The sequence below is a fragment of the Silene latifolia genome, chromosome 2 (assembly GCF_048544455.1).
Source record: "Silene latifolia isolate original U9 population chromosome 2, ASM4854445v1, whole genome shotgun sequence".
Taxonomy (NCBI): domain Eukaryota; kingdom Viridiplantae; phylum Streptophyta; class Magnoliopsida; order Caryophyllales; family Caryophyllaceae; genus Silene; species Silene latifolia.
Genome location: NC_133527.1, coordinates 197,392,928 through 197,448,689, shown reverse-complemented (window position 1 = coordinate 197,448,689; position 55,762 = coordinate 197,392,928). Strand labels below are relative to the sequence as shown.

The 55,762-nt window shown below is 39.1% G+C and overlaps 2 protein-coding genes and 1 long non-coding RNA gene across 5 annotated transcripts; 2 read left to right on the top strand and 1 right to left on the bottom strand.

Moving 5' to 3' along the window:
* The first annotated feature begins 10,064 nt into the window (after nucleotides 1–10,064).
* LOC141641933 (cyclin-dependent protein kinase inhibitor SMR6-like) lies at nucleotides 10,065–10,448 on the top strand. Its single transcript, XM_074450574.1, has one exon. It carries the CDS (start codon nucleotides 10,065–10,067, stop codon nucleotides 10,446–10,448), a length of 384 nt encoding a protein of 127 aa, XP_074306675.1.
* Nucleotides 10,449–20,148: 9,700 nt separating this feature from the next.
* Nucleotides 20,149–25,233, top strand: LOC141644306 (iron-sulfur cluster co-chaperone protein HscB homolog). Of its 3 annotated transcripts, XR_012543993.1 has the most exons (8): nucleotides 20,149–20,374; nucleotides 20,717–21,080; nucleotides 21,972–22,068; nucleotides 22,153–22,242; nucleotides 22,965–23,030; nucleotides 23,852–23,920; nucleotides 24,424–24,534; nucleotides 24,640–24,749. XR_012543993.1 is itself a non-coding variant. In XM_074453799.1 (7 exons), exons 2-7 carry the CDS (start codon nucleotides 20,731–20,733, stop codon nucleotides 24,775–24,777), a joined length of 810 nt encoding a protein of 269 aa, XP_074309900.1. In that variant the 5' UTR covers nucleotides 20,149–20,374; nucleotides 20,717–20,730; the 3' UTR covers nucleotides 24,778–25,233. The 3 variants fall into 3 exon arrangements, 2 of the variants coding, with proteins under 2 accessions (XP_074309900.1, XP_074309901.1); XM_074453799.1 differs by lacking the exon at nucleotides 24,424–24,534 and having other exon boundaries at nucleotides 24,640–25,233; XM_074453800.1 differs by lacking the exons at nucleotides 22,153–22,242; nucleotides 24,424–24,534 and having other exon boundaries at nucleotides 20,157–20,374; nucleotides 24,640–25,233.
* A 20,605-nt stretch (nucleotides 25,234–45,838) lies between these two features.
* LOC141644314 (uncharacterized) lies at nucleotides 45,839–52,447 on the bottom strand. The gene is made up of 7 exons (XR_012543996.1): nucleotides 52,240–52,447; nucleotides 52,040–52,104; nucleotides 51,903–51,953; nucleotides 50,420–50,581; nucleotides 47,128–47,269; nucleotides 46,552–46,716; nucleotides 45,839–46,139 (listed from the first exon to the last, which is right to left on the bottom strand). It is a non-coding gene; the product is annotated as an uncharacterized LOC141644314 (long non-coding RNA).
* Between the last annotated feature and the right edge of the window lie 3,315 nt (nucleotides 52,448–55,762).

The following is a 55,762-nucleotide window of genomic DNA, read 5'->3' as shown; positions in this document are numbered from 1 at the left end:
TACCCCGGGAGACGTATTTCTCATACTCTTCCCGGGTCTCACACCGTAAATGAACGGGGCCCCGAAAAGACCGAGGCAACGGGTAGTCATCCCAAGACTTTGACATACACCCATCGCTCTTGCCGCCCTTACAAGAAGTAAGCTTGTTTACGGAGACATATCCCGGCTCCGTCTGCACGCTGTACCACCCCACCCGTCGGGCGAACGACGGCCGAAGACTATGAAGTCGGCGGAATAAGTCGACCGTAGGGACCTCCCCTTTATAGAGACAGAGCCACACAAAGCCGATTATTGTCCTCACGGCCAACGGATGCAGTTGGGCCACGGCAAGATTCATCGCTCTGATGATGGGCACGACGTGTTCGTTCAAAGGAAACCGGAGCCCGTACTCCAATTGCCTAATGTACACGCCGATATGACCCGGGGGAGGACAGCAGACCGCCTGACCCTCCTGAGGGTAAACAATTTTATACCCCTCACCAAGGAAGAAGTGATCTCCGAAAAGAGTTTCCCCGGAGCTGCTTGCGAATTTATTTGTCCAGGCACGGTCAAGGCCAGTCGTGCAGGCCTCACCATGGTCTGGAATAGCCCTCCTCCCACCACCAACGGGAGCCCCCTCACCACGATCCGGAGTAGCCCTCCTCCCACCGTCACCAGGAGCCCCCTCATCCTCATCCCCATCTACCAACTCCTCCAGGAGAGGCATCTCACCAAGGGGGGAAGGAGACCTAGGGCCCCCAAACCTTAGCGGAACGGCCTCCGCACCTCCTCCTCATCAAAACGCGACGGGGAACTCCCCGCCGCAGAAGTACCAACCCCAGCATCAGCAGAAGACATGATTCACAGAGATTACTAGCAAGAAAAAAATAAAAAGTTTGCTTGTTTACCTTAAAGAAAAACACACGCCGGATCAAATACTCCGAAGATTAAGAAGAAGAAAACCCTTGAAAGTTTGGAGAGATGAAGATTTTAGAGAAAAATTTTCGAAAATAAAATGGAGGCCAAAATCACGGAATAACTACCCTATTTATAGAGAAAAGCCCATGAAGAAGGACCAATCAGGGCACAGCCCATGAAGCGTCAACCAATCAGCGAACACACACGTGTCAAGCATGCGACCGCGGAATGTCAATCGTCGCAACAGTTGAATGTCAATCAATGCAACAGTGACCAAACGTCTTCAACACGCCTATCCACATCTCTTCGACTGTTCATCTCCCGCAAACAAATATGTAGGTACCTAGTCTCCGCCGCCACCGATCAACCAAGCCAGGGAGCACGGGGGGGCATATCAAAATCAACCTAAGACCCTCACCCGATCTCGGCCAGCGTCTTGATTCTTTTCCACATCGGATACCCTTCACGCATCCATGCGGAGGGGGGATATGGTATATGGTACGGCCTAACAAGAAGACGCCGGTACAGAGAGATTTTCGAAACTTACTCCGCAGAATATACGCTCAATATACATCGGAGCCCATACCACGGCATAGACTACGCTGGGGCAAATTGATGGGGCATATTCTCGCACCGCGACCAAGTCAACATATTGAACGAGGTCAAAGATATCCACAAGAAGTCAACGACTTAGACCGCTTAGCCGATGCGGCCCATCGGCTCGCTAGCTGTGGTATCGGCATGGCAACCCGCCAAATGGGGCACATATCCGCGTACTCACATCCAAGACCCTCGGCCGGCTGCCGTAGGTCCATCGGTGAGGGTAGAACGGTCTTTCCACCGATCGCCACTTGGCCACTTGGTCACTACGTGACAAAAGGTGAAAGCCTATATATACTCCTCAACCTTCATTGAGGAAAGGATCCCACAACTTAACCTAAATACACTATTCATCCTGTAATATCTCCCTCATCTCTCTACAATACATACCTAGCCAAGCAACACAACTTAATCCTTTGAGTTTACTGACTTGAGCGTCGGAGTGAGTACGCTTGGCACAAAGCCAAGCCCTCAGTTCGTTCATTGTTGCAGGAGAGGCCGAGAGGAACGATAAGGACAAGAAGAATCCAACCAAAGACATTACTCTACAAGCCACGGGTGGTAACGATACTTGCTCTGGAATTACACCCGGAACATCTTCATTTCTCGTTCATTTCACCACAAAAGAAAGATAGTTTTTTTTTTAAAAAAGTTCAATCATATGAAAACAAATAGGTAAGCTAGATTCTCATCTACTAATCTTATTTTATAGGAAAAATTTGTTGATGGTCTCATAATTATGGAATATGAAAAGTTTGGTATTAAAGAGGTATAAATTGTAATTATAAAATAGAGTAATGTTTGGAAGATGAAAGTTTACGTAGGATAAATGATTATAATATATTGATTACTACTTTGTCTTTTTGTATTTTGTTTTTAATTTATTTTTTCATTAATTTTTGATCTAGCATATAATTGTAACTACTCAATCTAGCATTTTTATGTTATTGTATAACTTGTATTACGTCACGTGTCTTTCTATTAGCTACTCAATCTAGGCTTTTTATATTATTGTATAGATTTCGAAAAAACAATTAATTTGGAATAAATTTTAAAGGATAATTAAACAATAAAAGTGGAATGGAGAAGGTTTCGTTTAAATTCACCATGAACACAAAATTATAAATATAATTATGTTTGTTTACTTACTAAATATATTGTTAAACAACGCAATCTGTGTTTTTTTTATATAACCTTATCCTTTACGTGAAATAATTTTACTACCCTTTTAAAATTCTATTATTAGTCTATAATTTTAGTTAAGTATTTATAAAATTTGTATGTAAGTTACTTAAATTAAATAAATATTTATTTTTCAAATATTTTATATTTTCCTAAGAAAATATTTTATATGATCTTTAATACTCATTTGTTGATTAATTAGTTCTGTAAAACATCTTCTATATACAACAAAGTTATGGTATATTATTGTTTTTTTTCTAGTAATAACAATAGTGAATTAATGCCTTTCAAAAAAAAAACAGTAGTGAATTAGTGACAATACAATTTTTTTTTAACTTCATTTATTCTTTTACGTTCTTAATTTCTTATATATTCAGTTTTTTTATTTCGAATACATATAATACTACTTCATATGAAACATCTTGAAATTATTAACTTATAGTTAAAGCGTATTTTTTATTATAATTTTTTTTAGTTAATTAAATTTAAAACTAATGGAATATGAATGGATTTTTAAAGAAAATAAGTGAATTAAATTAATGCAATATAATAATAAATTGATAATGCATGTCATATTAGTTTGCCAAGTCATATTGTTATTGTGTATGTGGTTTTTTTTCATCCTATGTGGCATTGTCTATGTGGCATTTTTAGGCTAGCCTTTTAATAGTATTTTATAGATTTACTTTCACTATATTGAAAAGAGTTTAAGTGTGTAATCAATTAATCTAATTTAAAGATTTTAGGTCAGTCCTTACCTTCTCATCAATTGAACATAGAATAGGTCATGTTTTTTACTGAATAGAGCTGAATTAAACTGAACTGAATTAAGTGTTACTCTCTTTCTCACGGTCATTTGTTGTCTTTTTACATATTGGGGTGTGCGGTGTCTCAATGAGCTGTTGTCCTTTCTATTTTATAAGAATGAATTCGATGAGCAATTTGATCATTCACATTTCACACTTGTCAATTAGTAATCGGCTCATTCCTCTTTCCTTGGTCTTTGTGTCAAAACCAAAGGACAACAATTGATCGGGACACAGAGGGAGTAATTTGTAAAGAGATGAATTGAATTGAAATTAAATAAACTAAAATTAAGCTAGAAAGAACATAGTCTAAACTCTACCAAAATACGTGATAGGCTGATAGCTCAAACCACGCATATAAAATCCATAAAAATTTTAACACTAAAACTTGGGAGAGACGGTCTTTCAATAACTTATTGAGAGACCAGTCTTCCGTACCCCTTTATTTATATTTCATGACCATTTTGTTGTTAGGTAACAAACTCTGACTCAACAATGCTTAATAGCAACCTCACAGGTTAAATTCTCTCTAAAAATTTTGAACTCGTTAAAATTTACCGACTAATCTAGGTATAGTATTCAGCACCTCCGAATTTTTCCACATAACCATTGTCACCCGGTGGAAAAACAAATTAAATTCACAAATTCTTATTTAATATACTCGTATAATTACGACGGGTCAAATACTGGATCAATTTACATCTCTGGTCCATAGACCATAATATTCCCAATCCACAACTTGACTTAAACGGTTAACCCAACACGCCCAAGTCTCCAACTAAAATTCCTCGGGTATCTAATTTGAACTCCTGGAAAAATTCATGCTAGTAAATAAATTAATGAAATTCAGTGATTTCTGTATCCATATTTACTGTTCTTTCCATGATTAATTGACTGATGGTAGTATTTTTGTGATCAAAAGTTTTGATCTTTAATTTGCAATTCTTTGATATTAAAAATTAGAATATCATGGATTTGCTGATTGCCCATTTGAGCTAATATGAAATTACTGGTCACTGAATTAAATGGATGCTTGAATTGCATAACTGCGCAGTTTTATGATTGTGTAAGACGGACTTATAAGTTATACCAGAAGTTTGTAAAACGGATTTATTAATAAATACACAGACGATCTTACATGAGAATAACTGCTTTATGATTGATAAAATGTATAAAAGCACAATTAATTGAGGGTTTAGTTGGTGAATTCATTGAGAGGAGACAAATTGCTCCAGAAAGAAGGAAGGAAAACAATTGTAGTTTGAAGTGAGACGGTTTTAAAGACCGATAATTTAATCAGCTTTGTTTTAAACATGACTCGAGCTCATTTCTTGATTGATGGTGCCAGCAAAAGAGTGATGCAAATACTGAATGCTATTCCTTGAGGACTACTATCCGTCTATACTTCCTCGAGGCTGTAGGATCTCTGAAACTTGAATGTAAGTTCATATGTACTTCGAAAGAGACGATGCATACACAAGTCTATGTCTAGCCAATATATTTACATGATAGAAATCACAATTGTAAGTCCTTTGAACAATTTCGCGACAAATTTAATGCCACTTCCTTTCCTCATCCCTCATTTTCCCACCATAATCGAATTTATAGTACAGTACATGGCATGTGAACCTGTCTTTGAATGTCTCTGCTTCATATACTTAGCACTTGGCATCTCTGCCAGAGCTGCCTCTTTATACAAACCTCGATTTTTCTTTAAGAAAAAAAAAAAAAAACACGTCCTGATGTGGCAAATTTTTAAGATTTCGGGTTTAAGTTGGAATCCTGACTAAACCAAACCGTGTAAACGTAAAAAAAAAAAAAAAAAAAAAAAATAAAAAAAAATAAATTAGCATAGTATTAAAATATATTCCTCAAGCTGTGGGGGCAACAAGGCATTTTGTGTTTCCTTTGTTTAAGTAAGTGGTAGTGACATGTTGCTTAGTGTTTCTGATTCATAGTATAGATTTTAATTTTTTCAGTTGTGCCATCTTTTTTGCCTGTCTTTTCTCTTGGATTCTTATTTTTCAGGTTCTACTTCTATATCCTGAATTACATCTGTTTTTTTATGCTGCAGATATTCCTCCTTAATATTTCCTGCAGCTTTGCATCAGTAACTGAAACTCGGAAAAGCATCGGATCCTGAATTGCAATATTTCATTAAAATACTTCTTACATATATAATCAACCAACGTTGCAATTCAACAGAATGTACCTAAAATCGCAAAAATGAGGCTTGCGAAACCATGCTACTTTCGCTCCCCAACCTTATTTAATGCTTTTGATGAATTTTTATACGGTGATTTAGAAAACCATTACGGCTTTATGGTAAAATAAACCTATAGTTCTGACCACCACCATCACGCCTCATTATATTTATATCGATATTTACACTTTTTATTAAACGAAAGAAAAGATGTCCGAGTATAATTTTATAAGACTAAATTTCTAGCTCCGCCCTTAAATATAAGTTTGCACTATATTCCTAGTTCTAAAATTCAGAAAGAATGCATATTTATATAAGCATTTCAAAACTCAGAATTAGATTATTGTACAGTGTACAACAACTTTATAATAAGTTAACTAGAGCATAACTTTATAATTAGTCTATGATTCTCATCTATTGGTATTACTAACGAAGCCACGAAACTCATTGAACCTGTCATATACCATAAGACGGTCCTATTAAAAACCGACTCCTCTTCAAAGAGCCATTCGAAAGGTAATAAATAGAGGACGAAAGGGTAGGAGAAGGATGGGCCAAAAGTAGAGTTTGAAAATAGGAAGGACAGTAAGAAATGAATGCAATGTCACGTATGGAGAATAAATGAGATGCAGTGATGCACCATGGATATAATGTGCAATTTTAACTAAGATACTTTCTTTAGAGTTTTTCTAGTTTCAACTAACTAAGCCTATATTTTTGTCCTTGTTTTCCCGACAGTTTTGTTACACTCTTGAAATGTCACTATGTCACAGACTAGACTTTAAGACTTAAGTCTAGTTTCAACAATTGAGAAAAATGGATTGCTAAAGTTATACTTGTAGTTAGTTGTACACTTGTGTACTTGCCATGTAACAAGAAATTTTTTTACTACTATTGAAAAACTAGACTTATGATTTATGCGGGTAAATCATAGAGTACTATATAATCTCTCGATTTGGGTCATCTTTCACATGATTAACCGATTTCAAGCTATGCTGGTTTATAACAAGCTGACTCCCTTAAATAACCATTGTTGCTACTAAAAATTTGCATGGTTTTTTTATCTGACTCGAATAAGCTTCTGTTCAATTTTCGAATATTTTTGTTCCGAGACCCCGGAGTCTCTGAAAATCGTGTACTATACACTTCAATTTGAGCGGTTTGGGAAATCGTAGCGGACCACATTTCTTTTTCTATTGATCTTCTACCATGTGTCTGAGATCGCTTTAAGAGTTTAGACCCAAATAATAAGTATTAATCTATTTTTCATGATTGTTCGAGTTTCGACAGACGTCGGTTTATCGTATATCGGAACTCTCAAATGTACTTCGTTGCTCCTCAAAATTTATGGGCCACTTTATCTAACCCAATGAACCGTCCGTGTGATTTTCGGACATTTTTGTTTTGGGACCCTGAAATCTCAAAAACCGTGTATTATACACTTCAATTTGAGCCGTTCGAGAGGTCGTACTGGGTCACTTTTCTTTTTCTCCCGGTTTAGCTATCATGAGTCCTGGGTTGCTTTAGGAGTTACCCTATTCGATTTAAGCCCAAATAACAAGTATTAATTCATCTTTCAAGATTATCCGATTTTCTGCCGAGCATGGTTTATCGCATACATACACTCTCAAATGTCCTCAGTTGCTACTTAAAATTTGTGTAACCGCTTTACCTAACCCAAGTAACCTTCATGCAATTTCTAGACATTTTTGCTTTGTGACCCCGAAATCTTAGTATACCGTGTATTCACTTCAATTTGAGTCGTACGTTCGGGAGGTTGTACCAGGCCACGTTTCTTTTTCTACCGGGGTTTCTAGTATGTGTCTCGGGTCGGTTGAGGCCTGAGGGGACCTTATCCGATTTCATGCCCAAAAACAAGTATACATTGCTTTACTCATTTATCTTATTTTCGAGTTTCGACAAAGGATGGTGTATTGCATACCGGCACCCTTAAATAACCATTGTTGATCCTCAAAATTTGTGTGACCTCTTTATCTTACTCGAGGAACCCTCCGTTCGATTTGCGGACATTTTTGCTCTGGTACCACGAAACCTCCGAAAACCGTGTGTTATACACTTTAACTTGGGCCGTTCGGGAGGTCATATCGGACCAAGTTGCTTTTTCTCCCGTTTTTCTACATCGTGTTTGAGGTCGCTTCATGATTTACCTAATTCGAATTCGGCCTTAAATAACAAGTATAACTGCATTTTCACGACTATTAGAGTTTCGGCTGAGGCTGGTTTGTCGCATATTGGCATCCTCAAATGTCTTATATCACTCCTCAGAATTTGTGCAGCCGCTCCCGAGGTTCCGTGATTTCCGAACACTTATGTTCTGGAATACTAGAATCCCGAAACCGTGTTTCATACATACACTTCAATTTGAGCAGTTCGGAAAGTCGTACCAAGACATGTTTTTTTCTCTCGATTTTTATTCCACGTGTTCGGGGTCTCTTGAGAAATAACTCTATTCAATTTCAGCCCAAATAACAAGTATTGATCTTTTTTTTCACGATTATCCAAATTTCGATGGAGACTGATTTATCGCATACAATTATACAAACACTATTGATTATTTATCAAATCAGTCCATCTCATTATAGACGGACACTATCCGTCTGTCTATAGCTATTGACGGATAATGTCCATCTCACAAATTAAAGTGGGTAGTGCAAGTGGAGGTATCCATCTCCCACCCACTTGCACTACGCACTTTAATTTACGAGAGAGACGTTATTCGTCTATAATTATAGACGGATAATGAGAATTTGTGTTATCAAATTGTATCAAATCTTAACACAATTTATAACAACAGTTAGTCTTGCTGAAGATGGGTCGGAGTAAGCGACGGGTAATACCACTCACAAAATGGATAGGGGGGACAAGACGGGGGCACTCCCATGTGCTTCCCTCTCTCCTCTATTTGGGTCATTTGTGAGAGGAAATGATATCCGTCACTCCAAAGTGACGGATACGTGCCGTCTTCAACGAGATTTTGTGTTACAACAATGTACGTGATCAAGTTGGATAAATTAATTTACACAAAATAACAATCCCAAGACCAAGATACATACTAGATCCAATATAGAAAGAATGTAAGCTTCTTTATTGAGAAATGCAACAAACTTTGAGATAAACGAGCTAGCTGAAAGAAAGGCAAGTTTTTGCATTGTACATAGAGCTGTTGAAGATCCCGCTGCATTCCCCCCTTAAACTATGCCGCCAATATTTCCCTAGTCAATCGGCTCGACCTACATTTATCAAACGATTTTTGTTAAAACGGTTATATCTGTCTTAAGTGTAAAGTAGATTAAGTATTATCACATAAAGTCATAAAGGTGAATGAGACGAGAATTCGTCATTTCTTACATTTTGATTTTTGTCTCATAGTTTCATCCATTTAATCAGTTTTATTATACTAGACGGACATGTCATCTTAGAGACGGTCAGACGGATATGGGAAATTTTATTTACCACTTCATTTCTCTGCCCTTTAGTCAGCTGAATTCACGGGCACCTCTATACCCTTTTTTACCCTCATTTTTGCAATTTTTTTAACCAAGAATAATGGGAGTTTGGTCCACATTTACAATCGGTACCACAAGTGGTATTAAAAGGACCATTTGTTTTGAATTCGATTCAGATTCGTTAGTCTTAGACACGATATTCACTTAAAACGGTTAGATATTATACCAGTTGAAATGGTTTATCATATTCACAATTTCGTAAAATACTTTTACTAATCTAATTATGGTTCTTTTGAATTCTAATCTAAATTAAAGAATTCATAATCTACTTCAATGACACTATGACTAAATATCACTATGATATTTAGTCATTGAAGACCTGAGCAAGACCTGGTAAAATTAAGCAGACCCAAATAATCCGATTCGACACATAAATTGAAGACCTGAGCATGACCTATAAGGCTATAATCCGACCCAACTTATATATTTATTGTTACAAATTTATCATTATTCCTAAATTTGATAATAACATACCGTAAAATAACTCGAATTTAAAATAACCCAAATTCTTACAAACACAAAAATAATCCATCCGACCTGGCTAACATAAACCCGACCTGATTAACCTGTTCCCGTGGTCTACAAAACTCAATTAACACCCTTTAAAAGTGGGAGAACTCTTTACGCTTCCTGCTCCTTTCCTCGGGTTCCTTTTCTCTCTCTCTATTTTTATGCATTAAAAAGTTCAACCCACCCTTCATTCAAACCGCGTTTATATACTCTCTTTAAAGTCCTCATTTGTTGACATTTTTCTTGCTTACAAATCTCTCTAAACTCCAACAAAAAAAAACACTTTTTTACCACTTTTTTTGCATCAAAATTATCCTTGAACCCAAATTTTCCAAACAAATGGGATTTTCGTCGTCGGAAAAATCCGCAATGGGCGGAAATAATAACAACACTACTTGGGTTATCGCTGGGATTCCAATGCGGGGCCCTCTAAAGCCAGTATACACTGGAAGTGGCCCCGCATTGGACCACAGTGAAAATAGTAGTAGTAGTACTGAAACTGAGTACCACCCGACAACTCCAACAGCTGAGTGTTCAAGAATTCCAGCTAAATTGTCATGTCCACCACCGCCTCGTAAGCGAAAGACCGGTGGAGGAGGAGGAGGAGGAGGAAGGTGCAATAATAAGAATAAGTCGTTGTGTAATAACGGTAAAAGGGAATTCTTTGTTGTTCCTCCTGATTTGGAAGCTATTTTCATGCGTCGTCATCATGTTGGTTGTTAAAAATAGAAATTCTTGTTTAAGAAATTCTAATTTTAATTTAATAATTAGTTACGTATTATAAATCAGGGTAATATAATATAAAAAAAAAATATATATATATATAGATAAATATTGTTATTGTTGTTATTATTAGCATGCACTAATTATGATAGATTTTATGAGAGTTTTTAGAGTACTAGTAGTACGTATAATTTGGAATTGTTTCTTTTTTTTAAGTTAATGTTTGTAATGACTAATTTAGTAATGTTACGTGTGAGGAATTAATTTCCCATTTGTATGTTTTCTGGTTTAAAATTTATTATCGTATAAGACTGTTGTATACTTGTATACACCATAGAGTCGTTATAAAGGATACAAATTACCGAAAATTAGTTCTCCGTATTGTCGCATTTGTATGCTTTCTGATATAGAATTGTTATATAAGACTGTTGTACAACGCTGGCTGTTATAAAGGAATAAATCGTTGTATACTTATATAGCATATGACGGTTTTTAAAAAAATTACTTAAATTTAATACTCCGTATTTTTGAGTCTATTGTCGCATTTGTATGCTTAAGACTGTTGTAATGTTGTTATGATGAAAAATATTTCTTCCATTCCAATCAGTATTTCTATACGGAGTACATTTGTTGAATATATGAGTTATTATGTATATTTTAATCAAATGTATAAAAATGATTGTAATAGAGAAAGTATAAATTATCGTATATAGCATACAACGGTCTTAAATAAATTACTGAAAATGTTGGGTAGAAGTTGTTACTAAATGTAAGTATGCTATTTCCTACAGAATTTAGTAGTTGCAGTTTCCAAATCAAGTTTCTGCTATTTTTGAATGGTTTTAGTTGTCTATGCGTGCATCTATTTTACATGAATGCAAATCAATCCCCATTTTATTTATGTCACAAAGTACAATAAATTCCCCACTTACACTATATAAAAAACTTGTACTAAGTCCTACATCTTTAACTCCTTTTCATTTTAATGTACTTTTATAAGTCACTATAAAGGGTTAAATAAACACTCATAGTGTTTAATCAATTCGTGGGACTGGGTCGCATTCATAAGAAGGAGAATGAACGAGGTCATATGTAATAGGTGATGTAACAACACCCCCTAATCCATATTTGGGTCTGGGTCGTGTCACGTGTGAGTCTAAATGAAGCGGTTCCATCTCAAAACTAAATTAGTACTTTAGATGCAATTTTGAGACTAATATTTAAATGGTTGTTAATTAGAAACTAATTACAGTGACTAACTGACCCTTTTCTTGTAGTGGATTGGTCTCTAATTAGCAACTAATTTACCGTTAGTCTCTAGGATTGGTCGCAAACTGACCCTTTTCTTGTAGTGGATAAGTGAAGTAACTCAATGAGTGAATCAAATACAGAGTACTAAGTAATAAGGTTCGAAGTTAAGAAACATTTTTCTTTTTTTTATTATACAGAGTACGAGTAGCATTTTTCGGGATTCCGATGGCCAAAGTATTAATATTGGCCTTCATCATTTGATTTGTAAAGTTGATTCAAACACAAAAGTACTGTTTAAAAGGATTGGAGTAATAATGATAGAAAAAGAAACGTAACTTTTGAGTCATCTTAATTGTACAGTTTACTTAATTCTGGTTGGCCATCATCTCATATTATCATCTCGAACCTAGGAGCATTTGAATCAACTGATAAAAAATTATTCAAACTTAACTAAAAATTTCGAGTTCAATCCCTAAAAATACCACAATGTTATAATTCATAAAGGAGAATTTTATAATCTTGATAAATTAATAATCGCATCTGATTCAAATCCAAACTAAACCGAATGATATAAAACCGAAAAAAAGTCTAGAGATCAGAAATATTTTATAGACCTTGATTAAAGGTAGTAGGATGATGTAATAGTAATAGGCGCACATGCAAGTCAATGTTGACACTTTGATTGCATACAACGAGGAATCATCCAAGAAAACAAGTAAATAAAAGTAGGAGAAAGTTAACTATATATTCCCCTACTTTCCTATAGAATATATGCTGCCTAAATCTGCTCTAATGCTTCTAAAATAATGACTACTATGTCATATAACAAGAATATATCCTCTATGCATGAATGTGGCCCATCCAAATTCAAACTCCAAAAATGCTAAACTTTTTTTTTATGATTTGAGATGCATTTTATTTAAGAATATGATGATAAATTGCACTTTTGAGTTTTTATTTCAAAATTTATAGCATGATCCGACTTTTATTGTACCTCCTTATAATACGGTTATACTGCGATTTTGATAGCCTTGCGAATCAGATAATTCAAATATGTTCTCGAGTGATATTCACTCATTTCTTAGATTTATTTGGGTTTTTATTTTGAAATTTATAGCACGATCCAACTATAATTGTACCTCCATGTATTATGGCTCGGAAAGCCTTGATAGTCATCAATTCTTGTATGAACGGTTTCACAATTAACTTATTATGAGACATCATATATGAGAAGTAGTTATGAAATAAGCTATATTTGACATTACATTAATGTGAAACGGTCTCTTAACCGACTTAATCTAATTTTAACTAGATTAGCCAAAATTGACTCAGACCGAATGACCCGACTTGTTGATGAGTGAACACAAACACATACAACAAAGCAAAACACCACCATCTTCATCGGTGAAGGATAGTAAAAACCTCCCAATGTGTGAAGTAGCGAACCCCACTACACATGTCTTGTTTGTATACCAAGTAACAATAGCTAAGAAGGTTCTCTCTCTTTCATGCTTTTGTCATAAAGTCTCTCTTTTCCCTTTTTTTTTTGTGGGATTTGAAATAAATGACAAGCCATCTCAAGGGAAATAAATTAGAATCCTATGTAAAATTGAGATGGACATGTTAATTTTATTTCAAACTACCCAACTAATTGACCTAGACCAACTAATGAGCTTAGCTAGCTAGCTAGCTAACAACCCTATCTCATTGCATAGATAACAAGAGTCTATAGTAGTACCATGCATGCATGTTACTACTAGGACAAGTATAATGTTGACTAGATTTGAACTTATATTGTGAATATAGTCGTTATTAATTTTAACGATTAAACCAGTTGATGTTTGTTGCATGTTTCTCGGTACTTATTTGTGATTCAAACCCGGCCCATGAAAATTTTAAGCTTTGAAGTTGCATGCTTTAACACTACTTGAATAAAATAATTCATATATAAGATCAATTAATTAAGTTTCCAATTAATAATGCATAAGAATTTGGGTTTGTCAACTATACAAGACTCACTTCATTAAAAAAACTATATTTTCCTAAAAAAAACAACTATATTAATATTATATAGAACTGTTGTATACTCCATTATACAACGATTCTTTATCTTTAAATATAAAAGCTCTCGTTCACTTATAATCGCATTCTATAATTTGTGTATTTCATAATGTTATAACAGAAGCAAGAAAGAACAAATAAAGAACAATAAAAGACAAACGCACAGATTTACGTGGTTCACTAACGGTGTGTTAGCTACGTCCACAGGGCAGAAGGGAGAGAGTTTTATTGATATGTGAGGAGTTTTGATTCTGATTCGAGACGGTATGATAAGATAATCTGCTAGGTAGAGGATTAGAGAGTTTATATAATACTTCTAAACCTAATCTGAAATACCTAATAAAGCCCAAGATGCTGCCCATAACATATATTGATAGACCCCGCATAGTTATTCGAAGCGGCGGTTAACAGAATCAAGGCACAAACCCAACAAATAAGTCGGAGTTTCATTAGTCAAATTAACCAAAGAGGGCCTACGATTTGGTCTATTCCGAACTTCAATGACACTCCGACACGTGGAATCAATTAGCAACAAATTACAATTAGATTAAGCTAAATGTGGTCCGAACTAATGGATTATGATACTAATCCTACGCGATGAATGAGATCACATGAACTATATATTAAATTAAAAGAATGAGGTGGATAATTTTACATAATCGAGAAAAATGTCTAGTTATTCAAGGAGATTTGCGCAAAATTATTGGTGTGCTTACTTTAGCTAATAATTGGCCTCACACTTACATCATGGATAACGACAATTTAGATGGGTATAAATCGTAGGAGTATAATGCTATAAGAGTATGAAATGGATAAACTTTATGAGGGGAATATAATTTGGAATCAAAGTCCCTTATACGAATTATACCTTAAAATTATGGCATTATGCTTAGTGCTTCAATTATTTAACTTGTTTCTTATCCTTAATTGATGAAGTCATGTAGTGCAATTAGGGAATATACTTTGAGGGTCATGTGATCATGCTCATATCTGTCACGAATAGTGGTAGCATGACTTGAGTTTAAATTTTTTGAAAACATATTGCTATTGTAACTTTCTTTACACAATAAAAAAAAATATCAGTTAAATTTCAATGAAAATGTATACATGTTTAAAGGAATAATCTGAATTATAATATAAAATGTCATATACTCGGAGATCTTAATCCATGATCATTTTTATTAATTAATATTAATAGTAAATCAGTAAGTAATGGCCGAGAATACGAACATAGATGTTATGTGTGTTAGTGGTGTTCAAAATTGGTTTGCATTAAATCGATCTATCAATTAGACGGAAAATATCATCAATAACATGTAGCTTTGTCATTGCTTTGATTCAGTTATAAATTCAACATTCTTTTGTCATTTTAAGAATTTAGTATGAGTGTATTTAGCAGTTAGCACCACTTATATACAAGTGTCAAAAGATAATTAGAACTCCTAGAACAAAACGACGGCTAAAGATTATCCATTATTATTATTATTATTATTATTATTTTGAAAAAAAAAAGTATCTCCATTTTTATTCTTCCAATTTGGGAAAATAAAGGAGTAATCTTACAAGATCTATCCCCTAGTAAGCCTTCAAAAAAAGGCTTACACAACTTCAACTATTAAGGTGTTCTATTACATCATTCAAATCTATTCCTTTACTTTGAGCAATAAGACAGATTCCTACAACATACTTGATGTGTCTAATCAAATCTATTATTATTATTATTATTATTATTATTATTTCAACTCAGTCAAACAACCATTTAAAAGCTAAAATAAAAATTTCTCCAACTTTTTTCACTAGTCAATTCTTTTTCCTATCCTTGCTACTTTGCTAGTGTATGCTCGTTGCCTTTGACTCCATGAGTCATTTTCCCTTTTCAATAGGCTAAAGGAAACATGCACGAGGAGCATGATATATAATTGAAGCATCACACATAAATAGTTTTAGTCAAAGTTGGTGGGCTTTTAATGGGTCAATTCTCATTCAAACGTGTAAAATAAACATGTATCGACTTACTCACTACTCCAAACAACCAACTTAGCTATTTTTGCTCATTTTACGTCTATGGTTTTTGTTTGGTTGGTTTAGCCACTTTAATGATCTCTTAATTTGGCATGTTACAAATTGATGAACTACTTCTATTTAGTTTGACTATTTCGACTATTACAAATTCTTGTTTAAAACCGTCTTAAATTAAGACAATATTTGTAGTCAATTTAAATAAAGCAAAAATAAAAGGAGTAGGCCGGGTTCATGCCGAGTCGAGTCAATTTCGGGTAAAATATTATCAAGTTATTTTTGGATAACTATCAATGTCCCAACAATAAACATCCAAGTCGGGATTATATTAGGTCAGGTCAATTTTGGTTCAAGTCAAAGTCGGTGTCGGATCGTGTTCGGATCAGATCATTCAGATAGAGTCGATTTTACCAGGTCTTGTGCTAAGAGACGTCTTAAGTAAAGACGGTGTTAACTGAGACCTTTGGAACATATATGAGTTTGAGAGTGTGTATTGTAGAGTATTAGGCCCACTAAGCAAGTCCATGGTCAAAGTCGAGATTATAAATGAGCAAAGGTTGGTGGATGTGGAGCCTCGGTCGTTCTTTGAGACCTTGACTAAAATTCATCACTTGCTATTTATGTTGTACATGTTATAGTACACCATGTCTAAGGTTGTTGGTGGATATAAGGTTATAATTAGGCCAAAATATATGTGATGGTGAGAAGAATTTTGATATTGTGGTGTTAATGATTTAAGGTTGTGCAATTTTGTAGAAAAGTTAGACACATTTATTGAAAAGGTAGCAATAAATTCTTGAATAAAAACATCCTTCGATCAGAGAAAAAACATTGTGTTGACTAAATGAGAAATATGCTCGTCTTCTAAAGACACTCGGGTAATTGTGTACAAATCTAAAACGAAATTACAAACTCATTCAAATGTCTAAGATAATCGTGGCAATCGGTGATAACACAAGACGGTGTCTAATTTTCTCTAAATTAAATTTTTATTATATTTACAATGGATAAATGGTTCGGGTTGATACTCTATCCTACCGATCCTAAACCACGAAATGTATAACTAAAAGTATAACGGACAATAAAAATGTATGTCTACCGAAGAGTCCACTAGTAGACGACCCCCCGGTTTGATCCAATGGCCTATTATATCTAATTCTCTCTTCCTTGGATGTCTTAGCCAATCCGGATCATCATTTTGAGGCGTGGCTACGTCCAAACAATGGGATCCTGCAACGGAAGTTTTATTTGGTGTAGCACGATTAACATACTAGTTAAAAAAACGAACCATCTCAAACAATTAAAGTCAAGGTAAACTCATGACAAACGTTAGACCTAATTTTCAATTGAAACTATTTTAAAATTTGATGACCAACATTTATTTTATTTTTTTATTTTATTTTTTGACAGCGGTAAAAAAAAAAGTGTAGCTTATACCATACATCTCCGACTCTCGGAGTCGGATTTTATTATAACATTATGCGACTTAGAAATTAAACTAAGGGTTGGGGTGCTAATCAAAGTAGACTTCTTTAGGGGACGACCAGAACTCGCCAACGGATCAAACATCTCTTTTCTCTTCTTCATCAACCGAGCTTCGGAGGAGTACCTACAACAAGACACACTTACGTCACGAGGACGTAGGAAGTTATGGGTGAAAGATCTACTTTTAGAAAAAGTAGAAAAATTGTGTTTTGGAGATTCTTCTCCTCGGCTAAAATTCTTCTTAGAAGTGAGCATTCTCCTTTTGTAATTCTCATGACGTTTAAAAGGGTACCTGCAACGTGACATACTAGAGGCACACGATATCTTACCCTTCTTTGAGCAAGCAGAAAATAAGAAAGGTCGGTGATCATTAGAATCAGAGTGAGCGTGAGTGCAAATTGAAGCAGCGTCATCAATTGTAGAAGAAACAGGCAAACTTGATTCTTGAGAAACAACCGTGCTGCTCGGCACTTTGAGGACTTGACTGTCAGAAGGAATCACGTTGTCACATATGGAGGACGTGCTCAAACTTGCATCGGGAACATGAGGCTTAACATTATTCATATCTAAAGGAGACATGTCTTCGTTCATGAGTGTCATTGCCTTAAACTTCCTCTTTCTCCTCCTCCTCTTTGCCTTCTTCTTCTTCATCTTACACATTACTTTTGAAATATCTTTTTCCTTTGTTATCTCATTGTTAAGGATCCGAATTGTTATGGTTGATAAATCTCTTTTATGATAAAAGCTCACCTTTTTGCCTTCAAGGAGCTTTTGATAAGATTGACCACAGACCCTTAGCCGGAACTTTCCTCCACCCTTTTTGGAGAACTCCAACATTGAAGACTCATCAAAAACATACTCATTCGCCTTAAAACTAGTGTCCATGTCCATGCCACAAATATTTCGAGCATCTGTCATCTCCACAACCACCCTCTCGTTAACCTTTATACTCTTATCCGTTCCCATGCCATGATTATTTTGAGTCCCTGTCACCTCCATCTTCACCTTCTCGCTATCCTTAATACTCATACAAGTTTCTGAAACATGAACAATCTTCTTCGTCCTATCCACATCAACCGCGGGAGTATTCTCCAACACTCTTTTTCCATTTTCCTTCATAAGAAGCTGATTTTTTACAACTTCCAATTCCCTTAAAACATCCTTATTCTTAGGTTCTACTCCCAATGCCTCAACTAGATCAAGTTTAGCTTCCGAAAACCTTTTCAACTTCATGAATGCTAACGCCCTACGAAAAAGAGCCTTAATATTACGAGGAAAATAGTGCAAAATCATAGAGCACAAGTCCAAAGTAGTTTGGAATTCCTCAAGCTTGAGGGCACATGCAGCAAGATTAGAATTAAGGGAAACAGCAAGATCAGATAACGACTGAACATCTTCGCCCCCAACAACACCCATACTCAAACTAAGCAGCTTACACCCTTCATCGTAACAAGCAGCAGTCCTATTAAAACAATTATGTCTAAAGAAACCATTACCCCTGTCTTTAAGCTCCTTAACCTTAAGCAAAGGTGACCCCCGGAGATTCATAAGATAGCCTAACATCTTCTCCCCATCACCATCCATAAAACCATCACTTACATGAGCACAAGAAAAATCTTCAAGAAATTTCTGATAACAGGCTATGGATGTCATACTTCCAGTGAAACTTGAAAACCCAAAAAACCTAACAATTCAGACAATCACCCCAGAAAGACCAATAAACCTGAGTCTACCAATGACGATTATTAACCAATTAATACCCCAAAACCCAGAGAATTAAAACTATGATAATCAAAGAAAGACACCAGAGATACTTATTAAACTATACACAAGACTTAATTAACAATAAAGAAGCACAAAAAAGGGAAAATGATGTCACCGGTGGTGTTGCAAGAGACGCAAATCAAAGAAGATAAAACGCTCCAAGGTAATCGCACCACAAGATGGTAATCGCGACACTCAATCGAAACACGAACGACCATAAAAGCAAAGCCACAAACCGGATGAACAACAAAATCCCTCTAACTGCAACAACGAACTACCCGATGAACAAAGGTTAAAACGTTCGGCTCGCCGGCGACGAGAAGGATGGTATTGCAGGAGAAGGCAGCCGGCGAGCCGAAACAATCAGGCGAGATGGGTAAGTTTTAATCGGGGGAACTATCTCTCACTAAAAGGCAGTGGTGGATGCAGGATTTGACTAAAGGGGGGGCACACCCCAAAAAAAAAATTGCGGACAACTTTTATACATTAAATTTTTTTCATCGTCAATACATAATAATATAATCGTAAAGAAAAAATATATCAACAAACCCTAAACGGCTAAACCAAATACCAACAAGCCCAAGTGCATTATTTTAGAGGGAATATCCATTTTCGGCGGTAGAATTGGGGGTCCTGTGTAAAAAAAATTCGAGAGTAGGGAAGTTTATAAACCTCTTACCACCAGACCAAAAGCATCATCATGCTAGAAATAGGCGCTCTAAATATGTAAACATAGGTTTTCAGTTTTTTTTTTCTTTTTTTTTTCCCGTCACGTGAGGGCATGTGCCCTCACTTTCCCCCCCAAATCCGCCGTTGCTAAAAGGTTTTTTTTTTTTTTTTGTCAAATGTTATATTAGAGAGTATTTTGATGACCAACATTTATATCTCAATTGGTTTCCCTTGTGACGGGTCACCATTTGTGGCGGATATTTTGTGAGTTAAAATGGTAACAAAATGGGTTAATGGAGAAAGGAAACCACATGAAAAGTGTTGCAGAGAGAGAAAAAGTGGATATTTTGTGAGGTAAAATGGTATCCGTCACTCAAGTGTGACGGATATGTCATGTGTTCAATGAGAATTTGTGTTTATATCTTGCTTTTTTGTACGATTTGTGAGTTCTATCGGGGGTGGGGGAGTGAGGGCACGTGCCTTCACGTGGAAAAAAAAACCGCGATAAACACAACCCAAACAAAACAAACATGGATAAACACAAAGACAAAGACAAAGAATAAGACAATAATCACCAGTCCACAATACCAGCAGGACACCACCACCTGCCGCCGGCCTCCTCCTTGGCTCATCGGCCGTCACGGCTCACTTCATCACTCGCAGTAGTCGACTAGTCGGTATGTGTTCTTATAATCTTATTAATTCGATTAATTTGTTGTTGCTATTAGTTATTAGTTTGATTAATTCCATTAATTTGTTCCCCAAATTCAATTAATTTGTTCTTATTAGTTTGATTAATTTGTTAGATCCCAAATTTGTTCTTATTAGTTTGTAAATTTATTTATCAATTTGTATATATAATTATTGGCTTGGGTTAGTGTAGAATGTAGATTGATTATTTGGTTAATTATCTCATTTTTCTCAATATATATGGGTTTCATCCCTTGGTGTCTGTCTAAGTACATTACTGTCGCTCCTTTTGATGCTCTTTAATCAATCAACAATGTTCATTTGGGCAGCATCAGTAATCACAATGAAAAGCTTGAAGCTATGGCGGACAATCCTCTGCACAAACCACTACCATTACCATTACCATGACCACTATCATCGCCTTCGCTTTCTCCCATCTTTACCTCAATCTCTCTCCTATACATCTTCAATCCCTCACAATCTCACCAATACCTCTAATCCTTACTTCCTCCTCAATTCCTCTTTCCCCCAATCCTTTCGCTTTTTCTCCCAAACGACGTCGTCCGGAGCCATTAATAGAAGCTGCTGGAACTGTAGTTCGGGTCCCACTTCGGAGCTGTTTCTTCTTTGCGATTCTTGTGGTTGTATTCAACCAATTCATCATTCTCATGATTACTTCCGCATTTTTGGCCTGTCAGTTTTTTCTCTCTTGATTCAAATTCAATTTTGCCGTTGCGTTTAATGCACTTGTTTTTTTTATCTTGTTGGAGTAATTGCAGCTAATTGTTTGTAGTTCAATTATTGTGTTGTTAAATGAAAAAAAAAAAATTACAATTGATTGGAATTTATTTGTTGTGCTCTAGAGTTACTGTAGGATGTAAATAATTCACATAGTAGACGGTGGCGGAATTAAGGGGGGCATATAAGTAATTAAAAGTGTGAACTTTTTGTGAATTTTTGTATTCCATTAATAGTTCACCCCCCTGGAAATTCTCGCCCCCTAATAATAAGTTCTGGTTCCGCCACTGATAGTAGAGATTTTAAAGGACATTTCTCGGAAATGTTTGAGAAAATGAGTTTTAGATAACCCTTCTTTTTATTTCCTCTATTTGTGAGTGTCCAAACTTCTGTGTTGTCCCACCATTTCTTCACATTGTTCATGCTAATTCTTGTTCTTTGTAAAAAAAAAATCGAGTTTCGCTGTCATGGTGTAAAATTAAACCTGAAGGTTACATTCAGAACAAAATTACCTTGGAAGGGCTTTTACCAATTACCAGTCAAATGTCAATTAAGTTAGATCAATTGCATTCAAATGGGGTGGTTTTCCTCCCCGTAAAGTCAGTGAGTTTTTTAAAACGTGAACATTGTAGTAGCAAATTCCAGTGTTTTGTATGCTTAGCTTGTCGAAAGAATTTTGCGGCTAAAGCCTCTGTGTAGAGCAATTACTGTATCAGAGTATAGTCTATTCTACTTTGAAAGCGTACGAACCCTCTTATGTCTAGCCATGATTACCATCCTTATAGCACCGTCACTGCCAATTTACTAAGTTTACCTTTGGCATTTTGGCTAATTGAAACATTACAGGGAGAAGAAGTTTGATATTGGGGAGGCCAATTTGGAAGGTAAGTACAAGGATTGGCAAAAGAAACTGCATCCTGATCTAGTTCATTCAAAATCTGAGGTTTGCTCTATTCCTCGTTGTAATTTCTTGTTTCTGTAACTGATTGGTACCAGTTTTGGCTTATACCATTTACTTTGTTATCAGAGGGAAAAAGAATATGCGGCTGATCAATCTTCTCGTGTAATTGACGCTTACAGAACGCTCAATGATTCCTTGTTAAGGGCTATATACCTTGTGAGTAGAACCATAATTTTGGAATTTTTTTTAAGTGAATATCATCCTTTTTTTTTGCTAAAAGGTAAGCTTTCATTAATAGAACAAGCATTACAAGATAATTTTAAGATAGAAGCAAGGTGAATAACTAGTGCTAATTAGACTCTAAATGCTATTCTCGCATTAGAAGGACAGTGGTGTTTTCTAAGTTAATTCTACATGCATGGTTAAAGCCATGGATAGACCACAAATGACTGTATTTATTTTGGTTTTATGGATCTTTGCCAGATTTTGTTTTTGGAGTGAAATATTAGAATCAGATGTAGTAGTTTGCATATGGTGGTTCTTTAATAGATTCTAGTATTTTTGTTAGTTGTCATCATGGGCTTGCATATCATTTGTCTTTATTATCTGTGAAAGTACTTGGTCTCGCTTTGTGATTTGTGGGTATTATTGTTTTTAGATGTTTCTATAGTTCATTAAAAGAAGTAGTCACGGAGCATCTACAGCACACAATTGGCCTTTTAGATTGTGTTTCGAAAATTGATGCCATGTTTCTGCTCCCGTGAATTTGCTTTGGACACTACAGTTGAAGACAAATATGATGTTTAGATGACACCTATTTACTCCCAATGAGAAGCTGTTTTCCCAAATTATCATTACTGTAGTATATCTTGTATATGATGTCAATGCTCAAGGGATCTCACATTGGATATTGTTTTTTTGTTATTTTATGATTACAGATGAAGCTCCATGGTGTTTATGTCGGCGAGGAACAAACAGTTTCAGATCCAGATTTGTTAGATGAGGTGAGAAAAATTTTAGTCATGCCTTCATCTACACTATATTTTCGACATTTTTTAATTGACTATCAGAGTATCAGAAAAACCATTTTGTCTTCTAGATTTTGCGCTCTATATTTCTGTTGAATATTTTGATGGTGTATGAAGTGTTGCAAAATTCCCTCTGTATAACAATGCCTGCGGCTACTTTACAGTCAAAGGACTGTTGTTTTCCATTTAAAATAGTATGAGATTCCGTTGGGGATTTTTAAACAAAATAAAACTTGCTTCATAATAATCAATTATATACTCCCCAAAAAAATTATTTCAGTTGAAGTTTACTTGACTCCTGGTTTAGAGTCCTACAATTATCATACTCCAAAGTGTGGGTCTAGTTTTGCCAATTAATCCATTTTGTTATTGTCCGACTGCGGTAGGCTTAAATTAATTCGTAGTTTCTGTTCTGAAATACTTCTGCATAGTGGTATCTATTATGGCAGCAACAATTATAGCATAAAATGTTTTTCCTGGTGACATTGGCGTATGTTTGGAGTTTCTGATGACTGAATCAATAGAAATAACTTGTCCACCCAAGTAATTTCATCCCTTATCCCTATTGGATAACCTTAAATGGTTGATTCCATTACTAATTTCCCGTTTTCAGAGTGAATATCGGAAAGGTGATCAAAAGTTATAGGATCTAAATTATACAATATATCTTGCCATCTGCAGATAGCTAAGAAAGAAATAATGTCTCATATCTAATTGATTTCGTCTTTCTCTAGCTAGTCAATTGAGCTTTAGCATGGTTAGTGTAGAATATGAGTACATTTATCTTTCATTTACAGATTATGGAACTTAGAGAATCTGTTGAAGATGCTACTAGTTCTCAAGTTCTAAAAGAGATCCAGAACCAGGTAATGTTTACTAAGTACTAGTCTAAAATCATAATTGGGCAGAAATATGTAGATGATTCTTTGGTATGTACTTGTACTTCTGCATAATTGTCACTTGTCTTTGCACTTCGAAAATGGTCATTCAGAGTCAAGTTATTGGGGATTTTATGCTCTTCAGGTCATGTTGGGTTGGGTTGGCCATTTCCGGTTAAGTTTTGCTTTGGGTGTGTTATTATTGCGGCATGCCGGTTCAGGTGATTACGGGTGGGGTCAGGTTATTTTGGGTTGTGTTATTTGGTGTTTTTTTTTTTTTTAACCGAAGTGGGTTTATTCCATGTTATGCAGATAAACTTAGGTGTAGCCTCAACTTAGTCATTGTGTGTAAATCTTGGGTCATTTTGGATGGGCAAATTTCGTGTCAGGTACTCAGGTCATCGCAGACTGGGTTAATACGGTGTCCATCAAAGTTCATGCCAACTACTACTCAATTTGGTTTTCTGGTCATTTCGTGTTATTCTGTTCAGGTCTCAGTTCAGATTAGTCAGCTCGGGTCTGTTAGTTTTGGTTAGTTTGCCAGTAGATCACTCTCTCTTTAAGGTGCGAGGACAGTGTGTATGTATGCACAAGCAAATGTGGTATATCGTTTGATTTCTCGCTTCTTCCTTCCTGGTAATACAACAACATCAAACTGTTGAGCTTTTGAGGACCTAGCTGAATGATTTTCAACTCAATTGGCTCAGGTACATGAGAAAATGAAAGAGTGGACTGAATTGTTTGGAAGAGCATATAATAGACAGGACACTGAAGAAGCACTAAATGCCATACGTAGGATAACGTACTACAAGCGGGCCAGTGAAGAAATTGTGAAACGCCTCTGATGCTGGTAATGCAACTGAAATACGTCAAACGACCTAGTGCCATGTATTTTAATTGTGGATCTGAAAGTAAGAGCTTGGTGATCCATTTTAGAAGATGGTTGGCAGTAGCGGTTTAAGGGAGATTCGTGTGACCATGTGCCCGTCAAGCAAAGGGTGGATGTCAGGGTTGTGTGTTCATAGGAGGCAGCAAGAGTATTCTGCAAATAAGATCAATCAGCAGATAGATAGAGAGAACAGAATTGGTAGGGTATCAGCATTTCCCCAGGTTTTCAGACAATCAGACCCAATGGCCAATTATGACTTCTCTAATGTACCTCAGTAATTTAACCATTTGGTGAACATAATATTTTGGGTTTTTAACAAATACAATTCACTATATTTGGCTTTGGAATATGGTGTAACTACTAACTACCTATGCTAACTATGTTGGAGTTATCCATTGTCAACTTTGAAAAATTTCCTGTTCTCTTGCAAACATCAGTCTGCAACAAGTGCAAAGAAAAACTTAACACCCTTAGGATTTATTTCACCAATGAAAAAGTTGGATTATGGAACTTGTGTAAGGCAATGAAATGAATAAAGAGATGTATGTACCAGTAAGTATATCGGTATTAGTTTCTCCTCCATATTAAATCTCATCTAATGATGAGTAGTATTTTGGTAGCTTTTACCCCGCATTTATATGTTACACTGGCTCGATTTTGTGTGCCTAATTGATTAAATAGCTCATTTTAATTACTAATTTATACTCCCTCCATTCAACTCCACTTTACAAATATTCTATTTCCATCCATTCAACTCCACTTTACAGGTTTCCTTATTTGGACATGTAAAAGACCTTTCTATCCTTATTGAAAATCTATATTTACAAAAAATGTCATTCATACCCCACACAAATCCACCATAAAACTCACTTTTATATTTTTTTAATATCTTTAACCCCACAATTCCCTTTCCCTATGTACTTTTAGGGGTCGTTTGGTTCGCAACAGGAAAATGAAATTCCTAGGAAGTTCTAATTACTATGCTATTCTAATTCATGTGAATTTCAAAAAGTTGTTTGGTTGCATGTGGGAACTCCAATTCCATAGGAACTTCCACTTACCTAAGGGGGGTTAGGTAAGCAACTTCCTCCATTATGGAGGAATTAGAGTTCCTAAGAAGTTCCAATTCACATGAATTGGGGCAACCAAACAACTAGTTATTTTCACACTTCCCATGAATTACAATTCATGTGTTTTTGATGGGTAATTAATAGTTTTTTTAATCCGTTTCTTAATACCCGCGCAAAAAGCATAGTTGCAAAGTGGAGTTGAATGGAGGGAGTAATAATTAGTTGTTAGAGATCTCTGGGAGTTCATCGCCAATCACCACCATTCTCTCATCATCATGTTCATACTTCTACATCATCACCATTCACCAAAGCTTCAATCACCATAGCCCACCTCACCTCGACATCCACCATAAAAATCCGACATTTGGTAGCATCAGCACCGTCCTTTGACGTAACAAGCAGTTCTATATTTGTAACTCAAGTTAAATACTCTTGTATCAGTATAATCTTTCACTTTTAATATAGGTCTTCCTTGATATTGTCTTATCTTGAGACCAGAAGATGCCAACTTAAAAGTAGAGGTGATCATGGCTCGGGCTGGGTTTGGGCCGGGCCCAAGCATTAAATTAAGCCTAAATGTGCAGGTCGGGTCGTCCTACAAGTGGTGGGCTATTTTATCGGCCCAAACCCGGCCCATGCGGGCTTTTGGGCCAATTCGGGCAAATTCGAGCTAAATATTTTTCCTCTTGAAATAAGTTTAGAAATCACCATTATGAAGTTAGATACTTTCATACTTTGTGTATTTGTTATCGAAAATTTCGTATAGAATTGTGTGATTTTTTTCGAGTATTGTCAATTAAGAAGTAGTAACCTAATGTAGCTTTTATGAACGTACTGCTTGATGTGACTCATAGAAACTAAATGTACAATTTTTAGTAGTGTAATAATATATTTTAGTGCGGTGCTCACTATATGTTGTTTTAGTTTTGTAATTGATTTGATATTTGTTTTTTTAGGCTAAAAAACATTGACTTAGCACGCTGATAATGGTAAACAATTTATCTGCACTAGTATGATATAAAATTATTAGCTCATTTTTTATCATATAAATATTGGTGAAAGAAAATAGTAAGCCTTATCAAACTAATACTCCGTACATGTAAACAAGTTATTACGGCTTATTTACAATACAACAATTGATTGGTTAATTGGTTTATTAAATGCTTATTAACATTCTTAAATTGTACATATTCGTAAATTTTGCATGGGCTTCAGGCTGGGCTGGGCCGGGCCGGGCCGTAAAGCCGGCCCAAACCCGACCCTATTATATTGAATCGGGCCATGGGCTTCAGGTCGTGGGATTTTCAGGCCTAAAATCAAGGCCCAAGCCCGTCGAAAAAAATCGGGCTGGCCCGGGCCTGGGCCATATGATTAGCTCTAATAAAAGCTGTCATTTTTTGGCGTAATTAATCTGTCTAAAATAAAATATTATTTTAATAATATACTCTATTCATTTTTCTATTTTCACCCTTTTTATTTAGGGAAATGCTATATACAACCCAATGGGTTGTATTTAAGAAATTAAAAAAGGAAATAAACACTTAATATATACATTAATTGCATTGATTCATGTGTAATTTATTCTCTTATTTCTAAATTAATACCAAATTTGGAAGGGTATTAAATGCTTAAATACAACTCATTGGGTTGTATTATATGTGAGGCATGTTTTAATGAAATGATGTGGAATTACAAAAATTGAGGGAGTAGTACGTAATAAATACTCCGTAGTTTGTATAAATATGCGACTAAATCTTTATCTGCGAACAAGCATAGAACCCACTAATGAAACACAGTACTACAATAAAATTACCCTACGTAAAAAAACTACCGAACAATTTTTACCCTACGTAAAAAAATACTACAATAAAAAACTACCGTACAATTTTTACCCTGCGTAGAAAAAATACTACAATAAAAAAACTACGTGAAAAAATACTACAATAAAAAACTACGTAAAAAAATACTAAATTAAAACTATGTAAAAAACTACTACAATAAAAAACTGCGTAAAAAAAATACTACAATAAAAAACTACCATACAATTTTTACCCTATGTAAAAAATACTACAATAAAATTACCCTACGTAAAAAAAATTACCCTACGTAATAAAATACTACAATAAAATTACTCGATATTTAGACGCAATCATCGTCATAATCCCGCCACCTCCGACAACTAAGTCCATGCTAGCCTCCCCAGCCAGATACACGAGTATCGGCATCCCATCTTCGTTTGGCCGTCCCTCCCGGTACTCATAGTCAACATAGACCCGCTACTGAAACGTTTGGTTATTTGACTCAACCCCGGACCCAAAGTGGTCCAGGGGTTGAGTAAACCAGTGTAGGTCGGTCGTTGACGCAGCTTGAGTTGCGCCCAAGAATGAAAAAATGATTAAGACTATAATCTGCATCGTCGTCATTGAGTTTTCGGATATGAAGGACGATGAGATGTTAGTAGCAGTCGCACTGGTCGGAGCCGAGGTGTGTAGTAGCCGGAGGGAGATTAAGTGTTTGAGCCAATTGAAATTGTTCCGGGTGTAATTCCAGAGCAAGTATAGTTACCACCCGTGGCTTGTTGAATGATGTCTTGAGTTGAATTCTCCTTTGGTCTTAATCGTTCCTCTCGGCCTCTCCTGCAACAATGAACGAACTGAGGGCTTGGCTTTGTGCCAAGCGTACTCACTCCGACGCTCAAGTCAGTAAACTTAAAGGATAAGTTGTTACTTGGCTGAATGTATATTGTAGAGAGATAAGGAAGATATTACCAGATGAATAGTGTATTTAGGTCAAGTTGTATATTTCTGGATTGGATGGGATCCCTTCCTCAATGAAGGTTGAGGAGTATTTATAGACTTCACCTTTTGTCACGTAGTGGCCAAGTGGCCAAGTGGCTAGCGGTGGAAAGATCGATCTACCCCTCGGCCGAGGGACCTATGGCTGGCCGGCGGGCGCTGGTGACCCCGCCGAGGGGTCTTGGATATGAGTACGCGGATATGTGTCCCGGTGGCGGTTGTCGTGCCGGGACCTAGGTTGGCAGAGCGATGGGCGGCATCGGCTAGGGTCGTCTAAGTCGTTGACTTCTTTGTGGACATCTTTGACCTTGCTCAATATGTTGACTTGGTCAGCGGTGCAGAATATGCCCCATCAATTTGCCCCCAGCGTAGTCTATGCCGTGGTATGGGCTTCGATGTACGTCTGAGCGTATATTCTGCGCAAGTAGTTTGTAAAAATTTTTCCTGCATCGGCTTCTTCTGCGGCGGCTTCTTCCGCTCTGCCTAGTCTTTCTTAGGCCGTACCATATCCCCCCTCCACATAGATGTGTATTGGGCATCCGATGTGGAAAAGAAAGGGACGCTGGCCGAGACCGGGGTTGAGACTGCCGGTTATTTATGATTGCCCCCGGCCGGCGGTGTCTAGCTTGGTCGATCATGTGGCCGGCGGAGAAAAGGTGCATGGGAATTTGTTGAGGAAGGTGAATAGGCGGAGAGATTTGAATAGGCGTGTTGAAGACGTTTGGTCACTGTTGCATTGATTGACACAACTGTTGCAACGATTGACATCCGTGGTTGCATGTCCGACACGTGTCCGCATCTTTGATTGGTTGACGCTTCATGGGCTTTCTCGATTGGTCTTGCTTCATGGGCTTTTCCCTATAAATAGGGCAGTTGCTCCGTGAAATTGGTCACCAATTTCATTCTCCAAAATTTTTCTTCTCTAAACTTGCAAGGGCTTCGTCTTCTAACATTCGAGTTGTTATTCCGTGAGTGTTTTTCTTCAAGGTAAACAAACAAACTTCTTCTTTTTATTTTGTTAAATAATTGTTGCTATTATGTCGGCTACTGGCGCGGGGACTAGTACTTCTGCGCCGGAGGATTTCCCGTTGCGTCTTGATGGGGAGGAGATTCTAGACGCCATTCCGATAAGGTTTGGGGGCCCTAGGTCTCCTTCTCCCGATCGATCCACCAATTACGGAGGGACGGGAGGATGAGGTGAGGATGCTTGATGAGGATGAGGGGACCCCTTCCGATGGTGGGAGGTCATCTGTCCCCGGATCATGGCGAGCCCCGTACGACCGGTCTTGAACGTGGTTGGTTCCATAAGTTCGGCGATTGTTCCGGCGGGACACTTTTCGGAGGCCATTTCTCATTCGGTGAGGGGTATAAGATCGTTGTTCCTAAAGAGGGTCGGGCGGTCATTTGCCCTCCACCGGGTCACACCGGCGTGTACATCAGGCATCTGGAGTATGGGCTGCGGTTTCCTCTGAATAGATACGTCGTGGCCATTATCAGAGCTATGAACGTCGCGGTGGCCCAACTACATCCGCTGGCCATGAGGACGATAGTTGGCTTTGTGTGGCTTTGTCTCTTTAGGGGGGAGATCCCGACGGTCAACTTATTCCGCCGACTTCACGGTCTTCGACCGTCAATTCTTTGGTAAGGTGGGGTGGTACGGCGTCGAGACGGAGCCGGCTATATCTCCGTGAACAAGCTTACTTCCTGCAAAGACCGCGGCGGCGGTGGGTTTATGTCCAAGTGCTTGGAGGATTACCCATTGCCCCGGTCTTTCCAGAGCCCTGTTTACTTGCGGTGTGAGAACCAGGAAGAGTATGAGGAGTGTACCTCCCGGGGTAAGGTGAAAATGGACGCTTCGAAGGTTCCTCTTACTGAGGATGAGGAGCGGGCGATGCAGCTGTTCGATGCTGAGAAGGGATGGCTGCCCCCGACTCAGATTATTCTTCAAGATGAGCTGCTCGGTCACGTCGGCCTCATACCACCCTCGGCCCGGGGTGAGTGGGGTCGGTGTGAGGCCTATTTTTGCCTGTTATGCTCCTGTTTTTTAGGGCTATGTTCTATTCCTGTCGTGTAATTCTTGTTTGGTTTTCTTTTTGCAGACCGGTTTGGCCAGGATCTGTCCGAGAGTACCTTGAAGCGGTTAGGCCTTGATAAGGACGGGAAGGTAGTTGTGCGGCATCCTACGGCTGAATTGCGCGATCGCAGACCGTCTCCCAACGAGCTCATGGATAAGCAGTTAAAAGGGGTGGATCCGGTGGCGGCCCGAGCAAGGGTTCTCGGAGCGTGCCAAAGAGAACGAAGAGGGTCTGCGCCCGGGCGACGGCGGCGTCGTGCTGCTCCTCTCTTCGACCCCAGGTGGTTCGGAGGGGAACTGTGGAGGTCGTTGATATTACCGGGGGGTCGGTGACCATTGCTAAGGAGCCGCCGCTTGCTTCTACCGTTGTTGGGGAGAAGAGGAAAGAGCCACCGTCTTCTTCCGTTGTTGCTGGGGAGAAAACCGATCCATCCGGCCCTCGAACAAAAAGGGCTCAAACCGTGCGGATCTAACTTGTGGTTCGGATTTAGGCTGGTTCGTTGGACATCCCCAGGCACGACCGCTTTACGATGTGTCAATGCACGGTGACATGGATGCTTTGTGCAAATTTTTGCAGATCCTTCCTCGGCGACCGCCGTTCTTATTGAACGGCAATCGGGGAAGCGGCCCGAGAGGGCTATCGAGACGGCGGGTGACGGAAATGTCATTGTTGACTCCTCCGCTCAGAACATCTCTGCCTCCGAGCTTGTGGCGGAGGGTCTGAAAATGTATAAGAGGCTGGCGAAGTGGACCCAACAAGCCGGCTTCTATATCGCGGAGCAGGAGAAAACCATGGGCCAAGCTGCGCCGCTGATGGCGAAGCTTAGACTTGACCTCTCTGCCGCAAAGGGGGAGGCCGCGAAGTTTAAACTGGATTTTTTTTCGCCAAAAAGCGCGGGAGGAGGTTGAGAAGGCTGGGGGGCGAGAGGGCCAAAGTTGAGGAAGGCGATGGCGCTACGCCAAGATGATGGAGGAGCGGGATAGGTACAAGGACGCTCATAAAGCCGCGGTTGCCGAGGGGGAAAAGTGGAAGAATCGGTTCCACAACCAAAGCGGAGGCGCTTAGGGACGCGCAGGCTGTCATTGCTCAAAAGGAGAAGGACATTGCCATGCTCCAAGATGAACTTCTCCCAAAAATGTGCGCCCAATTCCGGGACCAGGCCGAGGAGGCGACCAGGGAGGCAATAAGGAAGCTTGTCCCCGAGGGCTCTTTCCGTGGGATGAATTTGAGAAGCTTTTGGACGAGATGGCCGAGGTCGGACGAAGCGGCGGCGGGGAAGACGGAGGCTGAGAAAGCACTTGAAAATGTAGAGCCCTCTTCCGAGCCGGCCACCGGAGAAGCTGCTGCTGCTGATGGAGGACAGCAGCGAGCATAGGGAGACGGGCGGTCGTCACCGACTCACCGGCGTCTCGGATAGCTTTAGGCGTTCGGGGCCAACTATTGAGCCTTCTCTCCCTGCCATCTTTTGGTGCTTCAAATCCTAAGTCTGTAACCTTTTGTTTTCCTTTGTTTCCTTGCTTTTTGTAAAGCTTTGGTAGGTAGAGTTTAGGCTATCCTCATGGGGACGGCCGTCGTCTGTACTCTCCTTGCAATCATTTTTAACAATTTTATCTTTTGGTCCTTGGCTTTGGCCGGGACTTTGATCATCGTCCTTCATTTGTCTCTTTGCTTTTTTTAATTGAGTGCCTTTGTTTTTACCGTCGGCATGGCCGAGGCAGTTAGTACGCGCATCACAACTGTGTTAACGTCTTTAGTATTTACTCTAGTGTACCGGTCATTGTGTCCCCGTCGCTCTCGGCTAGGGCCGAGGTAATCGGGGTTATGGCTCGATAGCATTCGTAACTGTAGGCATATTGACCGCCAGACTCGCGTCTCAACTGCACTGAGTATACGTTTCTTCTAGCATATCGGTCGTTGTGTCCCCGTCGCTCTCGGCTTTGGCCGAGGTAATCGGGGTTACGGCTCGATAGCGCGTATCGGTCATTGTGTCCCCGTCGCTCTCGGCTTGGGCCGAGGTAATCGGGGTTAATAGCTCGATAGCATTCGTAACTGTAGGCATATTGACCGCCAGACTCGCGTCTCAACTGCACTGAGTATACGTTTCTTCTAGCATATCGGTCGTTGTGTCCCCGTCGCTCTCAGCTTTGGCCGAGGTAATCGGGGTTACGGCTCGATAGCGCTTATCGGTCATTGTGTCCCCGTCGCTCTCGGCTAGGGCCGAGGTAATCGGGGTTATGGCTCGATAGCGATTCTTCTAGTGTACCGGTCATTGTGTCCCGTCGCTCTCGGGCCGAGGCCGAGGTAATCGGGGTTAATGGCTCGGTAGCGATTCTTCTCTTTGAGTGACAAACACTTCGATGGAAAAGTTGGGTGATTCATTCGTTTGCTATGATCATGCGTTGGGGTGTCCACAATGGGTTTGGACACCTCCGCCGCTATACAAAGTATTTCCTCAAGTTGTCGGTGTTCCAATGGCTCATCAAAGGCACACCTCCCATGTCCTCTGTCGGCCCGGTATGTGCCCGGTCTCATCTCTTCAATCACCTTGTAGGGACCCTCCCGATTGGCCGTCGGTTTACCATGAATATTTCCTTTGTTGGTGGCAGTTGACTTCCTTAGGACTAGGTCTCCCACTTTTAAATCCCTCTTGTGGACTCTTCTGTTGTAGGCTCTTTTCATCCGGCTTTGATACACTTTGCCAAGTTGAGGCGTCTTGTATCTCGGCTTTCTTCGACCAGTCTAAGGAAGCTTTCGTGCCATCCTCGTTTTCAATGGGGTGAAGGTAGCCGTTCGAATGTTGGCACCGTTGCTTCGATCGGTAGGATCGCCGGAACCGTAGACTAGGTGGAAAGGGGTGTACCCCGTTGCTTCTTTCTCCGTGGTTCGAAGGGACCATAGGACGCCGGGTAGTTCATCGGCCCATCTTCCCTTAAGGTCTTCGACTGTCTTCTTCAAACCGTTGAGGATCGTCTTGTTGGCCGCCTCTGCCGTCCGTTGCTGCTCTGTGGGTGGCAGACGGAGGAGTATGCAAACTTGATACCAAGCTCTTCTAACCAATTCATAATCGGTCACTCCGAACTCTCGGCCGTGGTCAAATACTATAACTTGGGGTAATCCGAAACGAGTTATAACATTTTCCCAGATTACCTTTCTGACGGCCGATGTGGTCTTCGCCGTCTCGCTTGCTACCTTCAACCCATTTGGTGAAGTAGTCAACAACGACGATCAAGAACTTCCTTCCTCCGGAGGCTGTTGGGAATGGTCCTAGCATGTCCATCCCCCACTGTGCGAAGGGAAGAGGGCTGAGCACCGGTTGTAGGTCCCTGGAGGGAGCGTGTATTACCGGGGCATGCATCTGACAGTTCGTGCACTTCTTGGTCTTTGCTCTGGAATCTTGAAGCATGGTGGGCCAGAAGTAGCCGGCTCGTAGAGCTTTGTGGGCTAGCGTTCTTGCCCCCATGTGGTGTCCACGAGATGCCTTCGTGAATCTCTGTCGATGCTCGGCTCTGCGTCGGTGGGACCGACACACTTCAAAAGTGGCCTTATTACGGACCTTCCGTACGAGTTCTCCTTCGAACACTAAGTACCAGCGGCGATCCGTTTCATTTTGGCCGAGGGATTGCGGCCCTCCGGTAATTCACCTGTAAGTTTGTATTTCATTATCGGAGTCATCCACGTTGTCTCGGCTTCTACGTTGCCCACCATGCCGTCGGTCTTAGTGATGCTCTTCGCATTCCGGATATCTATCAGCACGGTTTGGCCTACGTTCTTGATGGTTGAGCTGGCAAGTTTGGAGAGAGCGTCGGCCCGGTTGTTCTCGGATCTGGGAACGCATTGGATTTGGAAAGACTTCAATTTCGCTATGTCGGCCTTTACCCTTTCTAGGTACCTTACCATTCCGTCGTCCCGAGCCTCAAACTCCCCTCTGATTTGGTTAGTAACCAACAGTGAGTCTGTCTTTAACACAATGTGCTCTGCTCCGGCAGCCCTAGCTAGCTCGACCCCGGTTATCACCGCCTCGTATTCGGATTCGTTGTTCGAGGCCGAGAAGGTGAATTTCAAGGCGTACTCGAACTCGTCCCGTTTGGGCTGATGATGAGGATGCCGGCTCTGAGCCGTTCGTTGTGGAGGAGCCGTCGGTGTAGACCTCCCATACGCCTGGGTTTGGTTCTTCTTGATACGTGCATTCGGCCAGGAAATCTGCAAGTGCTTGCCCCTTTATCGAAGGTCTTGGTTTGTCTTTGAATGCCGAAGCCAGAGAGTTCCACTGCCCACTTGATGAGCCTGCCGGATTGCTCGAATTTTTCCAAAGCTTTCTCTAACGGCTGATCGGTTAGGACCGTCACGGGGTGCGCGTCGAAGTAGGGTTTTAACTTCCTCGTGGCAACGACGACGGCGAAGGCTGCTTTTTCGATTAGTGGGTAATTTCTCTCGGCGGGCAACAGTGTATGGGTGACAAAGTAGATTGAGTGTTCTTTGTTTGTCTTCTTCCACGATGATCACCTGCACCGACCGTGGCCGAGGTAATCTGCTATGTATAGGTATAGCGTCTCCCCGAAGATCGGCCAGACGAGTTGGGAGAGTCCGAAGACGAGCTTTCAACCGCTGAAGGCCGTGCTCTCTCCTCCCCAGTGAAGTCTTTATTCCCTTTCAAAACTTTGAAGAATGGGGTGCTCTTGTCGGTTGACCGAGAGATGAAACGGGCGAGAGCCGCCATTCTTCCTGGTCGACATCATAACCTCTTTTCGATTCCTTGGCTCCGGTAGGTCTAAGATTGCTTGGACTTTGTCCGGATTTGCATCGATGCCTCTCGCACCGACAAGTACACCGAGAAATTTACCTGCCCGGACACCGAAGTTGCATTTCATTGGGTTGAGCTTCATCTTGTACTTCCTTAGCGAACAAAATGTTTCGTGTAAATCGGCCAGTGTTCTCTCGTCGGACTTGCTTTTTACAATAGCATCGTCGACGTAGGCCTCAATGTTTCGCCCTTTTTGATTTTGGAACACTTTGTCCACTAGCCTTGTATACGTTGCGCCGGCGTTTTTCAAACCGAACGGCATCATTTTGTACATGTATGTGCCGTTAGCGGTGATGAATGCGCATTTGGGCATGTCTTCCTCGACCATGAAAACCTGGTGATATCCCGAGAAGGCGTCTAGCGAGCTCGGCATGGTGTAGCTGCCGTGGCATCGATTAAAGCTGTCTATCCGCGGCGAGAGGGTAGCGATCTTTGGGGCATGCTTTATTAAGTTGGGTAAAGTCTACACACATTCTCCATGCCCCCGATGACTTCTTTACCATCACAACATTGGCTAACCACTCCGGGTAGGTGCAAGGCATAATAAAGCCCGCCGTAAGTAGTTTGTCTACCTCGGCTTTGATGGCCTCGTCTTTCTCGGGCGAGGAGTTCCTCATTCTTTGCTTGACAGGCGGCGGTGGGGAGTACGTTCAGCTTGTGAATAATTACCTCCCGGCTCACGCCTGGCATCTCGGCCGCCGAGTAGGCGAAGACGTCTTTGTTTTCCCTTAGCAGTCCAGGAGTTTGGCTCAAATTTTGGCTCCAGGTTGGTACCGACGGTTACGGTGCGGCCTGGGTCAATCTCCACCTCTTCGGTCTCTGCTCCTTCGACCATGCTAATGGTTCGGTCGTGCTCGGGCCTGGGAGTGTCTTTGTATCGGAAGGATTTTAATTTTGAAGCGCCGGCTCTCACCCTCTCTAGATACCTCGTCGTCTTATAGTCCCGAGCCTTGTATTCTCCTTTGATCGGTTGGTCAATGAGAGAGCGAACTGTTTTTACCACGACGTGTTACGCCCGCGGTTCGCTAGCCCGACTCCGGTTATCATTGCCTCGTACTTGCATTCGTTGTCCGAGGTCGAGGAGGTGAGCTCCAAGGCGTGCTCAAACACATCTCCGTTCGGGCTAATGATAACGACGCCGCCTTCGAGCTATCCGTCGTGGAAGGGCCGTTAGTGTGTATCTCCCATACGCCGGGATCCTTCTCGTTCTTCGAGGTGAGTTTATGAGCCTCCCCCCGGTCCGAGACGTGTATTAATGTCAAGGCCCGGACGGATATTACGGCTTGGGTTTCACTCAAAGTGACCCGGCCTATGAGGACGTCGTGGGCGGATGTGCCGTTGATAACTATAAAATCGGACATCACGTTCTGGCGCAATTCCCTCGCCGAACCTTACCGGCATCGACCGACCCCGGGGTACCAGGCCGACCCCGGAAAAGGCAGTACGGCGGGTTGGTGCGGGGTTCAAATCTTCGACTCTCGGGGCCGAGGCCGAAAGAAAGCATTCTCTGTACATAATGTTTGTGTAGGCGCCTGTGTCGATTAGGCACCTCTTCACCAAATGGTTGGCTATGTTCGGTGGACCGTGAGTGGGTCGTTGTGAGGAGCAATAACTCCCTCGTAGTCCGCCCGTCCGATAGTCATATCGGGGATTTTGGGAGCGGGGTGGCTGTTGGGCACAAAGTTGACGGTCGACATGGCTCATTCGATTCTTGCCGTTTGTGTCCATGAGCGGACCCATCGTTCCGTTGCCTCGATGACAACATGGATTACTCCTATCCGTTCAAAGACGGATTTGTTGTTTGACCCGCCGGCATTCGGTTTCTGGCCTTTGGCGACATACTTGCCGAGGCTCCCCTTCCGGATCGGCTCTTCAATGTCGTCCTCGAGATGTCGGCGATCGTTGGTTAAGTGTCCGGTGTGGCCGTGGTACTCACAGTATTGGCTCGTGTCACCGTCACTCCTCGGCCTAGGGGGCCTTTCCCACTTCTGGCCTTCACTCTTGCTCAGAGCGAATACCTCGGCGGCCGACACGACTAGGGGGGTGTGATTGCTGCACCGTTTTTTGTAGTACGCTCCCGAACTCCCCCCGGCGCCCGTCGAGTCCTGTCTCCTGGCAGATTTGTCAGACCGTGACCTATTATTGTCACGGCGTCTTTCATCGGGGTTGCCCTCCCGGCGGCTCTTCTTTTCTGAGTGCTCGGCCTCGCTCGGGCCTAGCCACGTCTTGTGATAGTCTTCTACCTTGATGGCTTGGTCAGCCTTCTTCCTGGCGGCATCCAAGCCCAGGCCTCCGCACTTGATGAGCTCATTTTTCAAATCTCCCCTTGGGAGGCCTTTAATCAGCGCGAAGGCCGCCAGTTCGGGATTAATCTCCCGAATCTGTTGGACCTTTCCGTCGAACCTCTTCATGTAGCTTCGTAGAGACTCGCCCCCTTCCTGTTTGATAGTTAGGAGGTCCGATGTCTCCACGGCCCTTCTCTTGTTGCAAGAGTCTTTGGGCTAGAAAGGCGTCCCTTAGGTCGGCGTAGTAGTACACCGAGCCGTCGGGGAGCCCCTTGTACCAACTTTGAGCCATCCCATGCAATGTTGTTGGGAAAACTCGGCACCATACTTCATCGGGCTGCTCCCATACTGACATGTGAGACTCGAAAGCCTCAGCGTGGTCGGCTGGATCACCCTCCCCTTTGTATGATATGGGTGGCAACTTGAGCTTAGTTGGCACCGGACTTCTAGGACGTGGGCGGCGAGGGGCCGTCGATCACATGCCGGACGACACGTGGCGATCGGCTCCTCGCATTCCTAGCCCGACTCCTCTCCTCGTAGCGGGAGGGACTTCTTCCCTGACTCTGGCGAGTCGGGCTTCTTCTTCTCCGACTCTGATGGGTCGGACTTCTTTCATTCCTCCGGAGTGGGCCTCGTGGCTGCTGCGGTGACGCTTTCCCCCCGCGAGTGCGGTCGGGACTTATGTCCATCACTAGCATTCTGGCTCCTCCGGTGTTTCAACAGGGGCCAACCTCTTCCAAAGTGCTCGTTCAAGTCTCTTGGAGTCACGTTAAGGCCCCGGTCTCCTGGACGGGTCCCGCCGCTCTTGTCGGTGTGACGGTGTGAGCCGACGTCCTACCGATGAGGTCCAGGATTTGCTTTAGCAATGCCACGTCGACCACATGTCCCATGAGGGTGACTTGGTTGGCGGGCGGCGTCGCATCTCGGTGTTATTGGCATCCCGAACTCCGGTTGGATTACTCCGCGGCGGAGGGTCGTATGACTCGAAATTGTTGAAGGTATCATCTGGGTGGAGGGGCTCGTCGGTTACGAACACCTCTTGTTCTTTTGACATCTTCTTAGCTTTTTGGGTGGGTTTTGTGTGTTTTTTTTTGTTTTGGGAATGAATGTGACCAGCTTCTAGTGTCTTTCCCCACAGACGGCGCCAATTGTTCCGGGTGTAATTCCAGAGCAAGTATAGTTACCACCCGTGGCTTGTTGAATGATGTCTTGAGTTGGATTCTCCTTTGGTCTTAATCGTTCCTCTCGGCCTCTCCTGCAACAATGAACGAACTGAGGGCTTGGCTTTGTGCCAAGCGTACTCACTCCGACGCTCAAGTCAGTAAACTTAAAGGATAAGTTGTTACTTGGCTGAATGTATATTGTAGAGAGATAAGGAAGATATTACCAGATGAATAGTGTATTTAGGTCAAGTTGTATATTTCTGGATTGGATGGGATCCCTTCCTCAATGAAGGTTGAGGAGTATTTATAGACTTCACCTTTTGTCACGTAGTGGCCAAGTGGCCAAGTGGCTAGCAGGTGGAAAGACTGATCTACCCCTCGGCCGAGGGACCTATGGCTGGCCGGCGGGCGCTGGTGACCCGCCGAGGGGTCTTGGATATGAGTACGCGGATATGTGTCCCGGCGCGGGTTGTCGTCTGGGACCTAGGTTGGCAGGCCGATGGGCGGCATCGGCTAGGCTGTCTAAGTCGTTGACTTGCTGTGGACATCTTTGACCTTGCTCAATATGTTGACTTGGTCAGCGGTGCAGAATATGCCCCATCAGAAATAATAATACAGGTATAAGTGTAAGAAATTTAATGAATTTTGGGAGTTTTTGAAATCTTAATGATACGGGGAAGTTCTAAAATTTTGAGGAAATTGAACCCAAGTAAAATGGAAATTTTTGCAATTTGCATAACCTCAGAGTTTAAGGACCATCTTTGAAGAAAATGTACATAATTAGGAATCCTAAATTAGAAGCTTAATAAATGAGAAAGTTAGCAATTTGCATACTAATGGAATTTGCCACCTCCTTTGTAAATTGTAATTAAGGAAGTTTTAAGGATTCACAAGTTACAAGGCATTGTTAGTGTCCGTCTTTCAGAATTAATTTAGTGGAGTTGTAAAGGTATATTGAGTTTTTGCGAATCATTTGTTGTATTTAACGATTTGCATTTTCGGATGGTTATTTTTGTGGTTTTGGACGATTTTATAAAATAAATATGAACGTGGTAGTTCAAGGCAAATCCGGAATTCGGACGATGTAAGATTGAAACAAAGTACGAGTATGAGAGAAATAGGAGTACAATAACAGTGAACCAGCGTACCGTGACGTTATTGGCTGATGCAGATTCAGTTACACCTAACACGACTAACACACCGACAAAGATGATCATAAGAAGGCTGAGTAGTTTTGTCGTCATTGAAAGAAGAATGTAAAGATGTAGGGAAATTATCAATTTATGAAACAATAAACCGGAGAATACAGAGAAGAAAGAATAATTTTTGTATTATATAAAATGGTGTAAGAATAATTGTGTTTCAACATCCTCTATATATACCAAATAGAAGGTCGGATGTGGTGGACGATGAGTCGATGACGGTTGGAGACGGAATTTGCCGGAAATGGTGATGTAGTACATACAAAATTAGATGCATGGAAGGATCGTAAGTGTTTGGTATAATTTATAAGAGTTGAACAAGAAAAAGACACTCCACATCCATAACGAGGCTCCTTTTTTATACATTACTTAATTATTTTGAAAACCGGTTACTCGCTCCGTAATCCCTTATAAACTAAAAGATTAACAAGTCTAGGGTAATCCCGCTTATTTTTCCCGCTCAACTGATTCCTTGTGCACAAATATTCTCTTCTATTTTCAACAATAATATATTGTAGTCAATTAATAAATATTCTCTTCTATTTTCAGCAATAATATATTGTAGTCAATTAATAAAGATCCTCTTTATTTTCTACAATAATATATTGTAGTCAATTAATATTGTAGTCAATATATGTTGAGAAAAAAATACACTAATTGGAACTAAAACCTCTTATATTTTCAGCAAAAATATATTATAATCCATCAATATTGTAGTCAATCTATTTTGAGCAAACAAAAAATACACTAATAGGAATTATTGTAAGTGGTCCTACGATTAATTTAGTCCATTAATTTGGTTACATTACTTTGTTAAATTTTTTACATTAATTTATAAATATTTTTTCCAAATCAAATTCCTAAAAAATATAGGCATCTAAAATACCTTTTAAATAATTCCCATCTTTACCAAATTTAAAAATACACAAAAAATGAATTCTCAACTACTATAAGTGATTTAGAATTCGAATATAAAATTTTTTAATAGTAGATTTATTAAACATAAAAATGTTTAATGACAACATTTTAATTACAACCTTCTCTTACACAACCCTTTACAAATACCGTACTGTAGTACGAGCTCTATACTTGTATTGTAGTAGACTAGTAGTGATATAGCACCATCCAGTGGAAATGTTACGAGTATATTAGTTAATTTAAGTATTATTACAACTGATGTATTTTAGGATTTTTACATGAATTGTAATACTGTTACGAGTATGTTAATTATGTATTTTAGGAAACGCTGGCCCGATTTTTCTCCTCGAAAATCAGTTCGGTATATGAACGAAAAAAAACAGAATTTTCAAATTTTTGGAAGTTTAATGATGTGAGAAAATTTAAACTTTTAAAATTTTGAGCTCATTGAAATTTGAACATAAGTAAAATGGAAAAATTGGCATTAGATAATACTTAATTTCAGAGTTAAAGACCATGTGAAGAAAATACACATATTGCCCAATTTAGAAAGGTATCAAGATGACCTTGCCCAAATTAGAGATTACGGAGTACAATGGATTAGTTTCTAATTTCCAAAAATGGGTTTGGGACCATCCCCCTATTACTAAGAGAATAAAAATTCTCTTAATTTTCCGTCAAAAAAGCAGCTACCCTAAATTAGGAAATAAGTATCATAAAATTATCTTTTCAATAAATATGTTTTAATAATTATAACTCTAATCTTTTTATTAAATTCATAATTATTATTTTTTCATTAAAATTAAATAAAGTTAGTATTAAATTATAAATTAAAAGTTGATAAATTATAAATTAAAAGTTGATAAAATTTTCATTAAAAGGAGATGTCAACTGATTCTCTAAAATAATAATTATTGTATACACTATAAAGTCGTTATAAAGGATACAAATCTTTGTATAGCATATAACGGTCTGAAACAAATTACCTAAAACCAGTTCTCTGTATCGTCGCATTTGTATCAATTGTATGCTTTCTGGTATAGAATTGTCATATAAGATTGTTGTACAACGCGGTTATAAAGGAATAAATCGTTGTATACATGTATAGCATATGAATATATGATGGTTTTTAAAAAATTACTAAAATTTAATACTCCATATTTTTGAGTCTATTGTCGCATTTGTATGCTTAAGACTGTTGTATTATATCGTGGTTATGATGAAAATACAAATTATTGTATAGCATACAACGGTCTTATAAAATTACTGAAAATAATTTGAGTGCTAGAAGTTGTTGTTAATAAATGTAGGTATGCTATTTCCTACAGAATTTAGTAGTTGCAGTTTCCAAATCAAGTTTCTGCTATTTTTGAATGGTTTTAGTTGTCTATGCGTGCATCTATTTTACATGAATGTATGATGGATCAGGAGGAACAAGGGACCATGTCGCATTGTGAGTAAGAGCATCAAATTCATCCACCATGGCAGCACGCCATAGAGGATTAACAAGGGCATGTTTAGCGATTGTAGGTAAGGGAGTTTGAGGACCAAGGGTAGAAACTTTGGCATATTTTGGGTTGGGTTTACGAATGTTGTGGGTTAGGCGAGTTACAACGGTGCGAGTAGGGGGTGGGGGAGGCGGTTGAGGGAGGCAGAGAAGGAAAGGGAGAGGGAGAATGGAAGGTAACGGGCGAGGCATGGGAGATAGGAGAAGTAGAGGTAGAGGAGGGAGTAAATAGACAAGGAAAAGTGAATTTAAATAAATAATCTACATTTATCATTAGGGTAAAAAGTTTGTACTAATCATGTATGCTAGGTGTAAGCACCACATAAGTGTTAAGTGTAAAATAAATAAGTTATCAAAGTGTCTTAGGTATAGTGCAAGGTGTAACACCAAGGTGTGCAAGGTGTATGCATGCTTATCCTATGCACTTGTGAAAGTAGTATAAATAGGGAAGCTAGGAACCTTTATGGATTCAAGCTAAGTTGAAATAAAAAACACTTCACATAAAAGTTCTCTTAACTCTTGTTCCTAATATAAGTTCTACTTCTTGTTCTACTCTTTATTCTTAGTATTCCAACTTCGATCCTAATCAATCTCCTTTGTGGTTGTACTTACTATGTGTTCGTAAACTGGGGAGACAGGGGTTTGAGGTGAGGTAGCAGGTGAGTTCGGGTTCAAAACAGAGGAGGAGACTCGGGGAGAGGCCGGGGTGTTAGCGGAAGGGGAAGAGGGGATAGAGGTAGGAATGAGGTCGTGGAACCAGGTGGTAGGGGTGAGGGCAGACGGTGGTAGAGGGGACGCAACAAGGGTGGGGTGAGGGAAATCGTTTTCAACAAATAACGTGGCGGGAAGTATATATTTTGGATGAGGCGGGATTAAAACAATAATAGGCACTCTGAGTCGGAGAATATCCAACAAAGATGCATGATGTAGAACGATATTCAAGTTTGTGAGCGGTATAAGGGCGAACCCATGGGTAGCAACGATGCCCAAAACTCTGCAATTTGTGGTAATTGGGTGGATTACGGAAAAGTTTAGGTACGGAGACTGATTTTTGAGACTAAGGGTAGGAAGGCGGTTGATGAGATATGTACCAGTGGTAAGAGCATGAGGCCAAAAGGTGGAGGGAAGACGGGCATGACCCTTCACAAGGCAAGACCGGTTTCAACAATGTGACGATGACGACGTTCGGCATATCCATTATGTTTAGGTGTGTGTGGTGGAGACATTAGATGAGAAATACCATTGTCAACAAGAGTGTGAGACAGTTTGATGCATTCCCCTCCATTGTCAGAAAAAACTTGCAGAATGGGCCGTTTAAAAAAAATTTCAGCTAAGGCACGAAAACGATTAAATACAGGAGTCGTGAATTATGCAATACTTGGCAGCGTGAGCAGTAGCGGGAAAAGGTATTTCCAATAAATTACTCATTAAAACCTACTCTAATTATTAGGGAGTATTATTATTAAGAGTAATTTTATTATTTAATCAAACAACAAATTTAAAGCTAAGATAAAAACACAAATTCTCATTGAAGACGAACAATATTCGTCACAAGCTGAAGGCGGATAATATGCTTCTCTCACAATATGCAAGTGATAAATCAACTGGGAATTAAGTAGAGCACTCTACTTGTGAATTATGAGAGAGACACTATCCGTTTTCAACTTATAATGACTAGTTGGTTGCACGGCGCGCGATGCGCGTCGTCCCCCAAGTTATTTTAATCGTTTACGTTTCATATGCATAGTAGCGTTTCTGGATTTGGTTCGTTTGATATACATTTTGAGTAGCGATCACAGTGAAATTATTGTCGTTATAAATTTTTTCATGTTCAAATCGGTTGCAAATAAGATCACATTCGTAAATATTTCGTATCTAACTTTATTGGGGACATGAATATACGCATTTTGCCTAGATGGGTCATTCGATTTACGCATGGAACTTGGTTGATATTTATATCGTGTTTTTAACCAACTACACTCATTAGAAGTGCTTTTATTCTTATTTTTACAAAATGTGCGAGTATTATCCAGAATTAAGATCAATTGATTGCATAGTACTCTCATCAATTTAGTAACAGACAAATTAGCCTTATTTTGGGTGATAATGCAAAGACATGCCTAAGCGTGTTTAGGGAGAAGGTGTGTGTGCTTGACAAACTAACACTCAATATGAGATCTTGATCGCGTATTTCTTTTACATGTTGATTGTCATTAAACTTAAACTATTGTTGTTATACTTTATTGATGGTTGATCATTTTTAAATCAAATTATTGAGGTATCTTGATTGTTGAAGTTTCGTACGCAGGTTAACATTGAATTTTTATTTCCATTGTAGATTTGCAGGTACATATGTTGATTGTATTGTTATTTATTCAAGTAGATAAGAAGATATAATGGAACAGAATGAGATCACATCGCTTCTATTCATATTTTCATCAATTCCCACTCTTAACCTCTCCTTCTCCATTCCCCTCTCTCTTTCCCTATACAACCCTCTCGTTTTTATTCTTCGTTCTTCCTTTTGTCTTTTTATTTCGTCTATGTTCACATATTCATCCTTTCCCTCCCTCTCAATGCGTCTCTTTCTCTCTTTCGCTTTTGTAAAAGCTATTCACACCCCCACTCACTCACTCACTCACCCACTCTCTCTCTATCTATCTCTCTTCCTTCGTGAGAAAGAGTGGGAATTTATGAATAAATGCACGTATGTTCGGCTTAAGATCAAATGTCCTCCAAGTGTCATACACATGTCTTATTTGAGTGTGGAGACACGGACATGAGTACGTATAGTAATATGAAAACCTCTAGGTCGCCTTGGAAAGGCACATGGTATGCATTATTTACATTTTAAAAATGCTACTGTACTACGTAGTACTAAAACTTAACAGCGCCTAACAGTTTAATAAGCTTCAATGTGATGGATCTCTGAACTCCTAACAGTAGGAGGTCCAGTTCGAAATCCCGTTTATAACCACCTTACCAAAGGACTCTCAGATGTAGGGGGGACAATGTACGAAGCACAAAAGTAGATATTGGTACAAATCGTGTAACTTTGGCCTTCAACAGTCAAAGAGACCAATTTTACCATTGTGATTTAAACTCACACGAATTAGCTCTTCAGAAGGCAGCTGATCATGCAGACTAACTTTAATGAAAGGCGGCAAGGAGCAAAGTTAACAACTTATGTATAATTGTACCTTTTAACCACACTTAACACCGATCTTATTGATTAATCATCATAAGGCAAAAGAAAAGTACTGGTAGTAGAATTGTAGTATAACCCACTTGGCAACTTCTATTGATGCCAGTCCCTTGGGTCCGTAATAATACTCCAAAGTACGTGAAAGATCACAACTGCCAGAAATGACACCAAAACAATCCTAGAAATCAAAGTAACGCGAATATCATTGCGAAGACCATGAACTGAAAGCCTTTTGAATACTTGAGAAGAACTTCTTTGTATACAACTGAATATTCTGGTGTCAGGTGCAACCCATCCCTGTCAGCAAGAGAATTCAACTTAAAATCCATTATTATTCTCTTATGAGTATCCATTCCTATAGGACACGGGTCTTAAAGACTCCCTATTTTTTAGCTTTTGAATATGATGGACTAAATTAATATGACTCACAAAAATCTAAGCTTCATGTATTGTGAAGCAATACTACGCCGATGCATTTTACGACACACAGTCATTCAAACTCGGTTTCTCAGGATTAAAAGCGTAAAGCGTAGGGTTATGTTGTGAACGTTCGACGCCTTTTATCTTGCCATAGAAGGAGGTTGTTGAGACAATGGGTAAAGTAGTTGTTGCTTTATGCTCAATTTGGTTGGATGTAAAACACATGAAGAAAGACAGAGAGGTAATCTGTTAAATGAGCATAAAAAGTAGGGAGTTTCTGAAAGCTTACCTTAGGTATTTTCTCTGCCAGCCTTCTGTCTCTTGCATCTTAGACCATAGATTAACGTTAGGAACACCCAGTTCTTTGGCTAATGAGACACACGACGTTGCATACTATGCGGTTGTTTCATTTATTCTTTTCGGCTGGGTCATTGCCTTTTCACCAAAAACTGACCTACCACAATGAAATTTTTGGTGCTAAGATTAACACTCAGTTACAACTATAATTGACTTCAAAACTTCAGTTCTATATTGAAAACTCAGCGAAAAAAGATGTAGGGAAGAGAACATATATAAGAAATAAGACAACCTACAAAAACAGAGAGAAATACATTCTAACAATTTATCCTTCAAGATTTCCCCCTCTTCTGAGAAGGATAACACATTTGCAGTTATCAACAGAAGTAAAAGAAGTTTAGGCCAGAGCGAATAGGTTCATGAAGGTTAGCAAGAAAAATAAGTAAGGTGGTCCAGAATAATCTGTACTTTGCCAATTAAAATAATAACAAAGACAGTCAAATAACACAAATTTCACACGGCAGTACAAGAATATAAGCAAGACTGTAAGTATTTAACCTGTGCTTACCAGTCACTTAATTCTAAGTCGTAGTTATTCTGAATAGCCTCTAACCATCTTCATCGGGTTGAAAAGCGAAAGCATATCAACATAGGGGCACGTAAAGAGCGGATAACTGCAATAAGAACATACGCTAGGCACCAAATCACTCCTGCAAACATAATATGGGTTATAACAGCATGATGCCATTGAACTACATTTTTTATCAGGTTATAACAGTATGATGCCAATGAACTACATTAATTATAGACTTGCCTAAGTATGGGTTCCTAGATTTCCTACTACTAAAACTATTACTTAAAATAAGGCAATCACAACTCAGAAGTCACATAGGAGTAAAAAGGAAGAAAATTACAAATTTGACGCCGTAGACTAATCGTTGGTATTTGACAGTTAAGAGTTAAGATTAATAAGTTATATAGGAGTAATATACAATGGACTGAGTGGGTTATATACTTATACGGTGGATTAATTGGGCTGGACTATAAATCTGAGTGGTCTTATACCATAAGACCGTCTTAAAGAACAATTTGTGATAACCTAAGACCGTCCTTTTTAACAATTTGTGTTAATCTAATTAAACACAATCTTGGGATCTTAATCATTATCAAAATTTCAATATTACAACTTTATTTTACATAGCAAAAAATAGTATTGAGTCATCAATCAATATTATAACTTTATAAGGAAAGGTAAATGTCCATATCAACGATGATACAACCTATAACATCCTCCCTCCAACTTACTTCCCCTTCTCCTCTAACCTTGTTATAACTTATAAGGGAAGATAAGTTATCAACGATGGTATAATCTGCTTCTCGTCCTCCTCCTCTGTACTCCTCTAACCTCCAACATCCTCTCCTCCGCCAACATCCAACCTCAACCTCCTCTCCTCCTCCTCTTCCAAGTGGTAGACATTCTAATTACAAGATGCTACATATCGAGTCCAACCTCAACCTCCTCCTCCTCTTCTTCATATTCTCCTTATCCCTACACAGTGCTTGATATCCGGTATAAAAAGTACAAGGATGAGTCCTTCAGAAATTACCTCTGGACCAAAGTTGTAGTATCTCCATTGTATTGAACCAATCTGTTTTAAAAATCTAATCTCTCCCTCCCTCTCCTGCTTGCAAGGCAACCTCTCACGCTTAATAATTAAAGGATGTTTACTATGAGAATCTAATTAGTCTCTCACATGCGCACACACACACTTGTTAAAACTAACATAATGACCTCTCCCCTACGCCATTTCTCATGAACATTTGCTACAATTAACAACATAATGACCTCTATCCTAGACTAATGAAATTTCTAGTGATAGCATTATTTCCCTCCCTACCTCTGTGTCTACAAGGTAGTCTCTCCCTCCATGTCTGCAACGTAGTCTCCTACGCCCAATTGAAAAAAAACTAATTACACACTCTCTCCCTCGTGCCTGCAAGACGGCCTCTTGCGCTCGATAAACAAAGGATGTTAATCTTTAAAATCTCATTAGTATCTCACATGCAAACAATCGCACACACACACACACTTCTTAAAACTAACATAATGACCTCACCCTACGCCCTTTCTCATGAACATTTGGTACACGTAACAACATAATGGCCTCCATCCTTCTCTCTCTCATGTGTATTTTTAAAAAACGTAATGACCTATGCCCTTTTCCCCCTTTGTCCCTCTTTATCTACATAAGTAGATTGAGATCGCCATAAAATAAATGAACCAAAGTACTAATATTGCATAGTGATTTCACACACGTTAAAGGTAAATTTAATGTGCAAAGGTAAGAGAAATATCCATGTGTTACAGCTACCCTAACAAATTATTTCTAGGTTCTGACAACTGAGAGAGATCCTAGACATGCTTACATTGAGCAACCACATAATAGGTTTGTTCATTAAGGAACAATTTCTGATTTTTGGGAGCGATAGAGGTCACTAAGCATATGTTACACTAACAAATCAAATTATCTCACGTACATCAGTACATGTGCTGAAGAGTATGAAACTTGGACACCGTTATTTGGAACCAGAGCATGAGAATTTTTCATTAAAGAAAAAAGATCACACCAACCCTTGGAAACACGCCCGTTTCACTTTCAAAGAACACCTTACAGCAGAAGGAAAAAAATTGGGGGGAAAAACAAAAACAAAATGAAGGAACATTGGAACAATTGCATAGCTAAACAACTCTGGCCTAAAACAAAGCTCATTGAATTATCTGCACTTCTTATAGCATATGGCACAAAAACCTCCTCGTGTATAAATTTTCAGGAAATTCCTCGTGTACAAGACATAAGCCTTTCTCCAATCTCTTTCTCGGAAACTCCAATTCAGTGAAATTTCGAGACATTCTAACAACGGGTTTAAGCAGAAGTCAATACTTAAAAGCAAAAGCGACAAATGATTTTCGAACACTGCACAAGAGTCTTATAGAACCTTTTCCACATCAATTGTTTCAAGATCTCTAACGAATCACCAAGTTGCTCTTCCAACTAACTACTTAAAATAATGTAACTATACTACCTATGGAGTAATAGAGCATCAAAGTAACAAGGAATAGGCCAAAATAATCCACCAAATTGCAACCTAGTTCAAGTCACTTCCCGAATACATTACTCTTTTTCATATAACGACAATGACAAAACCAAATGTGATTTTTAACACCATTATATGCCACTTGCTTTCCAATCATTAAGTAAACGATGTGCTAGAATAATTCATAGTACTCTCAACGCAAAATTGTGAAACAAGGACAAACAACCTGGCAATAGAAGCCTTTCTATGAATTATCCGTTTTTGAGGTAAAATAATTACCACTATATTCAGCCATAAGCAACATATTCTTATACACAGCATAGAGGCAGATAGATGGTTATCAAACACATGAGAAATATGGATAAGAATGATGTATATGCTTCATAACTTGTTACTATGTTTCAAAGTCACCGACTCACCGAGAACAAGAATCTAACTCATTTTTCACAATTATATGACTGCCTGGTCCATCGACGTTAATCTTTGATTTTAAAAAACGACGGTCTCAAAATGAGCTCGAAAACATACTAATGAGCGATTCCAATGAATATTCATCAACCCATATGGATGTTAGTTAAACTAAATAAAAACACGATTGCCTGAAGGAAAAAAAAGAACGTAAACCACCCATCAAGCAGGCACATTAGGTCATAAGATTGTTGGGTAAGGGAGGTCAAATATACCCACTCTTAATCCAGTGTTGACAACAGAGAGAGGCAATTTCCCAATAACAAGAATAATATCAAATCTGAAAATGAACAAACCTGTTGCTCATCTGAATCCGTCTCAGAAGGAGAAGAAATTCACAATGATCTTGATCCTAAGCTCTCAGTGTGCCAGAACTCTTATCCAATTCACTGATTCCTCCTCCACAACCAACTCGGACGGTCCATCAAATTACCCTACCTCAAATTCACCTCATTACCCTGCACATGCACAATTTCAACAAACTCAGTATCTAAATTCACCCAATAGGCAGAGCGATTAATAAAGCTTACAGAAGACGCGTTTGGCATAAGATAGACATAAGGAACTTTGTTTTAATCCACCGCATCTGACACTCTCTCAATGACAAGGCAACACTATTTGATGAGGAATTGAGTTATGGATGTGTTGTAAAAAATAACTATTAAAAATCCCATATTATTGGCAGAATAAAGCAATTTACATGCATTTGGAAGACTCACGAGGCTATGTTACCCTTCATATTCTGAAAAAAAAAAATCATCCTCCTCGTGCTCATCCTCTAACCTCAACTTCAACCTCCTCCTTTAACCTCAATCTCCTCCTCAACTTCCACCTCCTCCTTCTCCTTCACCTCAACCTCAAACCACCACCACCACTCACTCCTCCTCCTCCTAACCACATCCTCGTCCTTCTCCTCCTCCAACCTTCTCACCCAAGTGATCATTAGCTAAAAATGAATCTCATTATACGATTTTTCACTTGTTTGACTCTACTTAGTAGTATCAGCTGGTTGTCCTATAAAATATTCTCAATTGTTTATACTGACATAGTAATATTGAGCACTTATATTATGTATATATTGACAAAGACAATTGTCAATTAGTCATAACCATTTCGTTTATGATAGATATGTAATATTATGAAGCATTGTAGCACGAAATACACCTCAGATAATAGGTTTGTGCGTGTACCCCCTACATGAAAGCTAGCAATTAATCCAGTAGTTAACTGTTAATTCACAAAGTTTGCAATCATCTCATGCTGTATCATTTACTCATCAAGCTTTAACTCCATTCTGTCCCCTTAATTAATTCAATCACAATAAAAGCCAGTTTCAAATTCCAATAATTAATCAAGAGTTTCAACGCACAATTTAACGATTCAACAAAAAACATACTAAACTTCAGATTATATCAACAACTTTAGTTCTAAATAAACAATCAACAAAAAGGAATTTAGGGTGTGCAATAATAAACTGGAGATGCAAACTCATAGCTTTTGTTACTTAACAAAACCATGAGAAATAGTAATGATCTTAAAGCCGACATCTTTTTCAGAGACGCAAACTCATAGCTCTTGGTGTTAAAATTTTAGATTCTTGGTCGACAACTGACTTTGAGCTCCTCCTTTTATGCCCTTCTCTTGATAATATGCTTAAAAATAAGGGTAACGCTGAATTTAGACAGCTACCATCTCAGACCACCATTAATTACTATAAACATGGTCGAACTAAAGCAAAAAGTAAAGAATTCACAATAAAAGACGATGGTGGTAACTTACCTCATTTTCAGCCGATAAATTTCTCTCTTTCCATCTCCAATTGAAGACCAGCTGTAGTAGAAGCACCGATTCGTCCCAATTATTCTCAAATCCAAAAAATCAAATGTTAGGCTTGGTTAATAAGAAAAAATTGAAACCTTTTAAACCCTAGATCTTCTTCACTGTTGTTGTTCCTTTTCTTCCCGATTATGATGTGATTTTCCTGCAATATCGTCAATTAGAACACAAAATGAACCAAAAATCATTAGGATAACAACTCCAAAAGCCAACAGCCACCGCAAAATGAAAAAAAAACAAAAAAAATAGAATGCATATAAATCAGTACACAGGAGCTTACCAAATCGAAGCCCAAAAATGGTGGTATGTGGGTAAAGACGATGAGGGTTTGCAAGCACTGGTATGAATAGAATAAACGGAGGGGTAAATAATTGAGAATATCGAAGGTAAGAAGCGGTAGGAAGGAGGAGAATTGGGTGGCTGAGGAATGAGGATGGATGGGAGAGACGTGGAATGAAGGAAAGCCAAGGAAAGCCAAATAGGCTGCCAATTTCGAGCAGTGGAACCAGCCCAACAATTGCAAACCATAAAACCGAAAAGAAGAAGGCTGAAGACCTACAAACAACAAAGCCCAAATAAGTATTTGTACGAATAGAAATGCACAAACCCAGACAAACCAAGGACATATCCAAATGCACTAACCGACACAAACCCAACCCAAGGCAATAAACTATAATATAATTCAACTATTCATATTACTATTCCTCACAATAGTAACTCCCCTTGCTCTCTTTTATATAAGGGGAGGATTAGTGCCCGTCTTGATTGAAAAAAGCTGAAATAAAAATGAGTCCTACTTTTTTCACTAGTCAATTCTTTTTCACCCTTATAATTGTATGCTCGTTGCCTTTGACAGTTTTGAGTCCTTAAATCAATTTACCTTTTGATTAGGCTAAATGGAAACATGCACGAGGAGCATGATATATAATTGAAGTATTTTGTAAAAATAGATTCAAACGTGCAAAATAAACATGTATCGACTTACTCACCAGTCACCACTCCAAACAACCAACTTAGCTATTTTTGCTCATTTTATGTTTATGATTTATGTTTGGTTGGTTTAGTCACTTTAATGATCTCTTAATTTGGTATGTTACAGTTTGACTATTTTGACTATTACCAATTCTTGTTTAAAACCGTTTTAAGTTAAGACGATATTTATAGCCAATTTAAATAAATCAAAAATAAAAGGAGTAGGTCGGGTTCATGTCTAGTTGGGTTAATTTCGGGTAAAATATTATCAATTTTTTTTTTTTTTTTGAAGTATTATCAAGTTTTTTTTGGATAATTATCAATGTCCAACAATAAAGTAATAAACATCCAAGTCGGGGTTATATTAGGTCGGATCAATTCCGGTTTGAGTCAAAGTCGGTGTCGGATCGGGTACGGATCAGATCATTTAGGTCGAATAAATTTTACCATGTTTTGTGCTAAGAGACGTTTAAATTTAAGACGGTGTTAATTGAGAACTTGGACCATATATGAGTGTGGGAGTGTGTATTGTAGAGTTTTAGGCCCACTAAGTCAGTCCAGGGTCAAAGTCGAGATTATAAACGAACCAAGGTTGGTGGATGTGGAGCCGTGGGTTGTTCTTTGAGACCTTGACTAAAGTTTATCACTTGCTATTTATGCTTTACATGTTATATATAGTACACCATGTGTAAGTAGAGCTGGACTCCAGCACGGGTCAGCCCGGCCCGCCATCTCGGGCTCAACATATCCCAGCTCGCTCGCCCACTGTCATGGCCTGCCAAGCCAGCTCAGAAAACTGGGCTGGTCCCGAGTTCTCTTCTCCCCTACCCACCCAGCCTGCTCAGCCCGCATACTTTTCAACCCATTTTACCCAACCGGGCCGGTTCAGGGCCACTACTCCCCAACCCGACCTGCCCCTAGCCTGCACACCCACAACCCGCAGTGTGGCTCGGGCTCTCCATCCACTAACCCAGCCCGGGTTTAGCCCGGCCCGACCCGTGATGAACCGGCCCGATTTCCAACTCTATGTGTAAGGTTGTTAGTGGATATAAGGTTATTATTAGGCCAAAATATATGTGATGGGGAGAAGAATTTTGATATTGTGGTGTTAATGTTTAAGGTTGTGCTATTTTGTAGGAAAGTTAGACACATGTATTTAAAATCTCGCAATCGACCCTCGAATAAAAACATCCATCTTAGCTCATTGTGCCGACTAAATGAGAAATGTACTCGTCTTCTAAAATCACCGGTGTAATTTGTCTAAAGATTTAAAGTGAAATAACAAACTCACTCATCCAATATTTGAGATAATCCTCACAATCGGTGAAGCCAGCATAAGACGGTGTCTGGTTGCGTTAAATCGAATGAAGGTGATCGCCTTAATTAAAGCCTTTAAGCCTAAAAAGTAAAAAATTTCATGAATGCAACGATAAAAGGCGGGTTACATTATCAAATCGGGATTTAAATATCAATATAATTCTATACCAATATTTCCGATGTTTTTTCTTGGATTTTTTTTCCGATCAACATATTTTTTCACGAGTGTCGTATACCTACTATTAATTTTGTTTTCTATCAAAGAAGATCAACTGAATAAAAGTTCTTGGATTTTATTTGGGCTGCCTGGGCCAACTAAGCAGCAAAAGGGACAACTGTTCATGCCTATTTAAATTTGTTTCCAACCTTTTAAAGAATTTTTTTATTATATTTAAAAATGGATAAATGATTCGGGTTTGGGTTCGATACTCCTTTCCTACCGAATACTAATTAAACTATCCTAATCCTATGAAATCTACGACTAAGAGTAAAACAAACAATACAGATGTACTACGTCTACCGATGAGTCTACTACTAGAGGCCCTCCCCGGTTTGATCCACCGGCTTATTATCTTTAGTTCTTTCTCCCTTTGATCCTTTAGCCATTTTGGATCGTCATTCTGAAGCTCGCCTATGTCCAAACAATGCGACCCTACGAAAAAAAAGTTTTAGCAACAATTTCAATATGATTATAAATTTATAATAACTTTTAGTGACTATATTACATTATTACCCGTTTAAGTTAGTCACTCGAAAGTCGAAACTACTCTTTCCAATTTTATTTTATTTTTTCGTAAAGGTAAGTATTATAAATTGTGATGGGTTGTCAGTTGCCACTGGAAAATGACACACTTAGCCCATTACAAACATTAGAGCCGGCCCAATAGAGTAGCCCAAACACCAAACAACAACAATCAGGTTTTCGACTAGATTGGACGGTCTCACACCGTGAGACGGTCCACTTTCGTAAAACGGTTATTCAGTTATTACTAATAAATGGGTTTTTTTTTTTTAATGGAATCGGCTCATAGTGTGAATCTGTTTTAGCAATAATTACTGATTAGCTTGAATTTGATTTAAATTTAAGTATAAATAAATGATACTATTGTCTTTGAAATATCTTCTAATATGCTGTTAATTGGAAAAAAAATAGTTGTTAGTACAAATATAAACGGCTACTATAAGACTAAATATAATTTAAAAAAAAAAACTCAAGATAAATGAATTAAAAAAAAAAAAAAAAAGAAGAAGAAGAGAAGTAGACCTGGCCCCACTGTACGGGTCCATCAACCCGTTGGAGAATCTTATCTTAATAAAAACAAGAACATTTAAAGGATTTTTGTGCAGCCACGTCATCATAGAAAGTTTTTTTAAATTCCGAAAATACGGGTCCCACAGAGAAAACTACGGAATTAATTACAAAATAACGTTTGTTCTGATGTTATTTACGAAATTGTTCGGAACGTACTGATGTAATTATTCGAATACAACAACTAATGTAGTCTACCATGAAA

Coding starts and splice junctions, on each gene's coding strand:
- LOC141644306 (XM_074453799.1), top strand. CDS start 20,731: ATGAAAAGCTTGAAGCTATGGCGGACAATCCTCTGCACAAACCACTAC. Junction 22,069..22,152: donor TAGTTCATTCAAAATCTGAG/GTTTGCTCTATT, acceptor CTTTGTTATCAG/AGGGAAAAAGAATATGCGGC. Junction 23,031..23,851: donor ATCCAGATTTGTTAGATGAG/GTGAGAAAAATT, acceptor TTTCATTTACAG/ATTATGGAACTTAGAGAATC.
- LOC141641933 (XM_074450574.1), top strand. CDS start 10,065: ATGGGATTTTCGTCGTCGGAAAAATCCGCAATGGGCGGAAATAATAAC.